General features: G+C 55.4%; 4 protein-coding genes across 4 annotated transcripts; 2 read left to right on the top strand and 2 right to left on the bottom strand.

The window, feature by feature from the left end:
• Positions 1-26,498: 26,498 nt before the first annotated feature.
• On the bottom strand, positions 26,499-35,685 carry LOC131092998 (Fc receptor-like protein 2). Its single transcript, XM_058040002.1, has 10 exons — positions 35,620-35,685; positions 33,495-33,576; positions 32,795-32,815; positions 32,476-32,706; positions 31,999-32,253; positions 31,620-31,898; positions 30,786-31,055; positions 30,394-30,696; positions 30,228-30,314; positions 26,499-26,671 (listed from the first exon to the last, which is right to left on the bottom strand). The coding sequence occupies exons 1-10, from the start codon at positions 35,683-35,685 to the stop codon at positions 26,499-26,501; spliced, it is 1,767 nt and encodes a 588-aa protein (XP_057895985.1).
• An 81-nt stretch (positions 35,686-35,766) lies between these two features.
• Positions 35,767-41,580, bottom strand: LOC131092997 (Fc receptor-like protein 2; the record flags this gene model as incomplete). Its single annotated transcript, XM_058040001.1, is given in 11 exon segments — positions 35,767-35,772; positions 37,194-37,246; positions 37,898-37,984; positions 38,109-38,156; positions 38,159-38,410; positions 38,499-38,768; positions 39,333-39,611; positions 39,712-39,966; positions 40,189-40,419; positions 40,508-40,528; positions 41,514-41,580. Coding segments are annotated over 11 exon segments (1,569 nt in total), but the record flags the coding sequence as incomplete, so codon positions are not given.
• Positions 41,581-42,074: 494 nt separating this feature from the next.
• Positions 42,075-48,342, top strand: LOC131092996 (Fc receptor-like protein 6). The gene is given in 10 exon segments (XM_058040000.1): positions 42,075-42,104; positions 44,609-44,690; positions 45,274-45,294; positions 45,385-45,615; positions 46,251-46,514; positions 46,615-46,893; positions 47,123-47,440; positions 47,509-47,596; positions 48,068-48,147; positions 48,233-48,342. Coding segments are annotated over 10 exon segments (1,503 nt in total).
• Positions 48,343-55,017: 6,675 nt separating this feature from the next.
• On the top strand, positions 55,018-58,584 carry LOC131092995 (Fc receptor-like protein 3; the record flags this gene model as incomplete). The annotated part of the gene is given in 11 exon segments (XM_058039999.1): positions 55,018-55,084; positions 55,602-55,622; positions 55,711-55,941; positions 56,202-56,468; positions 56,557-56,835; positions 57,219-57,255; positions 57,257-57,444; positions 57,535-57,813; positions 57,906-57,989; positions 58,358-58,379; positions 58,467-58,584. Coding segments are annotated over 11 exon segments (1,593 nt in total), but the record flags the coding sequence as incomplete, so codon positions are not given.
• Between the last annotated feature and the right edge of the window lie 11,083 nt (positions 58,585-69,667).

The following is a 69,667-nucleotide window of genomic DNA, read 5'->3' as shown; positions in this document are numbered from 1 at the left end:
ACAACTTTATGGAAATAAGCCTACTTATTTCAGACATTGTCGTGCCCCTGTTGTTGATATTTGTTTTATGTTGGGCCTTCCTGGGGGCTCCCTGGAGTGGGGAAACCCTCCTACAGCAGCTCTGTGCCAGATAAAAGAGATGCATGGGACTTTTTCAGTCTTCAGTTTCTTGTTTATTGTTATCTTATCTAAAGTTTTGCATGCTGTCCACACCAGGCTCAGCACGCCAGAAAAGCCCTGTAAAATGGCCCTGAAATGTATGGTTTCAAGGTCTTTCAAAGTTGTCTCATCCAATAAACTCTTAAAATGTACATTATTTCTACTTATTGACCAATAAATCATCCCTTGACTGTCCACATAACCTCTGCACTGTGCTTTCCTTGACCAATGCCCCTGTACAACCAACACTGTAGAAAATGGAGTGGATGAAGAAGAAAGCGACTACACCCCAAATCCTCAATCTGGCTTCCTATCTACACCATACTAAAAATTCCAAAACCTAAAAACTCACCAAGGGACACAGTATACCGCCCTCTAATCTTTTTCACACTTTGGTAAATTGTAATCTGTCTCAAAGTATTGGAAGTCCTCTCCATGGGCAAATGTGAAAGGCAGTGTTTCTCTGGGGGTCAGTGTCGGTTTCTCGGCTGTTTAGGTGGCCTGGAAAGGCCCAGAGTGGCCTTGGACAGCCCGGCGCTTCAAAGGATGAGGAGAGACTTCTGATCTTGTTTCGGTCTCGGTGTTTATTAATTGTTTATCTAAAAGATTTTCTTTCAGCCCGACAGAGGTCTGCACAGCAAGTCAGCCATGGGCACACTGAGAGCCCCCGGGGCGGTCACTTGTCTTTATACCCGAAGTTACATATACAATATTTATAATTTTTCCCCAATACCTTCTACCCTTATTAACCGGTGCACTTCTAGTAAAGACCAATCCCAAAGTGCCACCATCACCACAGAAGATGGAGGCCAAGAAGAAGAAGAAGAAGGACAGGACACGCCCCAATTCCTCCATCTTACTTCTCTAGACATCCTGTACAGAAATCCTAAACCCTGTGTTTTATACTCTAACTAACTTATCCCTTCACCATTCACCCAGTAAAATCCTCCCAGTCCTCATACAGGTGTCATCTCCTGTGTAGGAACAAAGTCCAGCCACCAGACACTTCTGGCAACATTCCAGGACTCTCGAGCCCCCCAAGGGTGGTCTCGGTCACTCTGCACCTTCATCCTGAGGTGCTGAGATCCCACAGGTCAGGACCCCTCAGAGCAGACAGAGAAATATTCCCTGTGCCTTGGATTCCCATACATTTAACCTAAAATCCTTTAACACTTCACATGTGAAGTTACCCAAAACATGTTCCAGGTAAGTAGGACTCAAAGGAAAAGAAATAGACAACAACAGAAAGACAGAAGATGCATAGAAAGAAATGCACATAGGTACCAACTGCTGGGGTTCCAGAATCGCTAACAGAGGAATCCCAGAAGAAGGCAGGATCCAGACCCTGCGCTGGCCTTGTGCTCTGGCTTTAACCTCCTGGGCCTTTATGGGCCCGTCCCTGGGGTGGGACTGCCAGTTGTTTGTCCAATCAGAGTCAGGGTAGCACCAGCTGCTAGTGTATGATTGATTGATTAACAGCTGGGCTAATCAGAGCTGGGTTAACATCACCCCCTGCTGTGTGATTGACAGCTCTGCCAGACCAGGGCTGGGGGCGGGGCTCTGTCCAACCACAAACCAAGGCCTGACCTGGCCCTGGCCCCACACGGGAATTCCGAGCATCCCAAGGTGTCTTGGGACATTGATCTCATCCAGCCTCTGACAGCGACCATGGTGACACGATAGAACCTCATGGAACCATGGGTCAGTTGTGACAATGGAGATCCAAGGAAACTCTGGTGAGACTGTGGAATCCAGGAATCATGGAATCAAAGAGACCATTGTGCAAATCATGGGCCCTATGGAAGCAAGGATCATTGATCAAACTATGGTTTGATTGTGATTGATTTAAATAGAAACAAGGAGCCATTGTTTCACAGCAGGTCTGCGGGGGGCCAATGGATCCTTGTGACTCAGTTGGGGCTCATGAAACCAAGTAGCCATTGTGACATTGCCAGACCTCATGGAATCAAGGAGACCATTATGACAGTGTTAGGACCGATGAAATCAATGGAACATGGAACAGGTCTCCCTGGTTTGGCCTCATGTGGGCTGTCTGACATGTCCCACTGAATCTGACATGTAAAGTGCCACTTCCCATCTGACCGTAAGGCACTGGAGCTCCGTGTTTTATTCCTATGGAAAAAAGACTGTCTTGTCTAGTCGCACATAGCCAAAACTGGGATTCTGTGTCTAAAATTCTCTATATCCAAGGGTTACTCCCAGACAAAATCTGCCCATACAGTCAAGTCTGGCTAGACTTGGCCTCTGGTGGCTGCTTCTCATCTGCCCCTGCACCACTGGGGCTCACTTGTTTCCTTTCTGTGGAGACCATTGTGACACTGCTGGGCCATGGTGACACTGCAGGCCCTTGTGGAACCTGTTACACTGTAGGAACTTTTGGAACCAGGGGAATATTGTGACACTGCAGGGTACCATGGATCCAAGGGGCCGCTATGACACTGTGGGGCCTCGTGGAACCAAGAACATCTTTCTGTTCTCTTGGAACCAAGAACATCTTTCTGACTCTGTTGGGCTGCATGGTCCCAAGGGGCCACTGTGAAGCAGCAGGGCTTTGTGGAACTAAAGAGGCCATTGCTGCATTTCAGGGCCTTGTGGAGCCAAAGGGCCATTGTGATCCTGCCGGGCGCCGTGGATCCATGCGGAGTATTGTGGCATTGCAAGGCCCCATGGATTAATGTAGACCATTGTGACCCTGCAGGGCCTCATGGAGGGAAGGGGGCCATTGTGACACTATAGGAACTTGTGGAACCAAGGGAATCATTGTTGCACTGCTAGGCCCCAATGGAACCAAGGTCTCATTGGACACAGCGAGGCTTCATGGAACCAATAGACCATTATGGCACTATGGGACCTTGTGGAACCATGGAGACCATTAGGATCCAAAAGGACTTGTGTAATCAAGGGGCCATTATGACACCTGAGGGCATCATGGAAGTCAGAGAACCACAGTGGCACTGCAAGGCCTCATGGAAGCAAGGAGCCATTGTGACACTGCAGGGCCCTGTGTAATCAAGCGAACATGAAATAGGTGTGGCTGCCTTGGCCTCCCAGGGGTCATCTGACAGGTCTGGCTGACCTTGGAAGGTGGAAGGCCACTCCCATCTGCCCCTGAAACACTGGGGCTCTGGGCTCTTCTTTTAATGAAAAAGAACTGTCCATTTTTTCCAGGTATCCATGTCCAAAATTAGGATTCCACCTCCAAATTTCTGTGTTAAAGGATTGCTCCCAGACAAAAGTTGCCAGGACAGACAAGTCTGAATGGTCTTTTTCTCCTGAGGGGCAGCCCTCACTTTTTTTCCAAACACTGGAAAGGGATTTCTGCTTTTCTTTTTATGAAAGAAAAAGAAACATCCCTCTTCTCCAGGCACAAATGTTTTAAATTAGTACTCTGTATTCATGATTTCAAATATCCAAAAGTTGCTGCAAGCAAACCTGCCAAGACAGAAAGGTCAGGCTTGCATTGGCCTCTGGTGGTTGCTGTTCATCAGCTCCTGAAACACTGGGGCTCCATGGTTTCCTTCCTATGGAGACCAATGGGACACTTGGGAGCCTTGTGAAATGAAGGAGCCATTGTGACACTGCAGTTCACCATGGATCCAAGAGACCATTGTGAAAATGTGGAGCCTCGTGGAACCAATGACATCATTGTGGCTCTGTTTGGCCACATGGTCCCAAGGGACCAGAGCAAAGCAGCGGTGTGGGAATTGGCCCAGCTGTAACTCAGAGTCAGCCAGATTTTACCCTGGAAAAACTGGGTGTGAGTTTCAAGCCCTGGGAATCATTAGTTTAACTTAGGGTGAGCTTGAGAGTTCCCCTATGAGCTTTTAGCATTGTTTTGCTAAGTTGTCCAAGTTCTCCTCCCCTATTGGTTACTTGTTTCCCCTATAGGGTTATTGTTCTAGAGTGTTCTACCCTCGAGGTAATATATTGTTACTTCGCCTTTATCTCGGGTCTTTGAGTCCCGCCCCTCTTACATGCTCGACTTCTCCATGTTTATTGTTTTTCACCCTGTTACGAAAGTTCTTTTTGGGCAATGTTGCCGGGCTTGCAAGGGTTTCAGGGGTGAAGAGAGAGGTGAGAATCTTGACCTCATGTTCAGAAGGCTGGATTTATTAATTTATGCTATACATTACATTATGACTGTGCTAATAGGAATAGAGGGAAAAGTCTCAGAAGCTGCTAAGCTAAGAATAGAAAACGAATGAATAAACAAAGGAGCTCTCTCTGATTCTGTCCCAGAGAGAGCTTGGCCTTTGATTGGCCCTTAATTGTAAACATGCAACATGGGCAAATCACAGGTGCCCCTGTTGCATTCCACAGCAGCAGATAACAGTTGTTTACATTCCCTTTCTGGGTCCTCAGCTTCCCAGAAGGAAAAATCCTAAAGAAAGGATTTTTCACAAAAGACGTCTGTGACAGGGCAACTCCATTGATCCTGCTTGTAGGAGCATCGGGGCTTAGGATGGTTGGGATGGATAGAGACGAGAGATCTCTGAAGCCAGGTCTTGGAACTTGTGGTTTATTGCAAAGGGTGTGGGTGCAGGAGCCTTATTTGGAACTGCCAGCTACAGCTCAGAGCAGATCCAGAAGAAGAGCTTGAAAGAGACGCCCAAAATGGATGCCTGAAAGAGGAGGATAGTTCCCATTACAATACAATAAATCTTCTTCTGTGCTGCATATTCTAGTATTCACTAACCAATCTAGTACAATATACAAATCTCATAGCATTTACATACAGCCTATAAGAATTATTACATTTCCATACTGTGTTACATTTTAAACCCTAAAAGCTACTTTTGGACCCCTTCTGCCAATTTACTAGAGTCTGCTCTGATGCTTGGACCTGTCTGCAAGCAAAGGGTATTGTTTCATCAAAAGGGGATTACCTTCAGCCAGCCATACCATTGTTTTCCAGTTGTTCAGTAACTAAGGTGTCTCAAAGATTGCTTTCATTTAAATCTCACTTATAGTTTTCATATTTTCACAATCTTTTGCCAGGCAATCATATTTATAAGGCTTTCCTGTTTCATCTTCCCCAGCATCTTCTTCTTTCCATTTTTTGCCACCCTTGCCCTGAAGTTGGGGAACCCAAAAGGTTTGTCACAGCCACCCTCATTGCAATCTTTGGCACCCGAACAGGGACCCTGACATTCAGTCATGTCAGCTGGGGTTAGCTGATGGATAGGCCAGCACTACACAGGATTTTGGATTGTGCTGTGCCGGCAGATGCATCATTGCTTTGAGGAACCTCGGCGAGGATTCGCAGAGACAATGACAGTTTCACCTGCGTAGGATTGCAGGTGGATTTGGGGAAACGCAGGACAATTATTGCCCATTTTGCTACTGTGTTTTTACAATACACATCCGCATCTCATAACCCATTTGGGGTGTTCCTGTGGCGGTTCCACCTAAGGCAGAGAAAGAGAAAAATAAGCAACCGGATGCCCAAAGTAGAAAGGCATGTATATGGATGCTTTAAGTTAATTCTCACTGATCATGACCAAATATCTTCAAAGAACAAATTAAAATCAATAGTGAATTAAAAATTTTCCAGATGATCCAGAGCCTGAACGCCCTACCTCCATCTTGGTTCCTTCACTTCCTGCTGCCACAACCTTCTCTTCCACTCTGAACGAAACTCCAGACTCCACCCCAAAAACTGCAGGATATGCCCCCAATGTCAATCATCCTCTCCACCCTGGGCCATGCCTCCAGTTAAGGGAGAACACTGGAAAATAGCCTTGAAACTCCTCGTTGCCCTTGTATGTTATGAAAGAAGGGGGAAAAATCCCAGGTATCAGCCATTGGTTTACGGGGAAATCAAGGAGCTGTGTAGGGCAGCTAAAGGCCATAGGAAGGACTTACCTTGTTTTAATGGCCTAATGAGGGCAATGTTTACAGCACATGTCTTAACTGCCTATGATTTAAAATATATTATGAGCATGTTGATGTCACCTACAGAATGCACCCTGTGGGAAAGGGGATGGAAATGATAACTAAATCAAGTAATAGCAGACAATGCTAAAAATGAGGCAAGGGCAGAATTGACAATCAACCATCCAGCTGGAGAAGGACAACACAACCTACCAGATGATCAAGCAGCAGGTATTCCCAGAGAAGTGTTGGATGATATCAAACAGATGACTTTAAAAGCTTTAATGCAGGTATCGGATGGTAGCACCCTCAATTTGGACTACCTTGCGTGGCTGCAGCTAAAGCTTTAGGACAATTAGACCATCTCGGGTGCCTGTTAAGTAAGCAAACCAATGCTACCTCCCTCACATTGAGTGGCCTGCTCTCAGACACAGAGACCATCACACAGGCCACCTTGCAGAACAGCTATAGAGTTTTTACTCTGGGCACATGGGCATGGCGGTGTGGACTCTGAGGGCAGGTGTTGCATGAACCTTTCCAGCCACAGAGAGTCAATCCACAGGAGCATTCAGGTACTGAAGGAAGGGTTCAAGAACCTTCACATGGAAAACAAAGAGTGGTTCAATAAACTCTTCCAATCCAAGGGACTAAAGTGTTGGATAAGGTCTAGCTGAAACAGGACTATTCATTCTCATAGTGATTGCTGAATGGTTAATTGTCCCATGTTTGCTTGGATGCTTTTAGAAAGTCTCACAAAATTCTTTCAGTTTCATCTTTGTTGTAAAACAGAAGGGAGGAAGATACCCAACAGAGGCTCATCATGGACTCCTTGGAGGACAGAACTGGAGGCCAGGATGGCACAAAAACCTCTCAGAGACTCAGTGTGGGAAGGAAACACCTTAAAAGTACCTAGAAGTAGTCTTAAATCCATAAAGTACCTTAAAAACCTTGAGTATCTCAAAACATTAATGAGCCCCACTGAGTGTCAGTACAAAGCTCTCAAGGGACACATTAAAGAAGATAACTGGGGCCATGAATGCACAAACCTCTCACAGAGTCTGCATCAAAAGGGAAAAACCAAATACCTTAAAAAACCTGAAATACCCTGAAGTATTAATGAGCCCCACTGAGTGTTGTTACTGACAAAGCCTCTCCAGGGACTAATTACAGCAGAGAATTGGAGGCCATGATTGCACAAACCTCTCAGAGACTCCAAGGCAAAAGCCAAACCCAAAGTCCTTTGAAAAACCTGCAGCCCCTGCAGGGAGCATTCAGGAGCCCCCAGGGCCATTCCGGAGCAAGACTCCCCAGGGACTCCTTCCAGCAATCCTTGAGGCCACTGGCTGATGTCCAGGGTGTCACGCCAGACAGATTCTGAGCTGCTCTGGGTCTGTGTCCCCCAGCCTCCTGTGATTTTTCCCTCTCTTTATTCCATTTCCATCATTTTACCCCTCAATTTCACATCCCCCCAGTTCGTGACTTGATGATCCTTGGGGGCATCTGGAGCAGGGAACAGGCTGTGGGAAGCCCAGGGTGGGGGGCACTCAGGCAAGGTGGGACATACAGCATGGGGGTCGCATGGTTGGGTTCCAGGAACGGAGGTTCCAGGAATGGGCAGTTGCTCGATGGACACAGGGATCTCAGCTCCTTCCCTGGGTGTCTCAGATTTTGGGGTGACTAAGGGCCAAACACTGTCCCCCTGGGGTGCTCATTTCCTTGGTAGGCATCACATGGGGGTCCTGGATAGATCTACCTCTGTGCCCTCCCCTGCCCTTGAAATTTTCCACTCTTTATTTCTTTTTTTTCCTTATTTTTCTCACTTTGAGCCAGTTCCCCTCACTCCTGGTTCCTGGATAAGCAGTCCTGGAGAGCACCTGAGCAGGGAATGGATTGGGGGGAGCCAGGGCAGGGGGAAAATGGGGAGCAGGATGGGAAGGGGGGGGAGACTGTGGGGGAAGGAGGTGTTGGGCTGTGCCCCCTCAACCTTTTCACTTTTCTTTTCCTGAACAGGAAGGAAGAGGCTGTTTGTGCTGACAGTCAGATGGGAAAGGGAGGGGGTTCTGTCCTGGGGAGGCACATCCAGGGGGGTCCTGTCCTGGGAGGATCCTGTCCCCAGGGGGTGACACATCCTGGCATGGGGGGTCCTATCCCAGAGGGGAACAGTTCCAGAAATGTCCCTGCACATTCCTGGCCGGTGCCTGTCCCAGGGGTGGCACATCCTGGGGACCCCTGTCAATGCAAGGGTGGGGCCCAGCCATGGCCCAGTCCCACTGCACAGGGATGGCCATTGCCCAGCCCTGCTCTGGCCAGCCCCAGATGGCAGCCAGCACCTGAGGGTCCCCCCTGTCCCCTTGGCTTTGATTCTGGCAGCTTTAGAGCTGCTGCAGAGGTGAGAATTCTGTGGGGGAAAAAGGCCTGCCTGTGGTTTGCTCAGCCCTGCAAGAAGCACAAAGCCCAAAGGGAGCCCAAGCAGTGGCTCTGTGAGGGTCTTTGATGGTTTTCAGAGCAGGGCTGGCTGGAAATCCCCTCTGCAAGGGCAGCTGTGAGGGAACCAGTCTAGAAATGCAGCAATTGATCATTTTGTGCCTTTACCCAAAGGACTGAGAAAACCATAAAACTTCTACAAATTCAACAACAATCTGCTCAACAACCTGACCTGGACCCTCTTTCTTGAGGGAAACTCCCAGAGAGAATGTTTGCATTCTGGATGTGCACACCAGAAGAGAGGGAAAAGTGTGGAAATATTGAGCAGGGGCTGCTCATGAGTGGCTGGGGAACAGGGGTGTCACAGCAGGAGCAGGGAGTGCCCAGGCAGGGGAATTCAGGGCAGGCTGGAGTGGATTTACCAGGGAATCAGACCCTGATGCACACACGGGCATTTCCACAGATTGCTGTGCACTGTCCAAGGATGGACAGTGCCTCCCTTTCTCCCTTCCTCCATGGGAATTCAGTCAAGTTTCAGTGTGGGAATGAGAAAAATGGGAAGAGTTCCTAAATGTGGCCCCAAGAAAAAGCTTCCTTCAAGGCTGGGTTACTGCCAAGCAGGCAGGGAACAATCCCATGGGGCTGTTGGACACTCAGGGAGATTCCACACTCTGTGCTATCCACAAGCAAATACTGCTGTGGGATGTACCAATGGGCTCCTAAAGGGAACAAGAAAGTCTCATTTTTTTGGGATTTATTTTTGTGTATATTGTGCTAGATTGGTCGGGAAAGTAATGGATTCTCTAAACCAGAGCGTTTTATACCTTGTCAGTTTTATTTTTGCTGAGTTTGTTCTTTATTGGGAAAATAATGGTGTGGGAAACATTTTTGCTTTTATTCTATGGATGTGTAATTTTGTGTCAAGCAATTGGGCATCCAGTGTTTCATGGGATGGCTGACTCAGGAAATGGGGGGACCTTACCCAGGGGTGTGTGGGGCAGGGACACAGAGACTCCCAGGGCAGCCCTGGGGTGCCCTAGTCTGGGGACTGTGCTGGGCTCTGGGTCATCCCAAAATCTGAGGCATCCCATGAAGGAGCTGTGACCCCTGTGCCCACCCAGCCACTGCCCATCCCTGGCACCCCATTCTCCTGGGAACTCAACTTGGGACCCCCATTGCCTTGGTCTCTTCTCCCTGGGCACACCTATCCCAGGACTGCCATTGCCCAGCATCACCATTGCCTTGATCCCATCCCACGGGCTGCTTCTTCCCCCACAACCCCTATTCCCGAAGGTCCTCTTTTTCCCCCTGCACTCCCAACCCTGGCACCCACATGCCATGACCCCAAATCCCTGGGAACCATGTTCCCACAGCACCCCCATCCCTGAATGTCCCCAGGCATGGAGAACACAATTCCCCTGGACCCCCATTCTCCTGGACACCCATCCTTGGTTCCCCTCATTCCTGAGACCCCTACTCCTGGCAGCACCATCCCCACCATGTCCCCCGACTATCCCATCATGTCCCCATCCTTTCCCCAGCTTCTGGCAACCCTGCCCCCACCAAGGGCCACCTACACGTGAGGACAGACGTGACCTCGCTTCCTTCCCCTTCATCTGAAGAGCTGCCAGCCAGGGGATCGGTGGCCACAGCAGCGAGTGACAGCCAGTGCACATGGCTGGGGACACCGGGATGGTCGGGAAGGTGGCGCTGCTCCTGTGGGGTGAGTGCCCGGGCATGGGCCTGACACCCTGGGATGGGGAGGGGAGGGGGCACAGGGGGGCTGTGAGGTCCCCTGAGGTCCCCAATGCCAGCAGAGCATGGAGACCAATATGACCAGAGTTGTGGGGTGGCCAAACAGCAACAGGAAGAGTGGAACCGAGATGTGAGGACAGGGAGAGGAGGATGGAGTTGTGAGGACAAGGATGTGGCAGAAGGACCCTTGGGGCTGGGGCAGCTGCGGGGACAGCGACAGGGACAGGCATGCAGGGGCAGGGACAAGGGGACAAGTACCATGTGTTTTTACCATGGGACAGGTGCCAATGGAATTGGACCATGGGCACAAGGCCATGGGTGTGTGGCTGTGGCGCTGGTTGGGATAACGTTTGTGAGCATGGGCAAACCATGCCTTAGTATGGGTTGGCTGCTGTGTCCCTGTCCTTGAGACATCTGTGCCACACCAGTGCCCCCACTGAGACCTTTCAGGGGCAGCCCCCATGGCCAGGTTCCCCATGCTGCTGTCTCTGCAGTGCCACTCCCAATGAGCCTTGTCCCTTCTCCCTTCCAGCCCAGACCCTTGGCCTTGCTGGTGAGTCCTCGGGGGATGCCATGGTCCCATCCCACTGTCCCGAGCCCTGCACTGGCCCTGGCAGGCTGGTGTCCCCTGTCACCCACAGGCACTCAGAACACCAAGATCCTCGTGGAGCCCCCCTGGACACCACCTGTGCTGTGGGACCGGATGACACTGACCTGCCATGGCTCAGGGACTGCCAGTGCCACCACCTGGTACAAGAAGGGGAAGCGCTGGTGGGAACCAGGACTCGACCGTTTCACTGTCACCCTGAGTGGCACCTACACTTGTGACAGACCCGGCAGTGCACTCAGCCCCCCTGTGAACATCTCAGATGGTGAGGGTGTTTGGGTGTCTCCAGCCCAGCACCCACGGGGACCCCGAGGGCCCTGGATGGGCACCACTCCATGGGTCACCTCCTGGAGTTACCAGAGCCCGTCCCCTGCCCTGAGGACATCGCAGAGCTTCCCAGTGTGGGGAAAAACATGTGGGACCTGGGGTCCCCTGTGTGACCTAATGGGGGCGTCCCAGTGCCATCAAGTGTGACAGGACCCCTCTGTCCCCCAGACTGGCTGGTGCTGCAGGTGCCAGCACGGACACTGCTGGAGGGGGACACGGTGACACTGCGCTGCCGGGGCTGGCGAAACAACCCAATCACCTCAATGTCCTTCTATCATGAGGAGAAGGAACTGTGGATGGTCTCCAATGGGACTGAGCTGTCCCTGTCCCCTCCGCAGCTGAACCACAGTGGCAGCTATCACTGCAAGGGCTGGGTGAATCCCTGGAGGTGGCAGGAGTCAGCACCAGTGACAGTGACAGTTCAGGGTGAGCACCCCACATCCCCCACCCCGACACCCCCAGAGCCCCTCCCCAGGCACTCAGGATCATCAATCCCCCTCCCCTCTCCTGCCCTGGAGGGTCCTCCCAACCCCTCTCAGTGGTCCCCTCCTGACTCTCAGCTGCCTCAGCACCTCCAGTTCCCTGCGGCCCCAAGCCCCCCTCCTGCACGTGTTCTATCAGGATGGGCAGGTGGTGAGAGGCCTGCAGGGGTCCCTGCAGATGCTGGTGCTCAACGTGGGGGTCTCCCACTCGGGGAATTACAGCTGCCAGGTGCGCTCCGAGGCTGGGGCCGTGTGGAAGAACATCACCCGGCTCCACGTTGTGGTGCGCTGAGAGTGCAGGACTGGGCACAGGGAGCCCCCATAGCCTCCTTGAGTGCCCTGCCTGGGCACCTCCATGTCCCCCAGACACCTTTACCAGGTCCTGCCATCACTCCTTGTGTCCCCTCGCTCCTCCATGGTGTGACACCATCCCTGACATCCCCCACCACACCCATCCCCCTTTCCCTATTATCCCATTCCTGGCTGCCAGCCCCTCCTTGTGGCATCAGCCCTGTCTGTGTCCTTGCAGTGCCTGTGGACAATGCCACCATCACACCTGGTGTCCTGGAGGTGACACCGCCGGAGACTGCGACACACAGGGACACAGGTGGGGTCACACAGGGTCACCAGGGTGTGTAGGACCCCTGAGGTGATGGGTGACCCTGATGTGTCCCCCTCTGTTCTTGCAGTGGCTGCAGGGGCCGGAGGGGCCCTTTTGTTTCTGCTCCTGCTCATGGGGGTCATTGTGACCTGGCACCGGTGGCACTGTGTGGGTGGGTGACACAGGGGGAATGGTGGTGCCAGGGAATTGTAAAGGTCCCCAGAATTGGTCAATGATACGGTGGCATCCACAATCCCAGAGTTGTGATGTGTGCTGGGGATGCTGCAGAGCTTGGGAGATTCTGGAGGGTCCTGAAGGGATGTTGGGGGTTTTTTCAGGGGCCCTGGGGAGTGTTTGTGGGGAGGGTCTCTGTCCCTGATGGGCTTTGGATTTTTGAGTTTGAATTGATTCGGGGAACTGAGGATGTTCATGAATTCTGGGGTGCTCTAGGGATTCTTGGAGGACCTGTGGAAGACTGAGGGTCCCATGGGAGTTCAGGAATCCTGAGATGGGTCAGGGCCCTGGGGACCCCACAGTCACCCCTCTCCTCTTTCCTCTGCAGCTGCCAGGAAGAAACAGGAAAGGTGAGTGGGGGACTCAAACCACACTCTCCCATTTCACCCCAATACTCAAGACCTCCCATTCCCTCCCCTACATCCTTTTTATTCCCTCAGGGCCCACCCAGATCCACCAGCCCCTCCAGAGGAGGGGGAGGTGCTGTACACCCACGTCGTGGTCACCAAGAGGGCAGGGGGTGAGTACAGGGGGGACACGAGCAGAGGGACACGTCACACACGAGTGTCACCCCACCCAGATCCCACAGCCCGTGTCTTTTGCAGCGTCCCCCCATGCCATCACCCTACAGGATCCCCAGGTGACCTACACGGAGCTGCGGGGACCCCAGGGGCGACCGCGGGAACCTGGTGACATCTACAGGAATGTGCTGTGACACTGGGGGGAACTGGGGGGCACTGGGGTTCCCCACCCATGGGCACCCACTCGTGTGTGTGTGCTGCCACTAAAAACTGCCTGACTCCCTCCCCATGAAGGTACAAAGATTCCAAAGGGCTGAGAGAAGAACAATTTCCTGAAACAGCAACGAGAGAGAATAAAACCAACAGAAATAGTAACGAGGTTCAGAGTTCAAATTGTCACACAAGGAACGATTTCCAGGGAAAGCTCCCAATAAGGAACAAATCCCTGACATTTCCCCCTGCACGTTTCCTCCACCAGATGAACCTGGCAGGGCTCTGGACCTTCCTCACTCTGATGGCCAAAGTGGCCTTGAGGAGGTTCTGGATTCTCTTGTCCCCTGTCCCAAACCCCTCCTCAGCTGTGTTCCCAAACCAGGATGTCACAAAGGCCCTGTGGGGGTTCCAGAGCTTCCCCTTTCCCAGGGCAGTTGGAATCAGGGCATGGCACAGGGCAGGGTGTCAGAGACAGGAAAAATTTGAAGTCTGGAGACATTTTGGAGCACCTGTGTGTGGCAGGAGTGGGTCAGGCTTTGCTTTTGGTGAGACAGGGCCCTCAGGGTCTGTCCATCATCTGTCAGCCATGGCACACTGGGGACAGTGTGACACTCTGACAAAGCCAGCTCTTGAGTGGCCGCGGGACCAGAAGTGCCACTTGGGGAGAGGGCTCTTAGTGACCCATCTGGCTTAGAAGACAAAGCATCAGGCGGCCAAGTCCTTGACCATAACTTCTTTAGGGTGTCTATCACATGCACACTGGAACCTGGGAGTTGGCAACTCATTTAAATGAGAACTATCATCCAAGGAAAGTGGGAACATTCCTGGAATGGAAAGAAGACCCATGTCAAAATTGTTTTGCAATTTCAAAAACTATGAGGCTCCTAGGCCAAAGTGTAGGAAAAAGAATAACAGCTCTTTACTAGGAAATTTATAAACCAGAACAGAACAAACAACACAAACCCACAACTTTCCCTCCCACTCAGCGCTGTTAGTTTTTGTGGCAGTTATATCCTGGTCAGCAGGGGGCGCTGCAGGGAGCACACCCGGCCAGCAGGGGGTGCCCCGGTCCAGCTCCATCCCCTCAGGGGCCGTGGGGGCCTCGGACGGGAGGGAGGAGGGGAAAATCGCTCCTTTTGCAAACTCACGGGCACCAATTGGTCCTGGCACCACCACTGGCAGAAGGCAGAAGCTGCCAAGGCAGCAGGTTGGATCCCAGTGCCCACTGGCAGTGTAACAGTGTCCCGGGGCCAGGCACATGCCCTGCGCAACACCCACAACAGTTCTCCATGATCCCAAATGCAAGGAAGGCAGCACCTGACCCCAGGTAGTTCTCGGGTCCACAGCAGCACCTCTGGTGGCTTGGTGCCACAATTCCTGCAAACCCTGACCCTTTCACTCCTTTTTCCTTTTTCAGCCCTGGTAGAGCATCTCTGGGATTGTTGAATTGCCCTGGGACATCGAGAAAGGCTGGTGCTCGGTGCTGGCTCTGCCAGAGCTCATTTGGACTTCCTGCTCTTCCTTGGCCACTGCTGATCCCCACACAGTAGCCCCAGCTGAAGGAGGAGAAGGAGTGCAGATCAACAGCCCCGAGTGCTCTGCAGCTGCAGCTGGAGCACAGGGAAAGCCCGAAATGGGAGCATTGCCTTGGGACGACAAAATGGGGCAAAATTGGATCTGTTTCGGTCAATACCCCTGTTATGCTCTGGGAGCTGCAGACACTTAGAGAGTTGTTGTAATTAGGGACGGGATTCCTATAGTTTAGCCATTCTCCTGAAGCATCCCTGTGCACAAACACACAGCTCTGCTGCCTCTCCTGGGGATTTTGGGATCCCATGGCTGAGGCAGGAGCGGCTGGAGCAGGTGGCCCACGGGAACAGCACCTGGCCATGCAGCTGGAGCAGAAGCACTGGGAATTCTGCAGGGCACTCAGGAGAGGCTGGGCCGGGCCATGGTGGGGCATCACTTGCCATTCCTGCTCTTCCCAGATTTTGGGACAGAGCAGTGACACCCATCGGGCTCCCAAACCCCTCAGGGCTCAGGCGCAGCCTCACAGGAGGTCCCGGCCCAGGCCTTGGGGATGATTCAGGTGCTCCTGGGCTCATTCCTGACAAAGGGCAGCGCTCCAGGAGTGGTCAGCACATCCCGAGGGAGCAACCCAGGGCTGCTGGAGCCCGAGTGCTGTGGGCAAGGACGGTGTGAGGGAGCCGGGCCCCGCTCAGCCGGCACTGCCCCAGGAACGTCTCATCCTGCAGGAGCTCGGCAGCCTCTGCCAGGGTTGTCAGGGGGCGCGGCCGGAGGGTCCGGGGGGCAGCGGGTGGGAGGGGCCGGGATGGAGGGACCGGGACCCCACTGGGGAGCCCCGAGCATGGAGGGAGCGAAACGGCGGAGGGGAGACCCCGGGACAGGGGGGAGCAGAGACCCTGCGGTGGGGTCTGTGGAAAGGAGGGACCGCAATGGTGGTCCCGGAGCACCGGGAAGGGCCCAGCTGCCATCGCGCTGCAAGTGCTGGGACTGTCACAGGGAGTCCGAACTGACTGTGGCAGCGTCCAAAGCCACTGTCGCGATGTGTCGGGACCGAGCGTTGCCGGGGTAAGACCCCCACAGCTCCGGGAAGTGGAGGGGTACCCTGAAAGGGGTGCAGCTGGTATGAGGCAGAGCCCTGTCTATTCCCTGTGCCCTGTGCAGGTGAGGCGGGCAGGGATGGAGCAGCTTTGGGAACACCTGGAATCCAGACAGGGTCACTCCCCACAGCCCCTTCACAGCCATAGGGCAGAGCCACTGCTCAATATTTCCTACATTTCCCACTTATCTGGCAGCCGAGCCAGAACCCAAACTTTCTTTCCAAGACATTCCAAAGGGCTGCAGGTTTTGTTCAAGAAGGAGGACCAAGTCAGGTTTTTGAGCAGATTGTTGTGGCATTTGCAGTAGTTATCGGGCTCTCTTAGTCCCTTGGAGACAGGGATTAAATGATCAATTGCTGCATTTCCGGACTGGTTCCCTCACAGCTGCCCCTGCAGGGGGGGTTTCCAGCCAGCCCTGCTCTGAAAATCATCAAATGCCCTTGCAGAGACACTGCTTGAGCTCCCTTTGGGTTTTGTGCTTCTTGCAGAGCTGAGCAAAACACAGGCAGGCCTTTTTCCCCCCACAGAATTCTCACCTCTGCAGCAGCTCTAAAGCTGCCAGAATCAAAGCCCAGGGGACAGGGGGGACCCTCAGGTGCTGGCTGCCACCTGGGGCTGGGCAGAGCAGGGCTGGGCAATGGCCATCCCTGTGCAGTGGGGCTGGGCCATTGTTATAGGTAAAAGTTAAGTTAAAATAGGATATAGTTCAATTATATTGTATTAATTATATTTTTTGTATTATGTTAAAGGGGGGAGGGCTTATTAGAATGTGCTAGAAGGGTCCAGGGTAGGGTGAAACAAGGGTCTGATGGGGCAAGGCAAGGTCGAAGAGAGATTGGATGAAACATCTGACCAATCATTCGAAGTCCTGCAGAAATGATTGGTCCAGAATGAATGGCGGTAAAGACCAATGAGAAGCCTGGAAATGGACCAATCATCATGAGGATCCAAAATGCACCAATCCTGGACTCGAGGGGGACTATAAATGTGGGGAGTTCATGTGGGTTGGGGCTTTTCTTCTTTTGGGATATCTGTTGTTTGGGAGAATCTGGTGCATGTGGGGTGAGGGCGCTGTTTTAGTTTTTAGCTTGCTGTGTGGGTGCCTGGGCTTATCTTGGGCACTCCGTTCCTTGTAGGTATTTTAATAAACGAGAACCTCTTTCTCCGGATAAAGTTTGGCCTTGTTCCTATCCATAACACCATGGCTGGGCCCCACCCTTGGATGGCCACTGGCTTCAAGGATCAGGAGTTTGAGAGATCCTTCCTGCCCCGGGTCTCCATTCCCCAGCTGCTCTTGCAGGCTCACATCCTGCAGGGGACGAGCAAGAATGGAGAAATCTGGACCACCCCTCTGGAGCTGCCATCCCCCAGGAATGGACCCCCTTGTCCATCATGTGTCCCCCCTGGGATAGGATCCCCACATGACAGAACACCCTCCCCTCCCCTCCCCCCCGCCGTGTGACACTCAGTACAAATGGCCTCTTCCTTCTTTGGCAGGACAGAAAAATGAAAGTGTTGGGGGGCACAGCCAGACACCCCCATCCCCCACAGCCTCCCCAGCCCTCTCTGTAGACCCTTCACTGTTACTTGCCTCACTGTGGGGTTCCCCCAACCCATTCCCTACTCAATTGTTTCCCAGAATAATCAAGGAACAAACTGGGGTGTTGTGAAATTGAGGAATCAAAGGGAGGAAATGGAAATGAAGAGTGGAAAAAGCCCCTGGGAGCTGGGGGCACACTGACTGAGAGCCCCTCGGAATCTCCCTGGGGTGACCCCCAGGACATCAGAACACTTTGGGGGCTGTCCTGAGCTGTGGGTCACCCCAAAATTTGAGGCACTCAGGGAAGGGGCTCCAAATCACAGACCCACTGAGCCACTGCCCATCCCTGGCACCCCCATTCCCCTGGGAACCCAACCATGGGACCCCCATTCCTTCAGTCCCCATGTCCCAGGGACCCCACGCCAGTACTCACATTCCCCAGGATCTCCATGGGCCAGGACCTCATTCCCAAGGAACCCTCTCCCATTCATTCCATCCCCAGAAATCCCTCTTACCCCAGAACCTTGATTCTCCCAGGAACCCCCATGCCCACTGGATCCCTCATTCCCCCTGGTAGTCTCATCCCTAGGTCAACCATCCTTTGACCCCAAATCCCTGGAGCCCTCATTGTTCTGGGACTCCCATCCCTTAGTTCCCCCAGCCCTGGGCACCCCCATTCCCATGGCACCTCCATCCCTGGTGACACCCCCTTCTCAGAAACCCTATACCCAGGGACCCAATCCCTTGGGCTCCCCATTCCCCTAGAACCCATCCCCAGCTCACCAAACACTCTGTGCCCCTCATTCCTGCTAAGCCCATGTCCCACCTTCTGGCACTCTGTCTTGTCCCCATCCTGTCCCCACCCTGCCCACAGCCTGTCCCCAGCTTGTTGTCACCCTGCCCCCACCAGGTGCCACCTACGCATGAGGATGAGACCTGACCTCTCTTCCTTCCCCTTTTGCCAAAGAGCCACCACCCAGGGGACAGCCACCCTGGCAGCAAGTCCAGATGTCTGGGGACACCGGGATGGCCGGGAAGGTGGCGCTGCTCCTGGGGGGTGAGTGCCCTGGGCATGGACCTGACACCATGGGGATTGACCCCAGTGAGGCAGAGACCACTGGGGAGGGGGCACAGGGAGTGGGAGAACATGTCGGTCACTGAGGTGCGATTCTGCTATGAGGACAAAGAGGTGTAGGGGTCCCTCAATGGGACTGTGCTGTCCCTTTCTCCTCTGCAGCTGAATCACACTGGCCACTACTGCTGTGTGGGCAGAGTGAGCTCCAACGTGTCCTCGTGGGCACTCTCAGTGCCAGTGACAGTGACAGTGCACAGTGAGCACCCCACGACTGGAGCTCCAATCTCCGGACCCCACCACCACCTCCCAGCAGACTCACAGTCACAGTCCTTAGCACCCCTCTCCATCCCAGAGCTCTTCTCAGTGCCAGTGCTGGAGGGTCCCCCAAGCTCACTGTGGGGTCCCTCCTGAATCTCAGCTGCCTCAGCACCGCCAGCCCCCTGCGGCCCTGAGCACCCCTCCTGCACGTGTTCTACTGGGACGGGCAGGTGATGGGGGGCCTGCAGGGGTCCCCGCAGCTGCTGGTGCCCAATGTGAGGGTCTCCCACTCGGGGAATTACAGCTGCCAGTGCGCTCCGAGGGGGGGCTGTGCGGAAGAGCAGTGCCCGGCTCCACATCACGGCGCACAGTGAGTGCGGGGATGGGCACGGGGAGTCCCCAGAGACCCCCCGGGTCCCCTTCCTGGGTACCTCCATGTCCCCCTGACGCTTTATTGTATCCCTTCACATCTGCCCTCAGTCCCTTCACTCCTCTGTGGTGTGACCCAATACCCAAAGTCCCCCATCACACCAATCCCCCCGTCCCTATCCCCCCACACTGGCTGCCAGCCCCTCCCTCTGCCTCAGCCCTGTCTGTGTCCCCACAGTGCCCGTGGCCAATGCCACCATCACCCTAAGTCCCCTGTCACATCAAGTGCACGCAGGTGACAACATGACCCTGCTCGGTGCAGGTGGGCTCAGCCCCTGTCACCTTCACCTGGCTGCACAACGGGCAGGAGGTGGCCCAAGGTCCCCTCCTGGAGCTCAGGGCTGTTGATGTGGGACATTCGGGCACCTACCAGTGCATGGCCACCAACCAGCTGGGACAGGATGGACACCAGGCTCTCAGCCCTGAGCTGGCCCTGGAGGTGACACCTGGCTCACCCTGGGTCACAGGTGGGGGTCACATAGGGTTACTGGGGTGTTCAGGACCCCCAGGGTTCAGGGTGACCCCAATGTGTCCCCTCTGTCCCCAGCAGTGGCTGTGAATGTTGGCAGGACCCTCCTGTTCCTGCTCCTGCTCCTGGCTGTCATCGGGGGCTGTCACTGGTGGCACCACTAGGGTGGGTGACAATGGGGGACGGGGGTCCTGGAGTGATGGGGAGCTCCCAGAGTAGGGGCAGAGATCAGCAGCACCAAGGGCCCCTGAGCTGGGGAACACTGAGCCTGCAGTGACCTTGGCTGGGGGTCCTGGGGGATATGGGGGGAATTTGGAGAGTCTTGGTTGGGCTCCAGGGCCATCCCAGATGGGCTTTGAGGAACATTGCGGTGGCATTGGGAGTTCCTGGAGGGTTTGGAGAGCTCCTAGAGGGCTGTGCAGGGATGTTGGAGGACCTTTTTGGGTCCTGTGGGAGTTTGGGGATCCCCCTCTCTGCCATGCTTGGGGTTCTGGGGGCTCAGAGGGTTGGGGGCACCAGGGGGACTGGGAGCACTGCAGTCATACAGAAGTTCCGGGAAGTTCAGGAGTCATCAGAGTGTCCTGGGGGAATCAGGGGTCCATTGGGAATCAGGGCTGCGGTGGGGATTTGGGGGTCCCGTGGGTGGTTGGAGCTGCCGAGGTCCCAGGAAGGTTCAGGGGTCCCGGTGTCCCCACAGTCACCCCCTCCCCTTTCCCTTGCAGCCGCCAGGAAGCTCTAGGACAAGTGAGTGGGGGGCTCGGGGTACGACTCCCCTTTCCCCCTCCCCTGACACCATGCAGACCCCCCCATCCCCACAGGATCCCCCTGGAGCAGGGGGCTGTGCTCAACACCCACATCATGGGCACTGAGTGGGCAGTGGGAGAATTCCAGGGGGGTACAGGGACACATCACCAACATGTGTCACCCCCCCTACCAGGTCCCCACAACCGGTGTCACTCTCAGGGCCCCCACAGGTGTCCCCCAGCCCTGCACCACCTTGGAATCCACAAGTGACCAATGCAGAGCTGTTGGGACCCCAGAAGGGACAGCGGGACCCCCTTGACTGCGAGAGCGTGCCGTGACACTGAGGGCACTGGGGGGAACTGGAGGGCACTGGGGGGCACTGGGGGCATCGATTCCCCTCAGGGGTCTCTTCTTCCTTTTCACTGCACCCCATGGGGCTCCTCATTCCCTCTACCAGTTTTGGAGGAGCACACAACACTTTTCCATCTAATTGTACCCAAAATTCAGTTTTTTGGTCAAACTGTGTGAGAAACAAGGCTCACTCTTTAAATTTCTTAAATGGTTAATAAGGGATAAAAGGGACAGTAAAGAGCGTGCTGGGTGCTTGGCAACTGCCACAGGCACATGGACAACTACAGCAATTCTCCTTACATACTTTTTCATTGTCTTGGTGAAATACATACTCAGGAGTGTTATACATATTCAAACATTTTTTCCAGTTCACATGTTCTGGGAATCCCTTTTGCTTGGTTTGACCCTTGATTCATTTTCATGAAGTACATGCCATAGTGCAGATTAAATTTATTTATTTCATGTCCTCATAAGGTCCCCCTGTTCTGTGGTTTGATAGTTCTTGATAGCCAAAGAGTCAGTGGTAAATTCCTTTTGCATCCTTTCATTTGATGTTTATTTATTTGCTACTTTTCAATGTGTTCTTCTCATACAGACGAGATACTCCAGCAGTACATTAAATCAACAAGATCTATTTCACAAATTATCTGAGTTATTCTCACCGTTGTCACTTAGTCACACAAATAAAGGCATTAGCTACTTATGCAACAGTTAATGTTGCAATGCACATTGTCTCTGTCTTGATATTCTGGGAGAGCCTAAACTATAATGTATTTATCACACTAAAATAGATGTTCTCCACAGGGATTAGGGTAAACAGGCTGACAAATTGTCAAATCAAAAGCAGTGAAAAACTGATTACAATTTGTATTATATCAAAATAATTTGGAAAAACCAATAGAATAGGGAAAGCTGATGACTACATTGGTATTCACAACAGGGAGAAGGTGTATTGAAGGGTTTATCTGACTTCTCCTTATCCTGCTCTGACTTTGTCAGCAATAAATTCAATTCATATCTCTAATTGCGTGGCAGTTATGCCTGTGACAGGATTTGATGAGTGATCTCTCCTGGTCCTTGTCTCAACCCAGGAACCCTTTGCTCAATTTTATCTCCCCATCCAGGTGTGGAGGGCAGTGAGAAAGTGGCTGTGGTGGGTGTGGGGCATGCGGCCTCTGTCTATCCACGGCAAGGCAGGGAGGAGGAGGAGGGTCCAGGTCAGGATGTTGAGCAGATTGGTGTGGGATTTGCAGTAGTTTTGTGGTACTCTTAGTCCTCTACCAAGAGGAGCAAATTATCAATTGCTGTATTTCCCTCACAGCTGCACCTGAAGGGGCGTTTTCCAGCCAGCCCTGCTCTGAACACCATGAAAGGCCCTGGCAGAGCCACTGCTTGGGCTCCCTTTGGGTTTTGTGCTTCTTGCAGGGCTGAGCAAACCACAGGCAGGCCTTTTTCCCCCCACAGAATTCTCACCTCTGCAGCAGCTCCACACACCCAGAGCCCCTCAGAATATGTCTGGGGTGACCCCCAGGCCACCAGCACCTGGTGAGGGCTGTGCTCAGCCCTGGGTCACCCTAAAATCTGAGGCACTCAGGGAAGGAGCTGGGACCTGTGGGTCCACCCAGCCACTGCTCATCCCTGGCACCACCATTCTCCTTGAAATCAAATCATGAGTACTCCATTTCTTATGTCCCCACCCTCTCTGAAACCCATATCCCAGTAGAGATATTCCCCAGGAACTCCATGGCCCAGGAGCCCTCATTCCCAAGGAACCCTCTCCTACCCATTCCATCCCCTGAAATCCTCCTTTCCCCAGGACCTTGATTCTCTCCGGAACCTCCCATTCCCATGGGAACTCCCATTCCCCCAGCATCCCCATCCCATGACCCCAAATCCCTGGAGACCACGTCCCCCTGGGACTCCCATCCCTGAGTCTCCTCAGCCATGGCAACCCCATCCCCAGTGACTCCTCCTCCTCAGCTCCCCCATTCCCAAGGACCCCAATTCCTTAGGGACCCCCCCATTCCCCTGGACACCCATTTCTGGGACCCCAAACCCCCTGAGCCCCACACTCCTGGGAACCCCATGTCCCACTGTGTCACATCCAGCTTCGTCCCCATCCTCTCCCCTCCCTGCCCACAGCCTGTGCCCAGCTTGTGGCCACCCTGCCCCCACCAAGGGCCACCTATGCATGACGTGACCTCTCTTCCTTCCCCTTTGGCCAAAGAGCCACCACCCAGGGGACAGCCACCCCCGGCAGCGTGTGACAGCCAGTCCACATGGCTGGGGACACCCAGATGGCCGGAAAGGTGGCACTACTCCTGTGTGGTGAGTGCCCCGGGCACGGGCCTGACACCCTGGGGATGGGGAGGGAAGGGGGCACAGGGGGGCTCTGGGGTCCGCTGAGGTCCCCAATGCCAGCAGTGCCAGTCCATGTTACACACAGCGGACCCGAGTGGGAACAGGGATGGAGGGTGGCTTTGGAGACAGGAACTGGGAGGCAGGAATTTGGGGATGGGGGGACAGGAATGTGGGCCTGGCAACTTTCGGCTGATGTATCTCTGTGGATAGTGAGAAGTAAACGGGAATATAGGGACTGGAAGGAACAAGAACAGAGAGGATGTGGCCATGGGGATGGGTTCATGAGCTGGTGGGGGTGACCTGGGCCAGCATGGGCTGTGTCTGTGGTGTCCTCAGGCCCAGGGTGTCCACAGTGACCCCATGTTCTGCCTCAGCCCAGAGTGGCCTTGGTGTCTCGGCTCCCAAGGTGTCTGTGCCGCATGGATGTGGTGCACGGTTGGCTGTGACACAGACATGTCCCCCTGCCTCTCAAAATCTTTTGGGGACCACCTCCATGCAGTTTCTCACAAGAATTGCTGTCCCCATGGGGACTGTCCTCACACCCTGTATCCCTGTGCTGCTGTCTCCCTGTTCCACCCTCACCCAGCCCTGTCCCTTCTCCCTTCCAGCCCAGACCCTCGGCCTTGCTGGTGAGTCCTCGGGGGATACCATGGCACCACCATGTTGTCCCCAGCCCCACGCTGGTACTGGCAGGCTGGTGTCTTCTGTCACCCGTAGGTGCTCAGACCACCCAGATCCTGGTGGAGCCCTCCTGGAGGCCGGCAGTGCTGTGGGACCCGATGACACTGACCTGCCACGGCTCGGGGACTGCCGGTGCCACCACCTGGTACAAGGACGGGCAGCACTGGTGGCAGGGACAGAACACCGTCAGTGTCACCGAGACTAGCCACTACACGTGTGACAGACCCGGCAGTGGGCTCAGCCTCCCCGTGAGAGCCTCAAACGGTGAGGGGATGTTTGGGTGTCCCCAGGCTGGCACACACAAGGACCCCGAGGGCTCTGAGTGGGCTTCGCTCCATGGGTCACCTCCTCTGTAACCAGATCCTGTCCCCTGCTCAGGTGACATCCCAGAGCATCCAAGTGTGGGTGGAACTCGTTTTGGAATCAGGGAGCCCTGTGCACAGGGTGTGACCCAATGGGGGTGTCGTGGTGCTCTCCCCCAGACTGGCTGGTGCTGCAGGTGCCAGCACAGGCACTACTGGAGGGGGACACGGTGACACTGCTCTGCCAGGTCTGGCGGGACAGCACGTTTACCTCGGCGTCCTTCCACCGAGAGGAGATGGAACTGGGGGTGTGCTCTGTGGCGGGACCGAGCTGTCCCTGTCCCCTCTGCAGCTGCACCACAGTGGCCACTAAAGGTGCAGGGGCTGGGTGGGATCCTGGGGGTGGCAGGAGTCAGTGCCAGTGACAGTGCAGGGTGAGCACCCTACAGCCACCACCCTTATACCCTCACTGCCCTTCCCCAGAGACTCGGGTTCTCAAATTCCCCTCTCCTCCCCTTCCCAGAGCTCTTCTCGGTGCCGGTGCTGGAGGGTCTCCCTGATCCCACCGTGGGGTCCCCCCTGACTCTCAGCTGCCTCAGCACCCCCAGCCCCCTGAGGCCCCGAGCACCCCTCCTGCACGTGTTCTACTAGGACGGGCAGGTTGTGGGGGTCCATCAGGGGTCCCTGCAGCTGCTGGTGCCCGCTATGGGGGGCTTCTCCTCGAAGAATTCCATCTCCGAGGGCGGGGCCATGAGGAACAGCAGCAATCGGCTCTGCATCACGGGGCCCAGTGAGTGTGGGGATGGGCACGGGGAGCACCCAGAGTCCCCCCATTTTCCCTGGTTGGGCACCTCCATGGCCCCCAGAAATATTTCTTTTTTCTCCCCACATCTGCCCTGGGTGCCCTCAACCCTCTGTGGTGTAACCCCATCTACAACATCCACCACGACATCGATCCTCCCGTCCCTATCCCCTCACACTTGCTGCCCTCCCTGCGGCCTCAGCCCTGTCTCTGTCCCCACAGTGCCCGTGAACAATGCCACCATCATCCCCAGTGTCCTGGAGGTGACACTGCCAGAGACAGGGACACACAGGGACACAGGTGGGGTCACTCAGGGTCACCAGGGAGTGCAGGACCCCTGGGGTGATGAGTGACCCTGATGTGTCCCCCTCCCTTTCTTGCAGTGGCCGCAGGGGTCAGTGGGGCCCTTTTGTTCCTGCTCTTGCTCGTGGGTGTCATAGTGGCCTGGTACCAGTGGCACCATGTGGGTGGGTGACAATGGGGGGATGATGGTCAAGGAGAGAGGTGGGAAGGCCCTCAGAGAAGGGGGGCCCATAGGGCGGCACCCACGGACCCTGACTTGGGAGGGGCTGAGCCGCCAGTGACCATGGCTCAGAGATATTGGAGGTTCCTGCAGGGGTGTTGGGGGTTCTGTCAGCGTCCCTCCATGCCAGGGTCGGGGTTCTGGGGGCTCCGGGTGTTGGTGCAAGTGGGGTGGGTCAGGGATAGTGGGGGGCATCAGGGATACTGGGGGGTCTGGAGAGAATTGTGTGTCTGGTGGTGGTTCAGCATTCCCAAGGGTGGATGGGGGCCCCTGGGCCTCCAAAGTCACCCCTCCAGTTTTCCTTTGCAGATGCCAGGAAGCACCAGCAAAGGTGAGTGCAGCCTCCAGCCATGATACACCTTTTACCCAAACCCCCAGCACCTCCCATCCCCTTCCACACACCTCCTTATTCCCACAGGGCCCACCCAGACCCCCTGGCACCCCCAGTGGAGGATACTCAGGCGATGTACATGGAGCTGCAAAGGCAACCGTGGGAACCCAGTGACATCTATGACAATCTACACAAAATGTTGTGATGCTCTGGGAAATGGGAGGCACTGGGTGACACTGGGAGTGGTCCCTCCATGGCTCCTGTGGTTGCCCATCCTTCCAAGGGAGTTGGTCATGGCTCAGGGGGAGGCTACACAGGGCACCCTGTGCTCCCCATTTCCTCTCCCAGTACCCCCAAGGGCTCCCCCATCCCTTTCCTTGTACCTGCAGGGGCTCCCCAGCCCCATCCAAGTGCCCAAGTACCCTCAGGGACTCCCCCATTCTCTCCCCACAGTGCTTGCAGTACACCCAGGGCTTCCTCATTCCCCCTCCCACTACCCCTGTCCCATCCCACTGGAAATGGGGGAGTCGGGGAGGATTCTTGCTGAAAGGTTTCTCGGGTGAAAATGAAGCACAAAAGTGGCAATATTATATCTGAGAACTGTTTATTGATAAAGGAGGGTAAGCGTTCATACCAAAGGGGGATAGAAGGGAGCAGAAAGGGACAAGGATAGAGACAGAAACAGAAGACAGGGACAGCGTTACCACAAGGAGCCCGGGCGCTCTGTGGGCATCAGCTGGGCAGATGGAGTGTGTGTGCTGCAAGCCAGGGCGAGCCCACATGGCTTTTGTCAGTGGCTGGGCGTGATTTCCAAGGACGGCACCTGCGTGTCTCTGGCATGGGCGAGCGATGGCTGCAGGCTGGCTGCTGCGGGCTGGCTGCGGGCTGGTGCTGCGGCACTGGTGGCTCTGGGCTGGCTGCCGCGGGCCGGGGCTGCGGTGGGCAGGTGCATCAGGCTCGGTGCTGTGGGCAGCATGGGAAATGCGGCAGAGGCAGCGCGTGGGTGCAGGCAGCATCTGCTCCATTGGAGAGCAATGAAGGAATGTCCAGGAGGAGCAGGAATGAGCTGCCTCGGGGAAGCAGCACTACAGGAAAGAATGGATAGAGGCAGGGGAGAAGGACCACTGAAAGAAAAGGCAAGGGAGGGGATTGTCGATGGTATTTTTACCGGATGTCCAGGAGGAATGATGCATCCGACCCCATCTTATCAGAAGGCTTATTAAGTACTTTTTAATACCATATTAATCTATATTATATAACATTACATCTAAACTGAATCTGCTAAGCACTCAGCTGCACTCCACTGAACACAATCTCATGACTGTCAGCCGACAGTCCCAACACACACACACCTGGATTCAAATGGTCAGTGAATCAAAACTCTCACATCAGAATCCAATCACCGATTCCCTTCAGGTAAACAATCTTCCACAATGCATTCCGCATGTGATCAACACAGGAGCAGAAAATGAGATAAGAATTGTTTGGAACATTCTTTGCCTCTCCCACTACTTCTCTCAGGTTCAGAGAATGTAAATCCCACAGTGGAGGAGGGCCAAACTGACCCTCTGAGCGAGCCCCTGATCCCTGCAAGAAACCTAAAGCAAAACACTCCTGTTGTGTCACAGTTATCTGCTTTTATTTGCAAAGTCTCCCCCCACAGCCTGATTTCCTGGGTGTTTTTTCACAGATATTTTTCCTCAGGCATCTGTCCCACCAGCCAGTGGGGGTCACTCACAGCCCAATCACTGAAGCTTTCTCTCCCCTGATTCTCTGTTGTGTGAAGCCTCGCCAGGGACAGGGTTCCCAGCACATGTACAACCCACAGAGTCATTTTTCACCTCATGTGTAGCATATGTTGAGACATAAATCAAAATCAGATTTGATTCTCTTAAGCCCAGTGTGCTTAGTGGCTCTGCAGTCCCCATCCCAGTGCTCCCAATGAGGTGGCTTACTGGTGACCATCCCAGTTCCAAGGGGACACAGGACCTGGTTCCCTGCTCCTGGGACAAAAATGCAGCTCTTTGATTAAACTGGCAGAAATGGTGTTTCTTTTTCAGCTCTGTGAATTAAGCTGAATGAGTTGGGAACCTCCCTTGGAGTGGAATATACGATCCCCTTCTCTCTGAACTATTATAACTTTGAAATTACAGGGCTTTTAGGTGGGAATACGAGTAACAGTTCTTTACTGGTATATATTGACAGAAACAAGTTGATGGCAGTTGACTTTCACTGGATATTATATTAATTGATGTTATATTATTGATTATACTGTTGAATAAATATTGCCATGTTGTGCAGATAGTGAAAAGTATTGTGGAGTGGCGGATGTGGTTGTGGTGGCCGGGAGTGCTCCCTGCAGCGCCCCCTGCTGGCCGCGGTTATAACTGCCACAAAAACCAACAGCGCTGAGCAGGAGGGAAAGTTCTGGGTTTGTGTTGTTTGTTCTGTTCTGGTTTATCATATTCCCAGCAAAGAGGTGTTATTCCTCTTCCTACACTTTCGCCTGGAAGCCAGATCATCTTTGAAATTAAAAAACTTTTCTGAGATGGGTTTCTTTCCATTCCAGGATTTTTCCCCAGTTTCCTTGGCTGATATTTCTCATTTATATGAGTTGCCAACTTCTGGGTTCCAGCGTGGAACAGACACCCCATGAGCAGATAGGGCCAGGGACTTGGCTACCTCATGCTCTGCCTTTTAAGCCAGTTGTGTCACCAAGGACCCTCTCCCCAGCTGGAACTTCTGGTCACCTGGTTACTCAGGACCTGACTTTGGCAAAGCGTCACACTGTCCCCAGTGTGCCATGGCTGACAGATGATGGACAGACGGGGCCCTGTCTCAGCAAAAGCCAGGTCTGGCCCACCCCTGCCACACACAGCTGTTCCAAAATGTCTCCAGACTTCAAATTTTTTCTGTCTTTGACACCCCACCCTGTGCCATGGCCTGATTCTGACTGCCCGGGAAAGGGGGAGGCTCAGGAACCTCCTCAGTGCCTTTGTGACATCCTCGTGTGGGGAACATGGCAGAGGAGGGGTTTGGGACAGGGGACAAGAGAATCCAGAGCCTCCTGAAGGCCACTTTGGCCATCAGAGCAAGGAAGGTCCAGGACCCTGCCAGATTTCTCTGATGGAGGAAACTTGATGGGGGAGGAAGTGTTCGGGGATTGTTCTTTGTCGGTGGCTTCCCCTGGGAATCGTTTCTTGTGTGACAATTTGGACTCTGAACCTTGTTGCTGTTTCTGTTGGTTTTGTTCTTTCATTGCTGATTCAGGAAGTTTTTCTTCTCTCAGCCCTTTGGGATCTTTGTGCCTCCATGGGGAGCGGTAGGGAAAGGAGCAGAAGCCACTGGTTTTAGTGGCAACCCAGAACTGGAGAATCCCATTCGTAAAGCTCAACAAAGCTGAACAAACACCATCTCTGCCAATTTAACCAAAAAGGTGCATTTTGGACTAAATAGGAAGGAAAGGGGTCCAGTGTCCCCTGGCACTGGGAGGAGCCTGGGAAGCCATGGGTGTACTGGGAGCACTGGGAGGGGGAAAGGGGAGCACTGGGTGCCCTGTGCAGCCCCCCCTGACTCATGGTCATCACCCCAGGCAGGATGGGCCACCATGGGAGCCATGGGATGGGGACTCCCAGTGTCCCCCATTGTCACAGGACGTTCCAATGGATGTCACTGGTGTCCTGCAGTTGCCTGTGTGGTCCTGGCAGCTCTGCGTGGGTCACCTGGGGGTCCTTGGCGGGGGACAGGAAGAGACACCTGGCTTGGGGTGACACGCATGGGTGACATGTCCATGTCCCCACCCATCCCCCATACTCACCCCCTGCCACCTCATGTCCAGCCCCTCCCCCACCTCCAGGGGATAAGGGGGTTCTGGGGGGCCCTGTGAGGATAAGGGGGGGGTCTGAGGGGTGTCTGGGGAAGGGGTCAGGCAGAGTCATGGCTGGAACTCCCCACTCTCCTGTCCTGGGATTTCCTGAGAGCTGCAAGAAAAAGAGGATGGGGTGATCATGGGGTCCCCTGGGCCCCAACCCCACCTGGGACCTTTAAATGCCCACTGGAGCCCTGAGTCCCCACCAAACACTGATTTCTACATGACTCCCAGGCCCCTGCACCCCAAAGCACCCCTGAGGAGCCCCAGAACACCTGAGGCACCCAGGTACTCCAACCCCCTCCCCAGGAACCCTGAACCCCTGAGCACACTCAAGCCTCAAGGAACCCCAAGAATAGAACGCAGGGAAGCCTCCAAACAGCTTCAGGATCCCTGAGGAGCTCTCAACATCCCTGCACAACTCTCCAACACCTGCCTAAAAGCCCCCAGGAGATCCCAGTGTCACCTCAATATTCCTCAAGGCCCTTCCTGGCACAGCCCAGGACCCTCCAAAAGACCCCCAAGCAAAGGTCACTGGGGGCTCAGCTTCCTCCATATCTGGGGCTTTGGGTGATGCCCCAACGGACCCCCAGGGCGTGGGGCTTCCCCCCAGTTCCTGTAGGACCTTGTCCCCCCCCCATTGTCACCCACCCCGGCAGTGCCACCAGGGACAGCCCCCGATGACAGCCAGGAGCAGGAGCAGGAACAGGAGGGTCCTGCCGACATTCACAGCCACTGCTGGGGACAGAGGGGACACATTGGGGTCATCCTGACCTGCAGGAGTCCTGAACACCCTGGTGACCCTGTGTGACCCCACCAGTGACCCCGAGTGAGCCAGGTGTCACCTCCAGGGCCAGCTCTGGGCTGAGTGCCTGGAACATGCGGTGCCCGTCCTGTCCCAGCTGGTTGGTGGCCACGCACTGGTAGGTGCCCGAATGTCCCATATCGATGTCCCTGAGCTCCAGGAAGGGACCCCGGGCCACCTCCTGCCCATTGTGCAGCCAGGTGAAGGTGACAGGGGCTGAGCCCACCTGCACTGAGCAGCGTAGGGTCACGTTGTCACCTGCATGCACCTGGTGTGACAGGGGACGATGGCTGATGGTGGCATTGGCCACGGGCACTGCGGGGACCGAGACAGGGCTGGCACCTGGCGAGGTGGGATGGGGTTGCTGTGGGTGGGGTCATCCCCAGCCTGATGGTCCCGCTCACCCAGGATGGTGACATTCAGGGGGTCACTCTCGGCCACGCTGTTCCCGTCACTGACCCGGCACCGGTACTGGCCGCTGTCATTGTCCCCAACGTGGAGCAGCTCCAGGTGGGGGCCGGTGCCCAGCAGTGCCCCTGAGCCCTCCCAGTTCCAGGAGAAGGACAGGGGACCTCTCCCTATGGCCACTGCACAGCTCAGCACCAGGCTCTCCCCGAGTGCCACCTGTCCCCCAGGGGGCTGCACTGACAGGGACACCCCTGAGAGTGAGACCCCTGCGGGAGAGTGGGACACCAGGGGAGAGTGAGGGACCCGGAGGGGTGTCAGGGAGGGGCAGGGGAATTCCAGTGAGGGAGAGGGGGTGCCGAGATTGGGGGAGGGGGGCTTAGAAAGGAACACTGAGAGATGATAAGGGGGTCAGGGAGGGAACACCTGGAGAGGGAGGTGGGCAACACCAGGAAGGGTACGGGGACCATGGGAGGGGATGGTGAGACTTGCGCAATATGCAGAGACCTCAGAGAGGGGTGGAGGGACCCAGGGATGGGGGAGGGGACCCAACGAAGGATGGAGGGAAACACAAGCCAGGAATGGGGGGAGCTTAGGAGCGACCTGGGGCAGGGATGGCAGGACACAGAAAATGCACCAGGGAAGGATGAAGGTACCCATGTACGGGCTGGGGGTTTTGGGGAGAGACTCGAGAGAGGATGGGGGGAGCCAGGGGAGGATCTGGAAAAGGTTGGGTGCCCCAGAGCAGGCGTCAGGGAGGGCTGGAGGATGCCAGGCAGTATGAGGGACCCAAGGCATCTGTGGGGGCTCCCCGTGCCCATCCCCGCACTCACTGCACACCGTGACGAGGAGCCGGTTGCTGCTCTTCTGCACGGACCCCCCCTGGGAGTGCACCTCACAGCCATAATTCCCCAAGTGGGAGACCCTCACAGCGGGCACCAGCAGCTGCGGGGACTCCTGTGGGCCCCCCAGCACCTGCCCGTCCCGGTAAAACACGTGCAGGAGGGGGGCTCGGGGCCGCAGGGTGCTGGGGGTTCTGAGGCAGCTGAGAGTCAGGGGGGACCCCTCAGTGAGCTCATGGGGACCCTCAAGCACTGGGACCGAGAAGAGCTCTGGGAAGGAGAGGAGAGGTGAGGACTGTGAGTCTGAGTGCACTGGGAAGTGGCTTTGGGTTTGTCAAGATATTGGAGTTCCAGCCGTGTGGGTGCTCACCATGCACTGTCACTGTCACTGCTGCTGACTGTGACAGCCAAGACCCCACCAAGCCCTCACATCGGTAGTGGCCGCTGTGGTGCAGCTGCAGAGGTGAAAAGGACAGCTTGGTCCCCTTGAGGGACATCCTGAGATCCTTCTCATCCCAGTAAAATCGCACCCTGGTGAGATGGTTGTCCTGCCGGCACCGGCAGCGCAGTGTCAAGGTGTCCCCCTCCAGCAGTGCCCGCGCTGGCACCTGCAGCACCAGCTGGTCTGTGGGACAGGAAGGTCACATCTCACTGATGAGACTGGTCTGGGGTGGGTGCCCATAGCACCGGGGACGTGTGGGTGCTCTGGGGTGCTCTGGGGTGCACTGGGATGTCCCTGTGTGCAGGGGACTGGCTCTTGTCACATGAGGGGTGTGAGGCCATCCACGGAATGGAGCCCACCCTTACCGCTCTGGGGCCCCCATGATCATTCAAGCTCTCCCCTCACCATCTAAGACTGTCACGGGGGGGCTGCGCCCAGTGCCGGGTCTGTCGCATGTGTAGGTGCCACTCTCAGTGACAGTGAGGCGGTTGTGTCCCTCCTGCCACCAACGCTGCCGGTCCTTGTACCAGGTGGTGGCACCGGCAGTCCTCGAGCCCTGGCAGGTCAGTGTCACCCGGTCCCACAGCATCGCCAGCATCCAGGGGGGCTCCACGAGGAGCTGGGTGGTCTGGGCACCTGTGGGTGACAGGGGACACCAGCCTTCCAGGGCCAATGTGGGGCTGGGCACAGCGGACTGGGGACGAGGCATCCCCCGAGGACTCACCAACAAGGCCGAGGGTCTGGGCTGGAAGGGAGAAGGGACAGGGCTGAGTGGGGGTGTCACCATAGGGACAGAGGCACATGGGGCACAGGGTGTGGTGGCTGTCCCTGAACTGTCCCCGTGGGGACAGATGCTCTTGTGGGAAAGTGTGTGGGTGGTCCCCAGAAGTCTGGAGAGGCAGGGGGACATGTCTGTGTCACAGCCACCCGTGTACCACATCCCTGTGGCACAGACACTTTGGGAACAGGGACGCTGAGGCCACCCCGGTTGAGGCAGAACATGGGGACACTGAGAACACCCCAGGCACGAGGACACCACGGACACACCCCATGCTGGCCCAGGTCACCCCCACCAGCTCATGATCCCATCCCCATGATCCCATCCCCATGGCCACATCCTCATGGTTCTTGTCCCTGCATCCCAGATCCCTTGTCCCTATCCCCGGAGCTCCCTGAGCCCAAAGGTGCCAGTCCCCACATTCCTGTCTCCACATCCCCATCCCCAAATTCCTGCCCCCTCTTCCTGTACCCAAAGCCACCCTACATCCCCAGTCACACCAAGGTTCACTGTGGGTAACATGGACTGGCTCTGCTGGCATTGGGGACCTCAGGGGACCCCACCGCCCCCCTGTGCCCCCTTCCCTCCCCATCCCTGGGGTATCATGCCTGTGCCCAGGGCACTCACCCCACAGGAGCAGCGCCACCTTCCCGGCCATCTGGGTGTCCCCAGCCATGTGCACTGGCTGTCACTCGCTGCTGTGGCCACCGCTCCCCTGGCTGGCGGCTCTTCGGATGAAGGGGAAGGAAGCGAGGTCAGGTCTTGACCTCATGCGTAGGTAGCCCTTGGTGGGGGCCGGGTGGGGACAGTCTGGGGACACGGGTGGGTGGGACAAAATGGGTCATGGTGTTCCCAGGAGTTGGGAATTTGGTGGTTTTGGGGAGGCAGGAATGGGGTCACTGGTAAATGGGGTCCTGAGGAGGGGGAATATCCGGCAATGGGGGTGCCATTGGAATGAGCGTCTCCCGACCTAGGGGCACTCAGGGATGGGAGTCCCAGGGAAATGTGGGCTCCAAGGATTTGAGTTCATGGGAGGGGAGAATGGTGGGTCCTAGGAAGATTTCAGGGGATGGAATGAATGGGAAGGGGTTCCTTGGGAATGTGGTGCTGGGCCATGGAGATCCTAGGGAATGTCAGTGTTGGGATGGGGGCTGCAGAGAGAGTAGGACATAAGGAATGGAGGTCCCATGTTTCTGTTCCCAGGGGAATGGGGGTGCCAGGGATGGGCAGTGGCTGGGTGAGCCCATGGGTTGCAGCTCCTTCCCTGGGTGCTTCAGATTTTGGGGTGACCCAGAGCCAGCTCCACCCCCACATGGTGCCGGTTTCCAGGGGGTCACCCCAGACAGATTATGAGCGGCTCTGGGTTTGTGCCCTCCCGCCTCCAGTGATTTTTCCCTCTCTTTATTCCATTTCCATCATTTTGCCCCTCAATTTCACAACCCCTAGTTTGTGCCTTGATGGTCCTTGGGGGCACCTGGAGCAGGGAACAGGCTGGGGGAAGCCCAGGCTGGGGGAAGCCCAGGCTGGGGGAAGCAGGGGTGAGGGGTCTGCAGGGAGGGCTGGGGAGGCTGTGGGGGATGGGGGAGTGCAGCTTTTACCCCCCAACACTTTCAATTTCTGTCTCCTGCAGAAGAAGGAAAAGGCCATTTGACACCTTTCTCACATGGGGGGGAAGGGTTCTGTCCTTAGGGAGCACATCCAGGGGGCTCCTGTCCTGAGGGAATCCTGTCCCAGGGGGGACACAGGCTGGGGAAGAGGGTCCTGTCCTGGAGCTTGGCAGCTTTGGAGGGGGCCAGACTTCTCCATTCTTGCTCGTCCCCTGCTGGATCTGAGCCAGCAAGAGCAGCTGGGGAATGGAACCCTGAGCAGGAAGGAGGCCCCAAACTCCTGCTCCTTGAAGCCAGTGGCCATCCAAGGGTGGGGCCCAGCCATGGCCCAGCCCCACTGCACAGGGATGGCCATTGCCCAGCCTTGCTCTGGCCAGCCCCAGGTGGCAGCCAGGACCTGAGGGTCCCCATTGTTCCCTTGGCTTTGATTCTGGCAGCTTTAGACCTCCTGCAGAGGTGAGAATTCTGTGGGGGCGGAAAAGGGCTGCCTGTGGTTTGCACAGCTCTGCATGAAGCACACAACCCAAAGGGAGCCCAAGCATTGTCTCTGTGAGGGCCTTTGATGGTTTTCAGAGCAGGGCTGGCTGGAAAGCCCCGCTGCAGGGGCAGCTGTGGGGGAGCCAGCCTGGAAATTTAGCAATTGATCATGTGTTGCTCTTGGTAAGGGACTGAGAGAACGTCAAAATTACTGAAAATGGCACAACAATATGCCAACAACCTTCCTGGGAACCTCCTTCTTGAACAAAATCTGCAGCCTTGAGGAACCTCATGGAAAGAATGCTTGGATTCCGACTTTGTCCACAAAAATAGAGAGAAAAGTGTGGAAGTATTGCTCAGTGGCTCTACCCGTGGCCGTGGTGGGGCTGTGGGGAGTGACCCTGTGTGGATTCCAGGTGTCCCCAAAGCTGCTCCATCCCTTCCCTCCTCACCTGCGTGAAAGGCTAAGGGTTTGCAGCAATTGTTGTGTAAAGCCACCAGAGGTTCTGCTGTGGACCCGAGACCTGCCTGGGGTCAGGTGCAGCCTTCCTTCCATTGGGGATCATGGGGAGCAGTCGCGGGTGTTGTGAAGGGCATGGGTCTGGCCCCGGGACTCTGCCAGTGGGCACTGGGATCCAACCTGCTGCCTTGGCGGCTTCTGCCCGCTGCCCGTGGTGGTGCCAGGACCAATTGGTGCCCATGAGTTTGCAAAAGGAGTGATTTCCCCTCCTCCCTCCCGTCCAAGGCCGCCATGGCCCCTGAGGGGATGGAGCTGGACCGGGGCGCCCCCTGCTGGCCGGGAGTGCTCCCTGCAGCGCCCCCTGCTGGCCGCGGTTATAACTGCCACAAAAACCAACAGCGCAGAGCGGGAGGGAAAGTTCTGGGCTTGTGTTGTTTGTTCTGTTGTGGTTTATAAATTTTCCAGAAAAGAGCTGTTATTCCTTTTCCTACACTTTAGCCTGGAAGCCAGAACATCTTTGAAATTAAAAAGAGTTTCTGAGATGGGTTTCTTTCCATTTCAGGATTTTTTCCCAGTTTCCTTGGTAGTTATTTCTCATTTAAATGAGTTGCCAACTACTGGGTTCCAGCGCGGAGGCGACAGTTATCCCATGAGCAGATAGGGTCAGGGACTTGGCTACCTCATTCTCTGCCTTTTAAGCCAGTTGTGTCACCAAGGATCCTCTCCTCAGGTGGCACTTCTGGTCACCTGGCTACTCAGGAGCTGGCTTTGTCAAAGTGTCACGCTGTCCCCAGTGTGCCATGGCTGACAGATGATGGACAGACGGGGCCCTGTCTCACTGAAAGCAAGGTCTGACCCAGCCCTGCCACACACAGCTGTTCCAAAATATCTCCAGACTTCAAATTTTTCCTGTCTTTGACACCCCACCCTGTGCCATGGCCTGATTCCAACCGCCCTGGGCAAATGGGAGGCTCAGGAACATCCTCAGTGCCTTTGTGACATCCTGGTGTGGGGAACATGGCAGAGGAGGGGTTTGGGACAGGGGACAAGAGAATCCAGAGCCTCCTGAAGGCCACTTTTGCCATCAGAGCAAGGAAGGTCCATGGCTCTGCCAGATTCCTCTGGTGGAGGAAACGTGACGGCGGGGGAAGTGTTCGGGGATTGTTCTTTGTTGGTGGCTTTCCCTGGAAATTATTCCTTGTGTGACAATTTTGAGTCTGAACCTTGTTGCTGTTGGTTTTGTTCTTTCATTGCTGATTCAGGAATTGTCAGACTTTTGGGATCTTTGTGCCTCCATGGGGAGCGGTAGGGAAAGGGGCAGCAGCCCCTTGCTTTTAGTGGCAACCCAGAACTGGAGAATCCCATTCCTAAAGCCCCACAAAGCTGAACAAAAACCATCTCTGCCAATTTAACCAAAGAGCTGCATTTTGGACTAAATAAGAAGGAAATGGGTCCAGTGTCCCCTGGCACTGGGAGGAGCCTGGGAAGCCATGGGTGTACTGGGAGCACTGGGAGGGGGAAAGGGGAGCACTGGGTGCCCTGTGCAGCCCCCCCTGACTTGTGGCCATCACCCCAGGCAGGATGGGCCACCACGGGAGCCATGGGATGGGGACTCCCAGTGTCCCCCATTGTCACAGGACGTTCCAATGGATGTCACTGGTGTCCTGCAGTCGCCCATGTGGTCCTGGCAGCTCTGCGTGGGTCACCTGGGGGTCCTTGGGGGGGGACAGTAAGAGACACCTGGCTTGGGGTGACAGCCATGGGTGACATGTCCATGTCCCCACCCATCCCCCATACTCACCCCCTGCCCCCTCATGTCCAGCCCCTCCCCCACCTCCAGGGGATAAGGGGGTTCTGGGGGGCCCTGTGAGGATAAGGGGGGGGTCTGAGGGGTGTCTGGGGAAGGGGTCAGGCAGAGTCATGGCTGGAACTCCCCACTCTCCTGTCCTGGGATTTCCTGAGAGCTGCAAGAAAAAGAGGATGGGGTGATCATGGGGTCCCCTGGGCCCCAACCCCACCTGGGACCTTTAAATGCCCACTGGAGCCCTGAGCCTCCACCAGACACTGATTTCTACTGGACTCCCAGGCCCCTGCACCCCAAAGCACCCCTGAGGAGCCCCAGAACACCTGAGGCACCCAGGTACTCCAACCCCCTCCCCAGGACCCCTGAACCCCTGAGCACCCCTCAAGCCTCAAGGAACCCCAAGAATGGAATGCAGGGAAGCCTCCAAACTGCTTCAGAATCCCTGAGGAGCTCTCAACATCCCTGCATAACTCTCCAACACCTCCCTAAAAGCCCCCAGGTGATCCCAGTGTCACCCCAATAATTCTCAAAGGCCCTTCCTGGGACAGCCCAGGACCCTCCAAAAGACCCCCAAGCAAAGGTCACTGGGGGCTCAGCTTCCTCCAGCTCAGGGGATTTGGGTGATGTCCCAACGGCCTCCCCAGTGTGTGGGGCTTCCCCCCAGTTCCTGTAGGACCTCGTCCTACTCCATTGTCACCCACCCCGGTGGTGCCACCAGTGACAGCCCCCGATGACAGCCAGGAGCAGGAGCAGGAACAGGAGGGTCCTGCCGACATTCACAGCCACTGCTGGGGACAGAGGGGACACATTGGGGTCACCCTGAACTGCAGGGGCCCTGAACAAACCTGTGTGACCCCACCTGTGACCCAGGGTGAGCCAGGTGTCACCTCCAGCAAACCTGTATGACCCCACCTGTGACCCAGGGTGAGCCAGGTGTCACCTCCAGGGCCAGCTCAGGCTGAGTGCCCAGAACACACGGTGCCCGTCCTGTCCCAGATGGTTGGCGGCCACGCACTGGTAGGTGCCCGAATGTCCCACATGGATGTCCCTGAGCTCCAGGAGGGGACCCTGGGCCACCTCCTGCCCGTTGTGCAGCCAGGTGAAGGTGACAGGGGCTGAGCCCACCTGCACTGAGCAGCGCAGGGTCACGTTGTCACCTGCACGCACCTGGTGTGACAGGCGACCGGGGCTGATGGTGGCATTGGCCACAGGCACTGTGGGGACACAGAGAGGGCTGGCACTGGCGAGGTGGGATGGGGGTGCTGTGGGTGGGGTCATCCCCAGCCCGAGGGTCTTGCTCACCCAGGACGGTGACATTCAGGGGGTCACTCTCGGCCACGCTGTTCCCGTCACTGACCCGGCACCAGTACTGGCCGCTGTCATTGTCCCCAACGTGGCGCAGCTCCAGATAGGGGCCGGTGCCCAGCAGTGCCCCCGAGCCCTCCCGGTGCCAGGAGAAGGACAGGGGACCTGTCCCTGTGGCCACCTCACAGCTCAGCACCAGGCTGTCCCCGAGTGTCACCTGTCCCCCAGGGGGCTGCACTGACAGGGACACCCCCGAGGGCGGGACCCCTGCGGGAGAGTGGGACACCAGGGGACAGTGAGGGACCCGAGGGGGTGTCAGGGAGGGGCGGGGGAATTCCAGTGAGGGAGAGGGGGTGCAGAGATTGGGGGAGGGGGGCTTAGAAAGGAACCCCGAGGGATGATAATGGGGTCAGGGAGGGAACACCTGGAGAGGGAGGTGGGCAACACCAGGAAGGGTACGGGGGCCATGGGAGGGGATGGTGAGACTTGGGCAATATGCAGAGACCTCAGTGAGGGGTGGAGGGACCCAGGGATGGGGGAGGGGACCCAACGAAGGATGGAGGGAAACACAAGCCAGGAATGGGGGGAGCTTAGTAGCAACCCGGGGCAGGGATGGCAGGACACAGAAAATGCACCAGGGAAGGATGAAGGTACCCATGTATGGGCTGGGGGTTTTGGGGAGAGACCCGAGAAAGGATGGGGGAGGTCAGGGAGGGATCTGGAAAAGGTTGGGTGCCCCAGAGCAGGTGTCAGGGAGGGCTGGGAGATGCCAGGCAGTGTGGGGGACCCGAGGCATCTGGGGGGGCTCCCCGTGCCCATCCCCGCACTCACTGCACACCGTGACGAGGAGCCGGTTGTTGCTTTTCTGCACTGACCCTTCCTGGGAGTGCACCTCACAGCCATAATGCCCCGAGTGGGAGACCCTCACAGTGGGCAGCAGCAGCTGCGGGGACCCCTGGAGGCCCCCCACCACCTGCCCATCCCAGTAGAACACGTGCAGGAGGGGGGCTCGGGGCCGCAGGGGGCTGAGGGTGCTGCAGCAGCTGAGAGTCAGGGGGGACCCCTCAGTGAGCTCATGGGGACCCTCAAGCACTGGGACCGAGAAGAGCTCTGGGAAGGAGAGGAGAGGTGAGGACTGTGAGTCTGAGTGCACTGGGAAGTGGCTTTGGGGTTGTCAAGATATTGGAGTTCCAGCCGTGTGGGTGCTCACCATGCACTGTCACTGTCACTGCTGCTGAACGTGACTGCCAGGACCCCACCAAGCCCTCACATCGGTAGCGGCCGCTGTGGTGCAGCTGCAGAGTTGAAATGGACAGCACAGTCCCCTTGAGGGACATCCTGAGATCCTTCTCATCCCGGTAAAATCGCACCCTGGTGAGATGGTTGTCCTGCCGGCACCGGCAGCGCAGTGCCAAGGTGTCCCCCTCCAGCAGTGCCCGCGCTGGCACCTGCAGCACCAGCTGGTCTGTGGGACAGGAAGGTCACATGTCACTGATGAGACTGGTCTGGGGTGGGTGCCCATAGCACTGGGGACATCTGGGTGCTCTGGGGTGCTCTGGGGTGCACTGGGATGTCCCTGTGTGCAGGGCACAGGCTCTTGTCACATGAGGGGTGTGAGGCCATCCACGGAATGGAGCCCACCCTTACCGCTCTGGGGCCCCCATGATCATTCAAGCTCTCCCCTCACCATCTAAGACTGTCACGGGGGGGCTGCGCCCAGTGCCGGGTCTGTCGCATGTGTAGGTGCCACTCTCGGTGACAGTGAGGCGGTTGTGTCCCTCCTGCCACCAACGCTGCCGGTCCTTGTACCAGGTGGTGGCACCGGCAGTCCTCGAGCCCTGGCAGGTCAGTGTCACCCGGTCCCACAGCATCGCCAGCATCCAGGGGGGCTCCACGAGGAGCTGGGTGGTCTGGGCACCTGTGGGTGACAGGGGACACCAGCCTTCCAGGGCCAATGTGGGGCTGGGCACAGCGGACTGGGGACGAGGCATCCCCTGAGGACTCACCAGCAAGGCCGAGGGTCTGGGCTGGAAGGGAGAAGGGACAGGGCTGAGTGGGGGTGTCACCATGGGGACAGAGGCACATGGGGTATGGGGTGTGGTGGCTGTCCCCAAAGTGTCCCCGTGGGGACAGATGCTCTTGTGGGAAAGTGTGTGGGTGGTCCCCAGAAGTCTGGAGAGGCAGGGGGACATGTCTGTGTCACAGCCACCTGTGTACCACATCCCTGTGGCACAGACACTTTGGGAACAGGGACGCCGAGGCCACTCCGGGTTGAGGCAGTGTAGGGGGTTGAGTAATTGTATGTATTGTAAATATATGAATGGCAGTAAAAGATCTTTGTATTGTATTAGTTACCCTGCCCTGATTCTAGTTATTGTAAATGGGCTGCAGCTGTGATGTCCTTGATTGGGCAGCAGCTGTAGCCCATGGAGGTAACTGAGATAAAAGGGGGTGGAGTGGTCAGGGAGAGCCTGGGAGAGGAGTCCTGACCGAGAAGCAACAACACCACTGCTGTGAAGATCTGCCATGAGAAAACCACAAAGAAGGGGTGAGACTCAGGAAATATAATTATACAGCAATATGAATACAACAAGGCAGAACATGGGGACACTGAGAACACCCCGGGCACAAGGACACCACGGACACAGCCCATGCTGGCCCAGGTCATCCCCACCAGCTCATTATCCCATCCCCATGGCCACATCCGCATGGTTCTTGTCCCTGCATCCCAGTTCCCTTGTCCCTATCCCCGGAGCTGCCTGAGCCCAAAGGTGCCAGTCCCCACATTCCTGTCCCCACATCCCCATCACCAAATACCTGCCCCCTTCTTCCTGTCCCCAAAGCCACTCTACATCCCCAGCCCTACCCAGGTCCACTGTGGGTAACATGGACTGGCTCTGCTGGCATTGGGGACCTCAGGGGACCCCACAGCCCCCCTGTGCCCCCTTCCCTCCCCATCCCTAGGGTATCATGCCTGTGCCCAGGGCACTCACCCCACAGGAGCAGCACCACCTTCCCGGCCATCCCGGTGTCCCCAGCCATGTGCACTGGCTGTCACTCGCTGCTGTGGCCACCGCTCCCCTGGCTGGCAGCTCTTCGGATGAAGGGGAAGGAAGCGAGGTCAGGTCTTGACCTCATGCGTAGGTGGCCCTTGGTGGGGGCCGGGTGGGGACAGTCTGGGGACATGGGTGGGTGGGACAAAATGTGTCATGGGGTTCCCAGGAGTTGGGAACTCGGTGGTTTTGGGGAGGCAGGAATGGGGTCACTGGTAAATGGGGTCCTGAGGAGGGGGAATATCCGGCAATGGGGGTGCCATTGGAATAGGCGTCTCCATACCTGGGGGGACTCAGGGATGGGAGTCCCAGGGGAATGTGGGCTCCAAGGATTTGAGTTCATGGGATGGGAGAATGGAGGGTCCTAGGAAGATTTCAGGGGATGGAATGAACAGGAAGGGGTTCCTTGGGAATGGGGTGCTGGGCCATGGAGATCCTAGGGAATGTCAGTGTTGGGATGGGGGCTGCAGAAGCAGTGGGACATAAGGAATGGAGGTCCCATGTTTCTGTTCCCGGGGAAATGGGGGTGCCAGGGATGGGCAGTGGCTGGGTGAGCCCATGGGTTGCCGCTCCTTCCCTGGGTGCTTCAGATTTTGGGGTGACCCAGAGCCAGCACCACCCCCACATGGTGCCGGTGTCCATGGTGTCACCCCAGACAGATTCTGAGCTGCTCTGGGTCTGTGTCCCCCATCCTCCAGTGATTTTTCCCTCTCTTTATTCCATTTCCATCATTTTGCCGCTCAATTTCACAAGCCCCCAGTTCGTGCCTTGATGGTCCTTGGGGGCACCTGGAGCAGGGAACAGGCTGGGGGAAGCCCAGGGTGGGGGAATCCCAGGCTGGGGAAAGCCCAGGGTGGGGGAAGCAGGGGTGAGGGGTCTGAAGTGAGGGCTGGGGAGGCTCTGGGGGATGGGGGAGTGCAGCTTTTACCCCCCAACACTTTCACTTTCTCTCTCCCGCAGAAGAAGGAAAAGGCCATTTGACACCTTTCTCACATGGGAGGGAAGGGTTCTGTCCTTAGGGGGCACATCCAGGGGGCTCCTGTCCTGGGGGAATCCTGTCCCAGGGGGGACACAGGCTGGGGAAGAGGGTCCTGTCCTGGAGCTTGGCAGCTTTGGAGGGGGCCAGACTTCTCCATTCTTGCTGGTCCCCTGCTGGATCTGAGCCAGCAAATGCAGCTGGGGAATGGAACCCTGAGCAGGAAGGAGCTCCCGAACTTCTGCTCCTTGAAGCCAGTGGCCATCCAAGGGTGGGGCCCAGGCATGGCCCAGCCCCACTGCACAGGGATGGCCATTGCCCAGCCCTGCTCTAGCCAGCCCCAGGTGGCAGCCAGCACCTGAGGGTCCCCATTGGCCCCTTGGCTTTGATTCTGGCAGCTTTAGAGCTGCTGCAGAGGTGAGAATTCTGTGGGTAGAAACAGGCCTGCTTGTGGTTTGCTCAGCCCTGCAAGAAGCACCAACACCAAAAGGAGCCCAAGCAGTGGCTCTGTGAGGGCCTTTGATGGTTTTCAGAGCAGGGCTGGCTGGAAACCCCCCTGCAGGGGCAGCTGCGGGGGAACCAGTCTGGAAATGCACCAATTGATCATTTTGTGCCTTTGCCTAAGGGACTAAGACAGTCCCATAACTACTGCAACGACAACAACAATTGGGCTCCTTTTGGGTTTTGTGCTGCTTTAAGGGATGAGGAAACCACAGGCAGGGCCTTTTCCACCCACAGAATTCTCACCTCTGCAACAGCTCTAAAGCTGCCAGAATCAAAGCCAAGGGGGCAGGGGGGACCCTCAGGTTCTGGCTGCCACCTGGGGCTGGGCAGAGCAGGGCTGGGCAATGGCCATCCCTGTGCAGTGGGGCTGGGCCATGGCTGGGCCCCAGCCTTGCATTGACAGGGGTCCCCAGGATGTGCCACCCCCGGGACAGGCACCCGGCCAGGAATGTGCAGGGACATTTCTGGAACTGCCACCCCTTGGGACACGACCCTCCCATGCCAGGATGTGTAACCCCCTGGGACAGGATCCCCTCAGGACAGGACCTTCCTGGATGTGCCCCCCAGGACAGAAACTCCCCCTTTTCCCATCTGACTTTTCGCACAAATGGCCTCTTCCTTCTTGTCCAGGAAAAAGAAAGTGTAGAGAGGGCACAGCCCAATACCTCCATCCCCAAAATCTCCCCCTCCCTCCCTGAAGCCACTGCTCCGCATTTTCCCTCTCCCCTGGGTGCCCCCAACCCCTTCCTTGCTCAGGTGCTCCCCGGGATTGCTGAGCCAGGAACCGGGGGTGAGGGGACATGGCACAAACGTGAAGAAAAAAAAGGAAAAAAGAGAAATAAAGAGAGGAAAATTCAAAGGCAGGGGAGGGCGCAGAAGCAGAGGTACCCAAGACCCCCATGTGATGCCTGCCCAGAAAAGGAGTACCCCAGGAGGGGCAGTGCTGGGCCCTCGGTCACCCCAAAATCTGAGGGATTCAGGGAAGGAGCTGAGACACCTGTGCCCATCCAGAAACTGCTCATCCCTGGCAGCCCCCATTGTCCTGGAAACCAACCATGGGAGCCCCATTCCTTAAGTCCCACCGTGCCAGGGACCCCCATCCCAGTACTGACATTCCCCAGGATCTCCATGGCCCAGCACCCCATTTCCAAGGAACCATCTCCACTTCTTTCCATTCCCCGAAATCCTCTTTCCTCCAGGACCTTGATTCTCCCAGGATCCCCTTTCCCACGGGAGTCCCATTCCCCCAGCGTCCCTGTCCCATGGCCCCAAACCCCTGGAGCCCACGTTCCCCCAAGACTCCCATCCCTGAGTCCCCCCAGCCCTGGGCACCCCCATTGATTTGGTCCCCCCATCCCCAGTGATTCCCTCTCCTCAGGACCCCCATTCCCCTGGACACCCATCCCCACGTCCTCAAACCCACCAAGCCCCCCACTCCTGGGAACCCATATCGCACCTTGCCCCACCCAGCCTTGTCCCCATCCTGTCCCCAGCTCGTGGCCACCCTGCCCCCACCAAGGGCCACCTACACATGGGGACGGACATGACCTCGCTTCCTTCCCCTTCATCCGAAGAGCCGCCACCCAGGGGAGGGGTGGCCACAGCAGCGAGTGACAGCCAGTGCACATGGCTGGGGACACCGGGATGGCCGGGAAGGTGGCGCTGCTCCTGTGGGGTGAGTGCTCTGGGCATGGGCCTGACACCCTGGGATAGGGAGGGGAGGGGGCACAGGGGGGCTGTGGGGTCTCCTGATGTCCCCAATGCCAGCAGAGCACAGAGCCCAGTGTGACCAGAGTTGTGGGGTGGCCTTGGGGACAGGAACACAGAACAGGAACAAAGAACTCAGATGTGGGGACAGGGGGATGGAATGTGGGGACAAGGATGTGGCAGAAGGAACCTTGGGGCTTGAGCAGCTGTGGGGACAGGGACACAAAGATGTAGGGACAGGGACAACAGGACCGGTACCATGTGCTTGGGCCATGAGTCCAGGTGCCATTGGAACGCAACGATGGGCACAGGGCCATGGGGATGTGGGGATGGGGCTGGCAGGGGTAACCTGTGCCAGCATGGGGCCCCATGCATGAGCATGGCTTGACTGCTGTGTCCCTGTCCTTGAGACATCTGTGCCACACCAGTGCCCCCACACAGACTGTTTGGCAACAGCCCCTAAACCCCTTGCCCCTGTGCCTCTGTCCCTGCAGTGTCACCCCCACCCAGCCCTGTCCCTTCTCCCTTCCAGCCCAGACCCTCAGCCTCACTGGTGAGTCCTCGGGGGATGCCATGGCCCCCCCCCCCGCTGCTCCCAGCCTCATGCTGGCCCAGGCAGGCTGGTGTCCCCTGTCACCCACAGGTGCCCACACCACCCAGCTCCTGGTGGAGCCCCCCTGGAGGCCAGCAGTGCTCTGGGACCGGGTGACACTGACCTGCCAGGGCTCAGGGACTGCTGGTGCCACCATCTGGTACAAGGATGGGCAGCGGTGGGGGCAGGAAAGGCGCGATCACTTCACTGTCACTGAGATTGGCACCTACACGTGTGAAAGACCCGGCACCGGGCTCAGTTCTCCCGTGAGAGTCTCAGACGGTGAGGGGGATTTGGGTGTCCCAAGCCTGGCACCCACGGGGTGTCTGAGGGCTCTGAGTGGTCTCTGCTCCATGGGTCACGTGCTGTGTGACCAGAGCCCATCCCCCACTCTTGGGACATCCCAGAGCATCCCAGTGTAGAGGGACCCCCATGTTGGAACTGGGGACCCCTGGTGCTCTGGGTGTGACATAATGGGGGGGTCCTGGTGCCATTGGGTGTGACAGGACCCCTCTGTCCCCCAGACCTGCTGGTGCTGCAGGTGCCGGCGTGGGCGCTGCTGGAGGGGGACACACTGACACTGCGCTGCCGGGGCCGGTGGAACAACATGGTCACCTCGGTGTCCTTCTACCACAAAGGGAAGAAACTGAGGGGACTCCGTCATAGTATAAAGCTGTCCCTGTCTCCTCTGCAGCTGAGCCTAAGCTGCAAGTACAGCTGCAGGGGCTGGGTGGGATTCTGGGGGCAGCAGGATTCACCGCAGGTGACAGTGACAGTGCAAGGTGAGCATCCCAGAGCATCCCAGTGTGGGGGAACCCGTGTTGGAATTGGGGACCCCTTGTACACTGGGTTTGACCCAATAGGGTGATCTCCATGCAAACGGGACCCTGTTGTGACAGCACCCCCCTGTCCCGCAGCCCAGTTAGAGTTGCGGGTGTCAGCACGGGAGCTGCTGGAGGGGGACACGGTGACACTGCGCTGCCAGCACTGGCGGGACTATCCTGTCACCAAGGTGCGATACTTCCATGGAGTCAAGGAGGTGGAGGGGTCCCGTAGTGGGACCGAGCTGTTGTTGTCCCTTCTGCAGCTGCACCACAGTGGAAACTACAGCTGCAGGGGCTTGGTGGATTCCGAAATGTCATCGTGGGCACAGTCATCGCCAGTGACAGTGACAGTGCACGGTGAGAACCCCCATGGCTGGAACTCCAATATCCTGACACCCAAAAAGCCACTTCCCAGCAAACTCAGAGTCACAGTCCTCACCTTCTCTCTCCTACCCAGAGCTCTTCTCAGTGCCGGTGCTGGAGGGTCCCCTCGAGCCCATTGTGGGGTCCCCCCTGACTCTCAGCTGCCTCAGCACCCCCAGCCCCCTGAGGCCCCGAGCCTTCCTCCTGCACGTGTTCTACCGGGACGGGCAGGTGGTGGGGGGCCCTCAGGGGTCCCCACAGCTGCTGGTGCCCGCTGTGGGGGTCTCCCACTCGGGGAATTACAGCTGCCAGGTGCATTCCGAGGGTGGGGCCGTGTGAAAGAGCAGCGCCTGGATCCACATCACGGTGCGCAGTGAGTGTGGGGATGGGCACAGGAAGCCCACAGAGACTCCCCGAGTGCCTTTGTTGGAGACCTCCACGTCTCCCTGACACCTTTCTTGGGTCCCTCCACCTCTCTCCTGTGTCCTTCACCCCTCCCTGATGTGACCCCATCCCCAACATCCCCCATCCCCTTGTCCCTATCCCCCCATACCAGGTGCCAGCCCCTCCCTGTGGCCTCAGCCCTGTCTTTGTCCCCACAGTGCCTGTGGCCAATGCCACCATCACCCCCGGTCACCTGTCACACCAGATACATGCAGGTGACAACGTGACCCTGCACTGCTCGGTGCAGGTGGGCTCAGCCCCTGTCACCTTCACCTGGCTGCACAACGGGCAGGATGTGGCCTGGGGTCCCCTCCTGGAGCTCAGGGACATCGATGTGGGACATTCAGGCACCTACCAGTGCGTGGCCACCAACCAGCTGGGACAGGACGGGCACCGCGTGTTCCAGGCCTTCAGCCCTGAGCTGGCCCTGGAGGTGACACCTGGCTCACCCTGGGTCATAGGTGGGTTCACACAGGGTCACCAGGGAGTGCAGGACCCCTGGGGTGATGGGTGATCCTGATGTGTCCCCCTCTGTTTCTTGCAGTGGCTGCAGGGGTCGGTGGGGCCCTTTTGTTCCTGCTCCTGCTCGTGGCTGCCATTGTGACCTGGCACCGGAGGCACCGTGTGGGTGGGTAACAATGGGGGTATGGGTGTCCCAGGGAGCTGAAGAGGCCCCCAGATTTGGGGAGCGATAGGGAAGCACGCACAGCCTAAAAATTGTGACCTTGTCTGGGCATTCTGTAGAGTATGGTTAGGTGCTGGACAGTCCTGCATGGATGTTGGGGTTCTTTCAGGGGCCCTGAGGGTGATGGGTTTTCCTGTCCCTGAACAGCCTCACGTTCTTGAAGCTGACTTGGGTGGGGGGATTTGGAGAGGTCCATGATTTCTGGGGGGCATTGGGGATGATTGCAGGCCCCATGGGAGTTCAGGAATCCTGAGAGGGTTCAGGGTCCTGGGACCCCACAGTCACCTGTCCACTCCTTCCTTTGAAGCTGCCAGGAAGAACCAAGAAAGGTGAGTGGGGAGCTCAAACCACAGTCTTCCATTTTACCCCAATCCCCAAGACTCTCATTCCCTCCCCCACATTCCATTTATTCCCTCAGTGCTCCCCCGGATCCCCTGGCCCCCCCAGAGGAGGGGGAGGTGCTGTACACCCACGTCGTGGTCACCAAGAGGGCAGGGGGTGAGTACAGGGGGGACACACACAGAGGGACACGTCACCCACCAGTGTCACCCCACCTGAATCCGACAGCCCGTGTCTCTCGCAGCGTCCCCCCGTGCCACCACCCTACAGGATCCCCAGGTGACCTACGCGGAGCTGCGGGGACCCCAGGGGCGACCGCTGGAACCTGGTGACATCTACGGGAATGTGCTCTGACACTGGGGAGAACTGGGGGGCATTGGGGGTCCCCACCCAGGGGCACCCACTCGTGTGTGTGCTGTCACCAAAACTGTCCCTCTCCCTCCTTGTGGAAGCACAAGGATCCCAAAGGGCTGAGAGAAGAACAATTTCCTGAAACAGCAAGGAGAGAGAATAAAACCAACAGCAACAGCAACAAGGTTCCGAGTCCAAGTGGTCACACAAGGAATGATTTCCAGGGAAAGCCACAACAAGGAACAAACCCCAGATATTTCCCTCAGCATGGCCTGGACCTTCCTTGCTCTGAGGGCCAAAGTGGCCTTCAGGAGGCTCTGGATTCTCTTGTTCCCTGTCCCAAACCCCTCCTCTGCCATGTTCCCCTACACGATGATGCCACAAAGGTCCTGCGGGGGTTGCGGAGCCTTGCCCTTTTCCCAGGGCAGTCGGGATCAGGCCATGGCACAGGGTGGGCTGCCAGAGACAAGAAAAGTTTGATGTCTGAAGACATTTTGGAACAGCTGTGTGTGGCAGTGGTGGGTCAGGCTTTGCTTTCGGTGAGACAGGGCCCTGTCCATCCATCAGTCTGTCAGCCATGACACACTGGGGACAGTGTGATGCTCTGCCAAAGCCAGCCTCTGAGTGGCCGTGTGACCAAAAGTGCCCCCTGTGGAGAGGGCTCTTGGTGGCCCAACTGGCTTAAAAGGCAGAGTGTGAGGTGACTAAGTCCCTGACCCTGTCTTCTCTTGAGGGGTCGGACCTGGAACTCAGGTTTTGGCAACTCGTTTAAATGAGAAATATCTACCAAGGAAAGTGGGAACGTTCCTGGAATGGACAGCAATGGTGGTCCTGGAGCACCAGGAAGGGGCCCAGCTGCCATCGCGCTGTGAGTGCCGGGACGGTCACGGGGTGTCTGAATCGACTGTGGCAGCGTGTCCAAAGCCACTGTCGTGATGTGTTGGGACTGAGCGTTGCCAGGGTAAGGCCCCCACAGCTCCGGGGAGTGGAGGGGTACCCTGGAAGGTGTGCAGCAGGGGTGGGGCAGAGCTCTGTCTATTCTCTATGCCCTGTGCAGGTGAGGAGAGCAGGGATGGAGCAGCTTTGGGAACACCTGGAATCCGGATAGGGTCCCTTCCCACCACGGCCGCGGGTTAAAACCCCTGCTCGACATTTCCATCCTTTTCTCTCTTGTCTAAAGACTGAGCCAGAACCCAAAAATACTTTTTGGGATGTTCTAAAGGGCTGCAGGTTTGAGACAGGAAGGAGGAGGAGGGTCCTGGTCAGATTGTTGAGCAGATGGTTGTTGTCTTTGCAGGATTTTCGGGTCTCTTCTAGTCCCTTGCCTAGAAGGACAAAGTGATCAATTGCTGCATTTCAGGACTGGTTCCCCCACAGCTGCCTTTGTAGGGGAGTTTCCAGTCAGTCCTGCTCTGAAAACCACCAAAGGCCGCCTCAGAGCCACTGCTTGGGCTCCCTTTGAGGTTTGTGCTTCTTGCAGGGCTGAGCAAACCACAGGCAGGCCTTTTTCCCCCACAGAATTCTCATCTATGCCATATGTGAAAAACATGTTCTCTCTCCTGTGAAAATTTTTGAAGTTTAAAAAAGGACAATAGGAGGCAAGGACCATAGAACAAAGAGTAAAGGTTGTTATGGGCGGGTGCATTTTGGCACTCAGCCAAGAGCACACTGTTCTCTTCAGTGATACCTCTTAGATACCTTTTCCCTTACATCAGCCTGTTGCATATTCATCTACACTTTGTCATGGTTTTGGCCTGGCACAGAGCCAGTGCCCCCATGAGTATACCTTCTCCCTGGTGTCTGCTGTGAGAGTTGACCAGGAATAAGCAAAGCAGACTCCAGCTTAAACATAAAGAAAACTTTATTACCTAAAGTACACGAAAACAAAAAAAAAACAAAAACAAAACTATAAGATAAAAAATTGAAAACCTTACAAAAATCACTTTCCTCCTTCCCACCATCAAAATTTCCCAATCCGATACATTCCCCCAAATCACCAACTGCCCAGTCTGGCACCACCCTTTAGAATACTCAAACTTCAGTCCATGAAGAGGAGAGGAGTATTTCTTGCACCATAGGCTTCCCCTGGAAACACATTCAAACCTCGTGTGCTTCCATGTCACTCAGAACCCCCTGGAAAAAGTCTTTTTGCCGCTTGTGACATCTTCCTTCCATGCCCAGTGCTCTCACCACTGTGCATGGACCAGAGTCGCTTTTAGGGTTGTCTTTTAAGGATGCCTTGTCTCACTCCAAAAAGGCAGAGTCTCTGCTTTGGGACATCTGTCCCCCCCATTTTTTTCCAACCACCTGGGGCCGAGGGGTCCCCACAATGAACCCTCCTGGTTCTGAGGCACTGCCTCCCCCTAAGTGCAGTCTCTGTGTCACAGGAATACAACGGAGTCTATGGCTACACAAGAAAAGTCCAGCCAAAAGGCCACTCCAATCATCTCTCTCTCCACTCAGCCAGCCTTCTCCACGTCCTTCGGGCCAGGTCCTTGGTTATCTCATCTCTCATCTCTCTTCTTATCCAGCTCTGAGGAGTATCAGCATTTTTGCAAGGTCCCAGTCATGAAAGAAAGGGGTTAAAAATTCAGTCTCTGCCTGTCCCAGAGCTCCGGCACTCCCACACTCGCTGCTGCTCCGGCCAGGCACCTCCTCCCTCGCTGCATTCCCCCCCTTTCTCTTCCTGGGCTGGCTGCTATCACATTCGTCCTCGCTGGCTGTCCCTCTCTCTCTCCTGGGGGGGGGTACTGCCCGATGTCTCCTGAAGCTCCTCCACCCTTCCATCCTCAAGGGCCTCCTCCCCCCCCATCTCTATCCAGGCCCAGGCCTACCACATGGCTGCCCCTCCCCCACCCAGCAGCAGTGGCTGGACGGGGGAGGGCGATCCGTCCTCTTTGCCTCGAAGTCCCAAGAGAGCCTCCCAGGGCCGAAGCTCTGGTTTTAACCCCTGTGTGTTCTCGGAGGTGTGTCCAAACCCAACTGACCACACCAGGTGCCAATATCAAAATCCAAGCACCCATTGGTTTGACCACAGCATCCCAGAATTCCCACTTCTTCCTGGTCAAACCACCACACAGTTATGCATAGAAAACTTTTTCCCCAAACTAATTTACATTCCAAGAATTGTTTAGCATGGCTCATCCTTGGATCCGCCTTTTTAGAGCATTATTCCTTGGTTGTGCTTTTAGCCGTTTCTTATCATCATCTTCATTTGTGGGCCTGGGTCCACACTGTCTTCGGTCGGTGAGTGCTGATGGTTGGCATATCTGTAGCAGGTGTCCTCATCCTGTGCTCATCAGATGTTATCCCATCCAAGCAGGCATTTTAACACAAGCATCCTTATATCAGCTATTTCACAAAGCTTAATTAACAACAGAAATAAATACTATATCTTTGTAACAAAGTTACTTTAACATTACAGATATAAATTCCATTTTAACATTTGTGAAAATCCAGTAATATATCTATGTATTTACAATACTTGGTGTGCTGGTTTGACCAGGAAGAAGTGGGAATTCTGGGATGCTGTGGTCAAACCAATGGGTGCTCAGATTTTGATATTAGCACCTGATGTGGCCAGTGGGGTTTGGACACACCTCCGAGAACACACAGGGGTTAAAAGCAGAGCTTCGTTCCTGAGAGTTTCTCTTGGGAGTTCGAGGCAAAGAGGTCGGATCTCCCTCCCCCGTCCAGCTGCTGCTGCTGGGCGGGAGAGGGGCAGCCATGTGATAGGCCTGGGGCTGGACAGAGATGGGGGGGGTGAGGAGGCCCTTGAGGATGGAAGGGTGGAGGAGCACCAAGAGACATCGGGCAGCCAGCCCCCGCCCCCCCCCAGGAGAGAGAGAGGGAGAGCCGGCGACGGAATGTGATAGCAGCCGGCCCAGGAGGAGAAGGGGGGAGTGTGGTGAGAAGGTGCCCGGCAGGGCAGTGTGGGAGTGCCGGAGCTCTCCGAGAGAATGAAATTTTTAACCCTTTCCTTACATGATTGAGACCTTGCAAAAATGCTGATCCTCCTGGAGCTAAATAAGAAGAGAGATAAGAGATGAGGTAACAAAGACTAGGCCCGAGGGAAGTGGAAAAGACTGGCTGAGTGTAGGGAGAGATGACGGAGTGGCCTTTTGGCTAGACTTTTCTTGTGTAGCCATAGACTGAACCATTCTTATTCCTTTGACACAGAGACTGCATTTAGAGGGAGGCAGTGCCTCAGAACCAGGAGGATTCAGTGTGGGTACCCCTCGGCCCCAGGTGGTTGGAAAAAAATGGGGGGGACAGATGTCCCAAAGCAGAGACTCTGCCTTTTTGGAGTGAGACAAGGCATCCTTAAAAGACAACCCTAAAAGCAGCTCTGGTCCATGCACAATGGTGAGAGCACTGGGCATGGAAAGAAGATGTCACCATGGCAAAAGGACTTTCCAGGCAGTGCTGAGTGACATGGAAGCACATGAGGTTTCAGCATGTTTACAGGAGAAGCCTATGGTGCAAGAAGGACTACTCTCCTCTTCATGAACTGAAGATTGAATGTTCCAAAGGGTGGTGCCGGACTGAGAGTTAGTGATTTGGGAGAATGTATTGCATTAGGAAATTTGGTGGGGGGGGAGGAGGAAAGTGCTTTTGTAAGGTTTACATTTTTTTTTCCGTTATAGTTTTTTCCCTCTTCTTTTCTTGTAGTTTAGTTAATAAAGTTTTCTTTATTTCAAAGCTGGAGCCTGCTTTGCTTATTCCTAGTCATATCTCACAGCAGACACTAGAGAGAAGGTATTCTGGTAAAAACACTAACTTTGTGCCAAGCCTAAACCATGACACTTGGTGAGAGGGACAAAGTGATCAATTGCTGCATTTCCGGACTGGTTGCATGACAGAGGCCCTGCACGGGGGCTTTCCAGCCAGCCCCGCTCTGAAAACCATCAAAGGCCCTCACAGAGCCGTTGCTTGGGCTCCCTTTGGGGTTTGTGCTTCTTGCAGGGCTGAGCAAACCACAGGCAGGCCTGTTTCTACCCACAGAATTCTCACCTCTGCAGCAGCTCTAAAGCTGCCAGAATCAAAGCCAAAGGGGCAGGAGGGACCCTCTGGTCCTGGCTACTACCTGGGGCTGGGCAGAGCAGGGCTGGGCAATGGCCATCCCTGTGCAGGGGGGCTGGGCCATGGCTGGGCCCCACCCTTGGATGGCCCCTGGCTTCAAGGGGCAGGAGTTTGGGAGCTCCTTCCTGCCCAGGACTCCATTCCACAGCTGCTCTTGTTGGCTCAGATCCTGCAGGGGACGAGCAAGAATGGAGAAGTCTGGAAACACCAGGAGCTGCCATCCTCCAGGACAGGAGCCCCTTGTCCAGCATGTGTCCCCCCTGGGACAGGATCCCCCCAGGACAGGAGCCCCCTGTATTTGCCCCCCGCCAGGGTAGAACCCTCCTCCCATGTGACACTCAGCACAAACGGCCTTTTCCTTCTGCTACAGGAGAGAGAAAGTGAAAGTGTAGGCAGGGGGAAAGCTGGACTCCTCTAAACCCCACAGCCTCCCCAGCCCTCCCTGCCGACACCTCACCCCTGCTTCCCCCACCCTGGCTTCCCCCAACTCATTCCCTGCTCAGGAGCTCCCCAGGATCATCAAGGCATGAACTGGGAGGTTGTGAAATTGAGGGATAAAAGGAAGGAAATGGAAATGAAGAACGGGAAATGCCCCTGGAGATTGTGCTGGCACAGACCCAGAGCACCTCTGAATCCCCTCTTGTTGCCCCCCCAAATCACGGGCAACCCAGCAGGCAGCTCTAGCCCCTGAGTCTTCCCAAAATCTGAGGCACCCAGGGAAGGAGCTGTGACCCACACGCACATCCCATCACTGTCCATCCCTGGCAAACTCATTCCCCTGGGAAGCTGACCATGGGACCCCCATTCCTTCTCTCTCCCCTTCCCTGGGACCCCTATACTGGAGCTGTCATTGCCCAGGATCTCCATGGCCCAGGACCCCATTCCCAAGGAACCCTCTCCCATTTATTCCTTCCCCTGAAATCCCCCTTTCTACTGGGACCTTCATTCTCCCAGGTGCCCCCATTCCCCCTGCACCCCATCCCTGGAACAAAAATCCCCTGATGAAGGATTTATTACTAATAAATTTTTTACAATTAAAATGTTTTCTATATACAGTTTTACACTTTTTAATCTACTTTACCTTTCTCCTAGTCTCATCTCAAAACAAAAAAGAAATAAATACTTTCTGATAAATGCACTAATAATTAACTAACACTAAACCCACAACATTAATTATTACATTAACTGAAATATCTCAAATTAGCAAACGAAAACCATGACACCAAATCCCTGAAGCCCATCTTCCCCTGGGACTCCCATCCCTGAGTCCCCCCAGCCCTGGGGACCCCCATTCCCATGGCACCCCAACCCCCGTGACTCCCCCTCCTCATGACCCCAGTTCCCCATAGACCCATTTCCTGGACCCCCATTCCCCTGGACACCCATCCCTGGCTCCCCAAACCCCCTGAGACCCCTGCTCCTGGGAAGCCCATGTCCCACTGACCCAGAGACAGCCTTGTTCCCAGCATGTCCCCCACCCTGCCCAGAGCCTGTCACCAGCTTATGGCCACCCTGCCCGCACTGGGTTCCACCTACACATGGGGACAGACGTGACCTCGCTTCCTTCCCCTTCATCCGAAGAGCAGCCAGCCAGGGGAGCGGTGGCCACAGCAGCGAGTGACAGCCAGTGCACATGGCTGGGGACACCGGGATGGCCGGGAAGGTGGCGCTGCTCCTGTGGGGTGAGTGCCCCAGGCACAGGCCGCACTGGTAGTACCCCGGGGATGGGCGCTGGTGAGGCAGAGTGTGGTGGGGAGGGGGCACAGGGGAGCTGCAGGGTTCCCTGAGGTTCCCAATGCCAGAAGAGCCAGAGCATGAAGTGACCGGGGTCATGGGGTGGCCGTGGGGACAGGAGAGGGTGAACAGGGCTGGAGGGATGGGAATGTGGGCAGAGGCATCCTGGGGCTAGGGCAGCTGTGGGGACAGGGACACAGGGATGCAGGGATGCAGGGACAGGGAGAAGAAGACAAGCACAATGTGGATGGGCCATGGAGACAGAGGCCATGGGGCTGGCGGGGGAGACCTGTGCTAGCACAGTGTCTCCATCGAGACATCTGTGCCACACCAATTCCCTCCGGGGGACAGTTCAGGGGCAGTCCCCATGCCCATTCCACAGTGAGTGTGGCACAACTGTCCCCATGGTGCCACACTCACTGAGCCCTGTCCTTTCTCCCTTCCAGCCCAGACCCTCGGCCTCGCTGGTGAGTCCTCGGGGGATGCCATGGCCCAACCCCACTGTCCCCAGCCCCACACTGGCCCTGGCAGACTGGTGACCTATGTCACCTGCAGGTGCCCAGACCACCCAGCTCCTGGTGGAGCCCCCCTGGAGGCCGGCGGTGCTGTGGGACCGGGTGACACTGACCTGCCAGGGCTCGGGGAACACTGGTGTCACCACCTGGTACAAGGACGGGCAGCGCTGGAGACAGGAGAGACACAACCGCCTCACTGTCACTGAGAAACGCAACTACACGTGTGAGAGACCCGGCACTGGGCTCAGCCCTCCTGTGACAGTCTCAGATGGTGAGGGGAGTTTGGGTGTCCCTATCCTGGCACCAACATTGACCCCGGGGCTCTGGGTGGGCTCTGCTCCATGGGTAACCTCCTGTGTGACCAGAGCCTGTCCCCTACTCTGGGGGCATCCCAGAGATCCCAATGCTGGCAGACCCTGTTTGTGGATTTGGGGACACCTGGTGTGCTGTGTGTGAGCCAATATGGGGGTTGCGATGGCATTGGGTCCCTCCAGGTCCCCGCAGTGTTAACAGGACCCCTGTGTCCCGCAGCCCAATTGGTGCTGCAGGTGCCAGCACAGGCACTGCTGGAGGGGGACACGGTGACACTGCGCTGCCGGGGCTGGCGAAACAACCCGGTCAGCTCAGTGTCCTTCTACCACGAGGAGAAGAAACTGCAGGAGCTCCGCGATGGGACTGAGCTGTCCCTGTCCCCTCTGCAGCTGCAACACAGCGGCCGCTACATCTGCAGGGGCTGGGTGAAATCCACGGTATCACGAGGATGGGAGAAGTCAGAATCAGTGACAGTGACAGTGCATGGTGAGCATTCCACAACTGCCACTCCAACCCCCCACAGCCCATCCCTAGTGACTCGGGCTTGCAAATCTCCCTCCCCTCTCCTTTCCAGAGCTTTTTATGGCGCCGGTGCTGGAAGTTAACTCTGAGCCCACCAATGGTTCCCCCCTGACTCTCAGCTGCCTCAGCACCCCCAGCCCCCTGCGGCCCCGAGCCCCCCTCCTGCACGTGTTCTACCGGGACGGGCAGGTGTTGGGGGGCCCACAGAGGTCCCCGCAGCTGCTGTTTCCCGCTGTGGGGGTCTCCCACTCGGGGAATTACAGCTGCGAGGTGCGCTCCGAGGGGGGGACCGTGCGGAAGAGCAGCGCCGGGCTCCATGTCATTGTGCACAGTGAGTGCGGGGATGGGCACGGGGAGCCCTCACTGCCTCCTCGGGTGCCCTGCCTGGGTACCTCCATTACTACCCCATTCCCCCCATCCCTCACTGCGTCCATTCACCCATCTCTGAGTCAACCCCACCCCTCTCTGCTGTTTCCCTGCAGTCCCCAAGTCCCACCATACCCTCTCTGGGTCTCCATACCCGCACTGGTGTCCTCTCATCTTCCGCTCCACGTGTCCTGTCATTAAACCCCCCATCCTTCCTTGGGATACCTATCCAACACCCCCCCGCCCCAGCTCTGCACCTCCTCTCCTCTCCCTCACTGGGCTCTCCCTGCCCCTCCCTTAGCTCCATCCAAGTCCCTCAATATCCCATGGTGTCACCCCCTCCAGCAGGGGTTCCACTCTCGGGGGTGTCCCTGTCAGCGCAGCCTTGTGCTGAGCTGCACGGTGGCCACAGGGACAGGTCACCTGTCCATTTCCTGGTGCCCGGGAGGGCTCGGGGGCACCGCTTGGCACTGGCCCTGCCTGGAGCTGCACCACACTGGGGACAATGGCAGCGGCCACTGCCAGTGCGGGGACAGCATGGCTGAGAGTGTCCCCCTGAATGTCACTGTCCTTTGTGAGGGGGGCCCTCAGACTGGTGGTGACCCCAACCACAGCACTCCCATCCCACCTCGCCAAGGTGCCAGCCCTGTCTGTGTCCCCACAGTGCCCGTGGCCAATGTCACCATCACCCTCAGTCCCCTGTCACTTCAAGTGCATGCAGGTGACCCCATGACCCTGCGCTGCTCGGTGCAGGTGGGCGCAGCCCCTGTCACCTTCACCTGGCTGCACAACGGGCAGGCGGTGGCCCAGGGTCCCCTCCTGGAGCTTGGAGCTGTTGATGTGGGACATTCGGGCACCTACCAGTGCATGGCCACCAACCAGCTGGATGGGCACCAGGCGCACAGCCCAGAGCTGGCCCTGGAGGTGACAGAACACACACCCTGTGTCACAGGTGAGATAACACATGCTCGCCAGGGAGTGCAGGAACCCTAGGGTGATGGGTGACCCTGATGTGTCCCCCTCTGTTTCTTGCAGTGGCCGCAGGGGTCGGTGGGGCCCTTTTGTTCCTGCTCCTGCTCGTAGGTTTCATTGTGGCCTGGCACCGGTGGCACCATGTGGGTGGGTGACAATGGGGGGACAGGGTTCATGTAGAGAGGTGGGAAGGATGCCAGGGAAGTGGGGCCATAGGGCAGCACCCACAGCCCTTGACTTGGGAGGGGCTGAGTCCTCAGTGACGATGGCTCAGAGCTGTTGGAGGGTCCTGCAGGGATGTTGGGGGTTCTGTCAGGGGTCCCAATCCCTGCCAGGGTCGGGGCTCTGAGGGCTCAGGGTGTTGGTGCATGTGGGGTGGGTCAGGGATACTGGGGGGGCATCAGGGATACTGGGGTGACTGGGGAGAATTGTGTGTCTGGTGGTGGTTCAGCATTCCCAAGGGTGGATGGGAGCCCCTGGGTCTGCAAAGTCACCCCTCCAGTTTTCCTTTGCAGATGCCAGGAATCACCAGGAAAGGTGAGTGCAGCCTCCAGCCATGATATACCTTTTACCCAAACCCCCAGCACCTCCCATCCCCTTCCACACACCCCCTTATTCCCACAGGGCCCACCCAGACCCCCTGGCACCCTCGGTGGAGGATCCTCAGGCGACGTACATGGAGCTGCAAAGGCAACTGTGGGAACCCAGTAACATCTATGACAATCTACACCAAAAGTTGTGATGCTCTGGGAAGCGGGAGGCACTGGGTTATGCTGGGGGCGCTCCCTCCATGGCTCCTGTTATTGCCTATCCTTCCAAGGGAGGTGCTCATGAGTCAGGGGGAGGCTACACAAGGCACCCTGTGCTCCCCATTTCCTCTCCCTGTACCCCCAAGGGCTCCCCCATCCCTTTGCTCGTACCTGCAGGGGCTCCCCAGCCCCATCCAAGTCCTCAAGTACCCTCAGGGACTGCCCCATTCTCTCCCCACAGTGCTTGCAGTACACCCAGGGCTTCCCCATTCCCCCTCCCACTACCCCTGTCCCATCCCACTGGAAAATGGGGAGTCGGGGAGGATTCTTGCTGTAAGGTTTCTAAGGTGAAAATGAAGGACAAATATGGCAATATTATATCAGAGAATTGTTTATTGATAAAGGAGGGTAAGTGTTCTTACTGAATGTGGAGAGAAGGGAGTAGAAAGGGACAAGGATAGAGAGAGAAACAGCAGACAGGGACAGCATTACCACAAGGAGCCCGGGCGCTCTGTGGGAATCAGCTGGTCAGATGGAGTGTGTATGCTCCAAGCCAGGGCGAGCCCACATGGCTTTTGTCAGTGGCTGGGCGTGATTTCCAAGGACAGCATCTGCGTGTCTCTGGCATGGGTGAGCGATGGCTGCAGGCTGGCTGCTGCGGGCTGGCTGCGGGCTGGTGCTGCAGCACTGGTGGCTCTGGGCTGGCTGCCGCGGGCTGGGGCTGCGGTGGGCAGGTGCAGCAGGCTCGGTGCTGTGGGCAGCATGGGAAATGTGGAAGAGGCAGCGGGTGGGTGCAGCCAGCATCCGCTCCATTTAGGAGCAATGAAGGAATGTCCAGGACGAGCAGGAAAGAGCTGCCTCATGGAAGTAGCGAAGCAGGGAAGAACGTGTGTGGACAGGGAAGAAGAACCACCGGGAGGAAAAGGTGGTGTAGGGGTAGTATCAGTGGTATTTTGCCCAACATCTGGGAGGAATGATGCATCTGACTTCATCTTATCAGAAGGCTAATTAAGTACTTTATTATACTATATTATTGTATATTATATTACATTACATCTAAACTGAATCTGCCAAGCACTCAACTGCACTCCACTGAACACAATCTCATGACTGTCAGCCAACAGTCCCCACACACACACACCTGGATTCAATTGGTCAGTGAATCAAAACACTCACACCAGAATCCAATCACAAATTCCCTTCAGGTAAACAATCTTCCACAATGCATTCCACTTGTCAACAACACAGGGGCAGTAAATGAGATAAGAATTCTTTGGATCATTCTTTGCCTCTCCCAGTGCTTCTCCCCGGTTCAGAGAATGTCAGTCCCACAGGGGAGGAGGGCGAAACTGGCCCTCCGAGCAAGCCCCTGATCCCTCCAGGAAACCCAAAGCAAAATGCTCCTGTTGTGTCACAGCTGCTTTTACTTGCAAAGGCTCCTCTCACAGCCTGATTTCCCTGGCACTTTTCCCCAGACATTTTTCCCAGGCATCTGTCCCACCAGCCAGTGGGGGTCACTCACATCCCGATCACTGATGCTTTCTCTCCCCTGATTCTCTGTTGTGTGAAGCCTCGCCTAGGACATGGTTCCCAGCACATGGACAACCCACAGAGTCATTTTTCACCTCATGTGTAACATATGTTGAGACATAAATCAAAATCAGATTTGGTCCTCTTTACCCCGATGTGCTTAGTGGCTCTGCAGTCCCCATCCCAGTGCTCCCAATGAGGTGGCTTACTGGTGCCCATCCCAGTTCCAAGGGGGCACAGGACCTGGTTCCCTGCTCCTGGGACAAAAATGCAGCTCTTTGGTTAAACTGGCAGAAATGGTATTTCTTTGTTCAGCTGTGTCAAGGAAGCTGAACAAGGTGGGAACCTCACTTGGAAAGGAAATCACCACCCTCTTCTCTCTGAACTATTATAACTTTGGAAATTACAGGGCTTTTAGGTAAATATGTGGGAACAGGAATAACAGTTCTTTACTGGTAGATATTGACAGAAACAAGTTAATGGAAGCTGACTTTTACTGGATATTATATGAATTGATATTATATTATTGATTATACTGTTGAATAAATATTGTGATGTTGCTCAGATAGTGAAAAGTATTGTGGAGTGGCTGATGTTGTTGTGGTGGCCAGGAGTGCTCCCTTCAGCCCCCTCCGCTGGCCGCGGTTATAACTGCCACAAAAACCAACAGTGCTGAGCGGGAGGGAAAGTTCTGGATTTGTGTTGTTGGTTCTGTTCTGGTTTATCAATTTCCCAGGAAAGAGCTGGTATTCCTTTTCCTACACTTTGGCCTGGAAGCCAGATCATCATTGAAATTAAAAAAAAATTCTGAGATGGGTTTTCCATTCCAGGAATTTCCCCCAGTTTCCTTGGCAGATATTTCTCATTTAAATGAGTTGCCAACTTCTGGGTTCCTGCCTGGATGGGACAGGCACCCCATGAGCAGATAGGGTCAGGGACTTGGCTACCTCATGCTCTGCCTTTTAAGCCAGTTGGGTCACCAAGGGCCTTCTCCCCAGCTGGCACTTTTGGTCATCCAGCCACTCAGGAGTTGGTTTTGTCAAAGCGTCACACATTCCCCAGTGTGCCATGGCTGACAGATGATGGACAGACTGTTGTGGTGTGCTGTAATGTCCCATTTTAGACTTCCAGGTCACTTCCCCAGGTGTGCCTGTACCTCTCTCCCTTCCCCCTTGCCCCCATGCTGAGTGAGTCCTGTCAATCAGGCTCAACATTCCAGCAAGGCGTCGTGTGATTGGTCAAGTTCAAAGGATGCCCCTCAGGCCCAGGGGTCATTGGCCTGACTGGGTGTCATCTTCCCCTGAGACCCTGCCCCTCTCACCTGGTTGGTGGCTCACCTGTATCTGCCCTCCCCCTGTCCCTGAGCTTAAAAGGTGAATCAGATCATGTGGCAAAGATTTCTGTTGGAGCAGTTGCTCACGTTCAGACCTCTGTAACCATGGAATAAACCTCTGGACATTAAACCCTCCAGCAGAATCCTCTCCTTTTTCTCTTCACCATCGCCTGAAGCTCTCCTCCTGAGGTAAACGGGGTTCCTAACAAGCCTGGACTTGTTCAGTGCCCAGCTGCAATCTCCAGGAAGCCAAGGTATCTCTGGGGTGATACACCGCAGTTGCTACCTTTGGCCCAGCAGCAAGGGTCAGACTGGCCCAGCCACAATCTAACTGATAATATTGGGAGCCATATTCCAATATTTGGCGTCCCTGGGGCGGGCTAAGCGACTCTACAGCCCGAGACGGACTCGCAGTTCCTCGGAGAAGCTTCTGGCAGCCGTGCATCCAGCTGAAAAGGGCTTTGGTTCATCGCCCTCAGCTAGAGACTTCGGGAATATTCCCAGAAGAAGTTTCGTGGACTGTTCGGCGCCTCTGGAAAGCCCAGCTCCTTTCTGGTGAGCAGATTTTCCAGAGGGAGGACAGGGTAGCCTCTCTTGCCCATAGAGAGGTCCTATTCCGGTGAGGAGACCTGCCTTAGACCCCAGCCAGCTACAGCTTCCATTTCGAGTGAGTATCTCTGCTCTCGGTAGAGCAGAAGCTCAAAAACAGACTCTGCCATGAGTTCTGTTCCTTTTTTTTGCCTTTGCATTTTTGGCTGCGCAGCCCCACAGACGGGAATTCATTGATTTCTAGCTATTAGCTTTCTGCTGCGTGTGTTACTCTCTTTTGGAATTCGCGCCAGAGTGGGAGCTCTCTGCCCTTCCCCCCGGCTCTGCAGCGCAGCGTGCTCGGCTCTCTCCACGCAGTCGGGGGATCCCTCTCTCTCTCTCTCTCTCTCTCTCTCTCTCTCTCTCTCTGTGTTGGGGAGGGGGGGGCTCTCGGCTCTCTTGCCGCGAGGGACTCTCTCTCTCTCTCTGTGCGGGGGAGGGGTGTTCTCTGCACACGCGGCGCGGGAGGCCCCGGTTTCGGCTTGCCACGTGGCATGGCTGCTCTCTCTGCTCTGCAGGGGGGCTGCATTCCACGGCAGGGGAGGCTTTGTTTCCACCTCAGCTGGGCAGGGCGTGCCCTGCTGCTGCTGCCCGGGAATTTTAAAAGCAGTATATACAGCTGCATTGTGAAGCTTTTGTCTGTTCGTTATCGCTTTCCTATCTGTGTTTTTTTTTTTTTTAGAAATCGGTAGCTGATTTTTGCTTTGTTTTTGGTCAGGCGGGATTTAGTACTTTGCTTTTTTACATCTAACATGGGTTCGAAACTCAGCATTGTACAAAAAGGGATGTATTATAATATTATTAGCATTTTAGACAGCGGTAATGTTAAATTCTCAAAGGGAAAATTGAAACAGTTTATAAGATGGCTTTTCCTCCACTTCCCACAAATCTCCCCTGAAGAAATCCAGAATATTCAATTCTGGGATAAAGTTGGGAATGAATTGATAACCTTAGGACAATCTGGCAATGCACCCTCAGCTAAATTTGTGTTTTGGAGTTTACAAATTCAAACAGCATTGCTCAAACAAAAGGAAATGGAGAAAAAGCCAAATGTAAAGCCATGTACCTCTGCTCTCCCTGTTTCTCCCTCTCCTAGCTCTAAAACCCCTAATCCTCTTTCCCCAAAACTTGGTATTTTAAAGAGAACACACTCATTGGGAAGTCGACTCCCAGAGTCTTTTAAAATTCCTGAGTTGCCCTGTCCACAAGGCCCTGGCCAGGCTGCGTGGAACCTTCCCCAATCCCTTGTGTCCCATCCTCTGAAACCCAGAGCACGTGTCAGCTTTCCAGAGAGCAGTGATGCCCAAAATGGCCCCCAGTCCCTAGGGGGTCCACAAGATGGTGGATGCCACGTGGCATCTTCCCAAACCTGGTCTTCTTCTTCCCAAAATCCTCTTAAGCATCCGGAAAATCCAGCCCCATCCCCCTCTCCTCCTGTTCCTCTTGACACCTTCCCTCCTCCCCCTCCCTTTCCTGCAATACCCTCAGCTCCACCCCTCTACTCCTCCCAGGGGGCATCTGCTGACATGATGTCACCAGGTGTCCCCGCCCCCTTCCTGCCCCTTGACCCCGCCCCTTGTTCCCACGGTGTCCCTGCCCCCTGCTTGCCCCCTGACCCCGCCCCCTGTTCCCACGGTTTCCCCGCCCCTTGCTGGCCCCCTGTCCCCGCCCCCTCCCTGGGTTCCCACGGTGGGGACACACCCACTGCCATTCCCCAAACCTGTATCTGTGATCCCAATGCTTCCAATTCAAGGGATACAGAGCAGGGAACGGCAGACCTAATGCATAGTCCCATGTTGTCACTGGCTCCTGTTACCTTTCAGCCTGCTGCTCAGGGGGGAGCAGCTCCAACTGCTAATTGGAGTTCTTTTGGACGACAATTGATTAAAGAGATCTGTAAGTCTCATAAAGAATATGGTCCACACAGTCCATATTTCCGTGGCCTTTTAAATTCTGAATTGAGTAGGACTGTGGTGATTCCACGTGATTTAAAACAGCTTTTTTCCTGTCTCATGACCTCCACGGAATTCAAATTATGGGAAATAGCATGGAAACAAATGCTGAATGATGCTCTCCCAGGCTTGCATGCTGATCCAAACACAGCCAAAGACAACAGTGGTAACCCTATCACCATTGAGCACCTCTGTGGTGAGGGCCAATGGTCTTCTCCCTCAATCCAAGCTACTGCAATTCCTGCAGAAACACTCGAGAAAGTAAAAGAAGCAGCTGAAAAAGCATTCTTTTCCCTACAACCTGAGGGGCCTTTTGAGCCCTATAGTAAAATTAAACAGCTACCATCAGAGCCTTTTTTGAAATTTGTAGAAAGGTTAACTAGAGCTATTGAAATACAAGTTAAAAAAGAGAATGCTAGGGAAGCAATTTTAGAGGAAATGGCATTTACAAATGCAAATAAACAGTGTCAAGCGGCAATCCTGAGCCTTCCTATAGAATCTCACCCCACACTAAAAGACATGCTTCTAGTCTGTAACAGGAAAGTGCCTCTGATGAGTGTGGCTGAAGACACCAGACCAAGGCTGCTGCCAAGACCACCTCAGCGCGTCGCCGTTGCCAGCCCTGTGCCTTTTCCCTCAGCACAGCAGTACCCTGGGCAGCAGCGGAGACCAGCAATGGCTGAGCCCACAAAACCATGCCTGCTTTGTAACAACCTAGGGCACTGGAGTAACCGGTGCCCCCTGAAAAGGGAATTTGATGAATTTAGAAATGGCAGGGGAGGAGAACTACAAGCCCTCCCTGGGGGTCAACAACAACAAAAAAACTGAAAAGGGAGCGCCCGCCTGCCAGGCATGCAGACACAAAAAGAGCAGGCCAAGGGAAGAAGGGTAGCAAAATAAATCAAGCGCGCGATAATATTAATGTTTGTGTAAGTGAAGCAGGTGCTTCAAAGACTGTGTATGATTTAGATGATCCTGTGTTAACCACGTCTTCTGTCAATGAGCCTTACAGGTTGCAGCTGACAGAGTCACTCCACCTGGAGAACACTGACTGGCATTTTGTCTCTGTTAATCCTGAACAGAAGGGTACTTGGAACCGGATTCGTTGTAAGTACATCGTCATTGGGGACACCAAACACACACCACAAGAGATCAGAATTGCTCCGGGAATGACAACATCAGATCCTGAGCAATTCGTTCTCGGCCTGCATTGTTTCCACCCACCCCTGTTTCTTCCCAAGGGACAAATTGTTGCACAAGCTATCCCTGTGCCATTTTTACCTGAAAATATCGAAAAACAAGGGCCCACAGTCGCCCAGGTCCCACTTATTGGGAAAAACAAACCCAAATTATGGTGTAATGTCAGTGGGGGTGGGGAGTCTAAACGCATTGAGATGCTTGTAGACACAGGTGCAGACTGCACAGTGATGCCAGTACAAGACTGGCCAGCACATTGGCCTTTGCAAAATGTTGCAGGTCATCTTCGAGGTGTAGGAGGTCTGCAATTGGCAAGACAATCCAAAAGCATTATTCAATTTGAGGGACTAAACGGACAATTGGCAAATATCCATCCATTTGTGTTAGATTTTTCGGAACCTTTGTTAGGGAGAGATTTAATGGCTCAGTGGGGTGTCACAATTGATATTCCAGACTCTCCACAGCATATTTGTACAGCAGTCATTGAACAACAGCGCCCCACCCAAAAACTGAAGTGGAAAACAGACAAACCAGTTCAGGTGAAACAGTGGCTGCTCAGTAAACAAAAAATAAAGGTGATTGAAGAACTAGTGGAAGAGCAACTAAAAAAGGACCACATTGTGGAGACCATGTCCCCATGGAACTCTCCAGTGTTTGTCATCCAAAAAGCTGACAAAAAGAGATGGCGACTCCTCTGCGACCTCCGACAAATTAATAATGTAATTGAAGATATGGGTTCTCCCCAACCTGGTATGCCATCCCCAACAATGCTTCCCCAAGATTGGAAACTGGCTGCTATTGATATTAAAGATTGTTTTTTCCAAATCCCCTTGCACCCTGACGATGCACCGCATTTTGCATTCTCCGTCCCTTCCATTAATATGGAATCACCTATGAAAAGGTAACATTGGACCATTCTTCCTCAGGGATTAAAGGTATCTCCAGCTATCTGCCAGTGGTATGTCTCTTCCCTGCTTTCCCCAGTACGTGCAGCCGCAGAGAAGGCCATCATCTATCATTATATGGATGATATCCTTGTGTGTGCCCCCAATGATGATTTACTCACGCATGCGCTTGACCTAACGATCGATGCATTGATTGTTGCAGGGTTCGAGCTCCAGGAAAAGAAAATTCAAAAGATGCCACCTTGGAAGTATTTGGGCTTAGAAATTGGAAATAGGACCATTGTTCCTCAAAAACTAGAAATCAATCCAAGGATCAAGACCCTTGCGGATGTCCACAAGTTGTGTGGGTCTTTGAATTGGGTAAGACCATGGCTCGGTCTGACTAACAAAGACCTTGCCCCTCTTTTCAATTTATTGAAAGGGGGAGAGGACCCAGGTGCTCCTAGGTCTATTACCACAGAGGCACGGAAAGCTCTAGAAAAGGTTCAGATTGCAATGTCCACAAGACAGGCCAACTGATGCTGGCCTGACCTGCCATTCAAATTTATCTTCCTAGGTAAGTTGCCACACCTCCATGGAATTATTTTCCAGTGGGAGGAAAAACAAACACCTAAGGCAAAGAACACACCAAAAAAGGACCGGGACCAGAGGGACCCTCTCTTGATCATAGAATGGGTTTTCCTCAGTCACAAAAGGTCCAAGAGACTGACGAAGCCTCAGGAGCTGGTAGCAGAACTGATCCGGAAAGCAAGGACCCGGATCAGGGAGTTAGCAGGATGTGATTTTAAGTGCATTCACATTCCAGTTGAGTTAAAATCAGGTCAAAATACTATGAAAATACTGGAACAATTGTTTCAAGAAAATGAAGTGTTGCAGTTTGCTCTGGATTCCTACTCAGGACAAATTTCAGTAGTGCGGCCCACTCACAAATTGTTCGAACAAGATGTTCAATTTACCTTAAAATTGAGAAGTGCTCTAAGTAGGAGACCTTTAAAAAGGGCTCTAACTGTCTTCACAGATGCATCCGGGAGGTCCCACAAGTCTGTTATGACTTGGAAGGATCCTCAAACCCAGCAGTGGGAGACAGACATTGCTGAGGTGGAAGGTTCACCTCAGGTTGCTGAATTAGCTGCAGTTGTTAGGGCCTTTGAAAGGTTCTCAGAACCATTTAATCTGATTACAGACTCTGCATATGTGGCAGGAGTAGTATCCAGGGCAGATCAAGCAATACTGCAAGATGTGTCTAACATCGCACTTTTCAAATTGCTCTCAAAACTGGTAAAGTTAGTCACTCACCGAGAGCAACCCTTTTATGTGATGCATGTCAGGTCACACACTGACTTGCCAGGGTTTATCGCTGAAGGCAACAGAAGGGCAGATGCTCTTGCTGCACCTGCAGTGATGGCCACTCTCCCAAATGTTTTTGAACAGGAAAAAATCAGCCACCAGCTTTTCCACCAAAATGCACCTGGCCTGGTTTGTCAGTTTAACATCACTCAAGAACAGACCAAAGCGATTGTGGCCACATGCCCAAATTGCCAGCAACATGCACTCCCTACAGTGAGTACGGGAGCAAACCCAAGGGGACTGAACAGTTGTGAACTGTGGCAAACAGATGTAACACACATACAGTCTTTTGGGTGGCAGAAATATGTTTACGTTAGTGTAGATACCTTTTCTGGAGCGGTCTATGCTTCTGCCCACACAGGAGAATCACCTATCGATGCTATTAAGCACCTCTTACAGGCTTTTTCTTTCATGGGCATCCCCAAGGAGCTGAAAACTGATAATGGGCCTGCTTACAAATCCAAGGAATTCGGGAGCTTCCTGCAGCAATGGGAGTAGAGCACAAAACTGGCATCCCCTACTCCCCTACAGGTCAAGCCATTGTAGAAAGAACTCACTGTGATATTAAAAGGGTCCTGGACCAGCAACAACAGGTTCTGAAGGTAGAACCTCCCCACATCCGGTTATCCAGGATGCTATTCACAATCAATTTCCTGAATTGTTCTTTTGACAGCCTGAACCCACCCATCCTATGCCACTTTGGGGGGAGCAATCATAGGTTAATGAAAGAAAAACCTCCAGTTTTAGTAAAGGACCCTGAGACTTGGAAAATGGTGGGACCTTACAAATTGGTTACTTGGGGACGTGGATACGCCTGTGTGCCCACCCCCTCTGGTGTAAGGTGGGTTCCTTCCAAATGGGTAAAGCCCTATGTTCCCAAGGTCTCAGAGAAATCCACAGAAGCACCCCAGGTTGCTCATGCTGCCTGGAGAAGAAAACGCCGCACGCGTTCTCTGGAGGAAATTCCATTTAAGCCTCCTATCTGGAATAGTTTGTAATATATGTTTGTTTCAAGTTTTTGTACCAGTTTAGATCCCACTGTTCATGTGTAGCCTCGAGATGCCATGAGACCGAGCCTGCTTCTCGTCCTACTCGTGATCATCCCACCTGTGACCTCCTGCATAGTGCCTCAGCCCAAACCACATATGGACTACCTTGACAAAGGCTCCAGGACATCAACAGAGAAACTGACAACGGGCTGAATGGACTGTTCAAAGGTTGGGGACTCTCGGGCTGGTTGGGATCTATTCTGAAAACTGTGTTTTTAGTGCTGTTTATTTTAGTTACTGTAGTTGTTAGCATTGTTTTTGGACTAATCAAACGCATGGTCCTCAAGTTAATTTCAAGCTTATCTCCTCCTCCTGAGGTCTACCATTTGGAAGCCCTCAGTGCTCCAATAGATGACCTGGAAGCTTCAGTGGAAAACATTGACCCTCATGGAGAGGAAGAACTGATTTACCAACCATGGTTTGGCAATCATTCTGCACCACAAACACAGTCCTCTTCTTTTTAAACAAAACTAGGGGGAGATGTTGTGGTGTGCTGTAATGTCCCATTTTAGACTTCCAGGTCACTTCCCCAGGTGTGCCTGTACCTCTCTCCCTTTCCCCTTGCCCCCATGCTGAGTGAGTCCTGTCAATCAGGCTCAACATTCTAGCAAGGCGTCATGTGATTGGTCAAGTTCAAAGGATGCCCCTATGCCCAGAGGTCATTGGCCTGTCTGGGTGTCATCTTCCCCTGAGACCCTGACCCTCTCACCTGGTTGGTGGCTCACCTGTACCTCCCCTCCCCCTGTCCCTGAGCTTAAAATGTGATCAGACCATGCGGCCGGGATTCTGTTGGAGCAGTTGCTCGCATTCAGACCTCTGTAACCATGGAATAAACCTCTGGACATTAAACCCTCCAGCAGAATCCTCTCCTTTTTCTCTTCACCATCGCCTGAAGCCATTCCTCCTGAGGTAAACAGGGTTCCTAACAAGCCTGGACTTGTTCAGTGCCCAGCTGCAACCACCAGCAAGCCAAGGTATCTCTGGGGTGATACACCGCAGTTGCTGCCTTTGGCCCAGCAGCAAGGGTTTAGACTGGCCCAGGCACAATATAACTGGTAATATTGGGATTTATATTCCAATAACAGACGGTGCCCTGTCTCACCAAAAGCAAGGCCTGGCCCACCCCTGCCACACACATCTGTTCCAAAATGTCTCCAGACTTCAAATTTTTCCTG

The sequence above is a fragment of the Melospiza georgiana genome, chromosome 23 (genome assembly GCF_028018845.1).
Source record: "Melospiza georgiana isolate bMelGeo1 chromosome 23, bMelGeo1.pri, whole genome shotgun sequence".
NCBI lineage: Eukaryota > Metazoa > Chordata > Aves > Passeriformes > Passerellidae > Melospiza > Melospiza georgiana.
Note: the sequence above shows the minus strand (reverse complement) of the source record. Positions and strands in the feature narration are given on the sequence as shown.

What these genes read in the sequence shown, in the direction of transcription:
- LOC131092998 (XM_058040002.1), bottom strand. Translation starts at nt 35,685, where the DNA reads ATGGCGGCCTTGGACGGGAGGGAGGAGGGGAAATCACTCCTTTTGCAA. An exon ending in CCAGACCCTCGGCCTTGTTG is followed by an intron (nt 32,707 to 32,794) that starts GTGAGTCCTCGG and finishes TGTCACCCACAG; the next exon opens with GTGCCCAGACCACCCAGCTC. An exon ending in GCTCCTCGTCACGGTGTGCA is followed by an intron (nt 31,056 to 31,619) that starts GTGAGTGCGGGG and finishes ACTCTCCCGCAG; the next exon opens with GGGTCTCACTCTCAGGGGTG.